Below are 72,089 nucleotides of genomic sequence, written 5' to 3' on the forward strand. Positions count from 1 at the left end.
TTAAAGTTAATTTCTATTTCTTATCGGAGTAAATTTGATTAGAGTGTTGTGATTGTCTGGCTGTACAGAATCGCTCAATGATTCATACATATGTGTGTTCATCTTCGGATCCTGTTACCATGTATGTTATTACAGAATATTGAGTAGACCTCCCTTCCTATTTGGTAGGTGTTTTGTCATTATATATTTTATGTGTATTGGTGATTATATAATTCATATAGTTTATATGTTATATGATTATATATATTTCACATACGTTAGTATATGTATGTTAGCCCCATAATCCTAATTTATCCATCCTCCCACCTTTCGTTTTGGTGAACCATTAGTTTGTTTTATAAGTCTGTGAGTGTCTTTTTCTGTGGAAATATGTTCATTGGTAGCAATCTTAAGATAACATGTATAAATGATATCATAGGATATTTGACATTCCCTTTTGACTTACTTAACCAAATATGATTATTTCTAGGGTCATCTGTAGTCCTGAAAACGGCATTGTTCATTTTTTTCCCGAGGCTACCATTCCATTCGGTACGTATACCACGTCTTCTTTGTCCATTTATCTGTTGATGGACATTTTGTTTGCTTGCATGTCTTGGCTATTGTAAATATTGCTGCAGTGCATGTTTGCCTGTCTGTGCCTTTCCTATTCTGGTCTCCTGAGGGTATAGGCCCATTAGGGGATATGCCGCATCATATGGTAGCTCAGTTTTTACCTTTTAAATGCAGCTCCATTCTGTTCTCATGACTAGCTCTTACCAGTTTACATCCAACCAACAGCATATTGGGTATGCCTTTCTCCACTAACCCGTCAGCATTCATTGTTTGTAGACTTTTTACGGATGGCATTTTGAATATTGGGTGGCGAAAACTGTTTGTAGTTTGCATTTGCATCCAACCAATAATTCCTGGTATTGAGCTTTTATCCATGTTCTTCTGTTTTTTAAATCACCGAGTGAGTAACACTTACCTCTTCAAACTGTTTTCTTGAAAAGTTTTCCGTGTTGTGAACTTTCTTGGCCATTCCCTACCCCAGGACATTTTTTGAGGGCAGGAGTCATTTACAGCCCTGCAGTCCTTGTGAATATTAGTGACCATTAGCAGTAGATTTAAAGCTGCTGTTTGATGAAACGGCCGTAGGGTGGCAGCATTTCTACGTGGCCAAGTCTGCTTGCTAGGGAGACAGAACCTTGCAGCAAGTTGTGCTTTTAGGTTGCAGATTAGAGTGGAATGAGCCAGGACAAACCCCCATAAGTTTTAGCCTCCTTAATTCTTGTTTGTGTCTGTAAGTTGTAGTTTTTATCAGAGCAAGTTTGATTGAAAAATGTCTTTGGTTCTAGGTGTACAGAATCTTGTTCATTTACACATATACATATATCTATTGATCTTTGGGTCCTTTTCCATGTAGGTTATTACAGAGTGTTGAGTAGACCACTCTTGGTATTCCATAGGTCTTTGGGGATGATATATTTTATATGTATTAGTATATGTTTGTTAACCCCAATATCCTAATTTATCCATTCCTCACACCTTTTCTTTGGCTTAACCATAAGTTTGTCTTCTCAATCTGAGATTGTGTTTCTCTGGGGAAATATTTTCATTTTTAAGAATTTTCAGATAACATAATTGATATCCTAGGATATTTGTCTTTCGCATTCTGACTTACTACACGTTGTGTGATTATCTCTAGGCTCATATGTGGTGCTGCCTGTGCCATTCTTTTATTTTTTTTCCTGAGTAATATTCCATTCTGTCCATATACCACTTCTTCTTTGTCCATTCATGTGTTCATGGACCTTTGTTTTGCTTCCATGTCTTGGCTATTTCAATATTGCTGCAGTGCACATTTGCCTGCCTCTGTCTTTCCGATTCTGGTGGTCTTAGATTATAGGCCCAAAAGGTGCCCTGCCGCATCATATGGTAGCTCAGTTTTTCCCTGTTAAAGCAGCTCCATTCAGTGTTCGTTAGTGCTGTTACCACTTTACATCCCAGCAGCAGCTAGAAGGTACACAGTTGTCTAAAATCCCTTCAGCATTTATAGTTTGTAGACTTTTTGCTGATGGTCATTTGACTGGTGTGAGCTGAAAGCTTTTTGGAGGTTGGAGTTGCATGTGGCTACTAATTCCTTATACTGAGCTTTAGGCATGTCATGTTTTTTTCTTTACCTTTTTTTTTAAAAGAGTGAGTACAACTTCCCTCTTCACATTGACTTCTTGAAAAATTTGTCATGTGTTGAATTTTCTTGCCTATTCCCTACCCCAGGGCATTTCTTGAGGGCAGGTGTTATTTACCGCCCTGCAGTCCTTGTGACTCTTAAGCAACCATTAGCACTGGACTTAAAGCTGCTGTTGTGGGAAACAGCCACAAGGCGGCAGCATTATTACGTTCTCAACTCTTGTTACTAGGGCAACAGAGTCTTCCTGGAGGTAGTGTTCCGAGGTTGTAAATTAGAGTGGAACGTGCTGGGACAAGCCCCCGGAAGTTTATGTCTCCTTACTTAGGTTTGTTTTTTAATTTCTATTTCTTATCGGAGTAAATTTGATTAGAGTGCTGTGATTGTCTGGCTGTACAGAATCTGCTCAATGATTCATACATATGTCTGTTCATCTTCGGATCCTGTTACCATGTATGTTATTACAGAATATTGAGTAGACCTCCCTTCCTATTTGGTAGGTGTTTTGTCATTATATATTTTATATGTACTGATGATTATATAATTCATATAGTTTATATGTTATATGATTATATACATTTCACATACATTAGTATATGTATGTTAGCCCCATAATCCTAATTTATCCATCCTCCCACCTTTCGTTTTGGTGAACCATTAGTTTGTTTTATAAGTCTGTGAGTGTCTTTTTCTGTGGAAATATGTTCATTGGTAGCAATCTTAAGATAACATGTATAAATGATATCATAGGATATTTGTCATTCCCTTTTGACTTACTTAACCAAATATGATTATTTCTAGGGTCATCTGTAGTCCTGAAAACGGCATTGTTCATTTTTTTCCCGAGGCTACCATTCCATTCGGTACGTATACCACGTCTTCTTTGTCCATTTATCTGTTGATGGACATTTTGTTTGCTTGCATGTCTTGGCTATTGTAAATATTGCTGCAGTGCATGTTTGCCTGTCTGTGCCTTTCCTATTCTGGTCTCCTGAGGGTATAGGCCCATTAGGGGATATGCCGCATCATATGGTAGCTCAGTTTTTACCTTTTAAATGCAGCTCCATTCTGTTCTCATGACTAGCTCTTACCAGTTTACATCCAACCAACAGCATATTGGGTATGCCTTTCTCCACTAACCCGTCAGCATTCATTGTTTGTAGACTTTTTACGGATGGCATTTTGAATATTGGGTGGCGAAAACTGTTTGTAGTTTGCATTTGCATCCAACCAATAATTCCTGGTATTGAGCTTTTATCCATGTTCTTCTGTTTTTTAAATCACCGAGTGAGTAACACTTACCTCTTCAAACTGTTTTCTTGAAAAGTTTTCCGTGTTGTGAACTTTCTTGGCCATTCCCTACCCCAGGACATTTTTTGAGGGCAGGAGTCATTTACAGCCCTGCAGTCCTTGTGAATATTAGTGACCATTAGCAGTAGATTTAAAGCTGCTGTTTGATGAAACGGCCGTAGGGTGGCAGCATTTCTACGTGGCCAAGTCTGCTTGCTAGGGAGACAGAACCTTGCAGCAAGTTGTGCTTTTAGGTTGCAGATTAGAGTGGAATGAGCCAGGACAAACCCCCATAAGTTTTAGCCTCCTTAATTCTTGTTTGTGTCTGTAAGTTGTAGTTTTTATCAGAGCAAGTTTGATTGAAAAATGTCTTTGGTTCTAGGTGTACAGAATCTTGTTCATTTACACATATACATATATCTATTGATCTTTGGGTCCTTTTCCATGTAGGTTATTACAGAGTGTTGAGTAGACCACTCTTGGTATTCCATAGGTCTTTGGGGATGATATATTTTATATGTATTAGTATATGTTTGTTAACCCCAATATCCTAATTTATCCATTCCTCACACCTTTTCTTTGGCTTAACCATAAGTTTGTCTTCTCAATCTGAGATTGTGTTTCTCTGGGGAAATATTTTCATTTTTAAGAATTTTCAGATAACATAATTGATATCCTAGGATATTTGTCTTTCGCATTCTGACTTACTACACGTTGTGTGATTATCTCTAGGCTCATATGTGGTGCTGCCTGTGCCATTCTTTTATTTTTTTTCCTGAGTAATATTCCATTCTGTCCATATACCACTTCTTCTTTGTCCATTCATGTGTTCATGGACCTTTGTTTTGCTTCCATGTCTTGGCTATTTCAATATTGCTGCAGTGCACATTTGCCTGCCTCTGTCTTTCCGATTCTGGTGGTCTTAGATTATAGGCCCAAAAGGTGCCCTGCCGCATCATATGGTAGCTCAGTTTTTCCCTGTTAAAGCAGCTCCATTCAGTGTTCGTTAGTGCTGTTACCACTTTACATCCCAGCAGCAGCTAGAAGGTACACAGTTGTCTAAAATCCCTTCAGCATTTATAGTTTGTAGACTTTTTGCTGATGGTCATTTGACTGGTGTGAGCTGAAAGCTTTTTGGAGGTTGGAGTTGCATGTGGCTACTAATTCCTTATACTGAGCTTTAGGCATGTCATGTTTTTTTCTTTACCTTTTTTTTTAAAAGAGTGAGTACAACTTCCCTCTTCACATTGACTTCTTGAAAAATTTGTCATGTGTTGAATTTTCTTGCCTATTCCCTACCCCAGGGCATTTCTTGAGGGCAGGTGTTATTTACCGCCCTGCAGTCCTTGTGACTCTTAAGCAACCATTAGCACTGGACTTAAAGCTGCTGTTGTGGGAAACAGCCACAAGGCGGCAGCATTATTACGTTCTCAACTCTTGTTACTAGGGCAACAGAGTCTTCCTGGAGGTAGTGTTCCGAGGTTGTAAATTAGAGTGGAACGTGCTGGGACAAGCCCCCGGAAGTTTATGTCTCCTTACTTAGGTTTGTTTTTTAAAGTTAATTTCTATTTCTTATCGGAGTAAATTTGATTAGAGTGCTGTGATTGTCTGGCTGTACAGAATCTGCTCAATGATTCATACATATGTCTGTTCATCTTCGGATCCTGTTACCATGTATGTTATTACAGAATGTTGAGTAGACCTCCCTTGCTATTTGGTAGGTGTTTTGTCATTATATATTTTATATGTACTGGTGATTATATAATTCATATAATTTATATGTTATATGTTTATATACATTTCACATACATTAGTATATGTATGTTAGCCGCATAATCCTAATTTATCCATCCTCCCACCTTTCGTTTTGGTGAACCATTAGCTTGTTTTATAAGTCTGTGAGTGTCTTTTTCTGTGGAAATATGTTCATTGGTAGCAATCTTAGGATAACATGTATAAATGATATCATAGGATATTTGTCATTCCCTTTTGACTTACTTAACCAAATATGATTATTTCTAGGGTCATCTGTAGTCCTGAAAACGGCATTGTTCATTTTTTTCCCGAGGCTACCATTCCATTCGGTACGTATACCACGTCTTCTTTGTCCATTTTTCTGTTGATGGACATTTTGTTTGCTTGCATGTCTTGGCTATTGTAAATATTGCTGCAGTGCATGTTTGCCTGTGTGTGCCTTTCCGATTCTGGTCTTCTTAGGGTATAGGCCCATTAGGGGATCGGCCGCATCCTATGGTAGCTCAGTTTTTACCTTTTAAATGCAGCTCCATTCTGTTCTCATGACTAGCTCTTACCAGTTTACATCCAACCAACATCATATTGGGTATGCCTTTTTCCACTAACCTGTCAGCATTCATTGTTTGTAGAATTTTACGGATGGCATTTTGAATATTGGGTGGCGAAATCTGTAGTTTGGATTTGCATCCAAGCAATAATTCCTGATATTGAGCTTTTATCCATGTTCTTCTGTTTTTCAAATCACAGAGTGAGTAACACTTACCTCTTCAAACTGTTTTCTTGAAAAGTTTTCCGTGTTGTGAACTTTCTTGGCCATTCCCTACCCCAGGACATTTTTTGAGGGCAGGAGTCATTTACAGCCCTGCAGTCCTTGTGAATATTAGTGACCATTAGCAGTAGATTTAAAGCTGCTGTTTGATGAAACGGCCGTAGGGTGGCAGCATTTCTACGTGGCCAAGTCTGCTTGCTAGGGAGACAGAACCTTGCAGCAAGTTGTGCTTTTAGGTTGCAGATTAGAGTGGAATGAGCCAGGACAAACCCCCATAAGTTTTAGCCTCCTTAATTCTTGTTTGTGTCTGTAAGTTGTAGTTTTTATCAGAGCAAGTTTGATTGAAAAATGTCTTTGGTTCTAGGTGTACAGAATCTTGTTCATTTACACATATACATATATCTATTGATCTTTGGGTCCTTTTCCATGTAGGTTATTACAGAGTGTTGAGTAGACCACTCTTGGTATTCCATAGGTCTTTGGGGATGATATATTTTATATGTATTAGTATATGTTTGTTAACCCCAATATCCTAATTTATCCATTCCTCACACCTTTTCTTTGGCTTAACCATAAGTTTGTCTTCTCAATCTGAGATTGTGTTTCTCTGGGGAAATATTTTCATTTTTAAGAATTTTCAGATAACATAATTGATATCCTAGGATATTTGTCTTTCGCATTCTGACTTACTACACGTTGTGTGATTATCTCTAGGCTCATATGTGGTGCTGCCTGTGCCATTCTTTTATTTTTTTTCCTGAGTAATATTCCATTCTGTCCATATACCACTTCTTCTTTGTCCATTCATGTGTTCATGGACCTTTGTTTTGCTTCCATGTCTTGGCTATTTCAATATTGCTGCAGTGCACATTTGCCTGCCTCTGTCTTTCCGATTCTGGTGGTCTTAGATTATAGGCCCAAAAGGTGCCCTGCCGCATCATATGGTAGCTCAGTTTTTCCCTGTTAAAGCAGCTCCATTCAGTGTTCGTTAGTGCTGTTACCACTTTACATCCCAGCAGCAGCTAGAAGGTACACAGTTGTCTAAAATCCCTTCAGCATTTATAGTTTGTAGACTTTTTGCTGATGGTCATTTGACTGGTGTGAGCTGAAAGCTTTTTGGAGGTTGGAGTTGCATGTGGCTACTAATTCCTTATACTGAGCTTTAGGCATGTCATGTTTTTTTCTTTACCTTTTTTTTTAAAAGAGTGAGTACAACTTCCCTCTTCACATTGACTTCTTGAAAAATTTGTCATGTGTTGAATTTTCTTGCCTATTCCCTACCCCAGGGCATTTCTTGAGGGCAGGTGTTATTTACCGCCCTGCAGTCCTTGTGACTCTTAAGCAACCATTAGCACTGGACTTAAAGCCCCTGTTGTGGGAAACAGCCACAAGGCGGCAGCATTATTACGTTCTCAACTCTTGTTACTAGGGCAACAGAGTCTTCCTGGAGGTAGTGTTCCGAGGTTGTAAATTAGAGTGGAACGTGCTGGGACAAGCCCCCGGAAGTTTATGTCTCCTTACTTAGGTTTGTTTTTTAAAGTTAATTTCTATTTCTTATCGGAGTAAATTTGATTAGAGTGCTGTGATTGTCTGGCTGTACAGAATCTGCTCAATGATTCATACATATGTCTGTTCATCTTCGGATCCTGTTACCATGTATGTTATTACAGAATGTTGAGTAGACCTCCCTTGCTATTTGGTAGGTGTTTTGTCATTATATATTTTATATGTACTGGTGATTATATAATTCATATAATTTATATGTTATATGTTTATATACATTTCACATACATTAGTATATGTATGTTAGCCGCATAATCCTAATTTATCCATCCTCCCACCTTTCGTTTTGGTGAACCATTAGCTTGTTTTATAAGTCTGTGAGTGTCTTTTTCGGTGGAAATATGTTCATTGGTAGCAATCTTAGGATAACATGTATAAATGATATCATAGGATATTTGTCATTCCTTTTTGACTTACTTAACAGAATATGATTATTTCTAGGCTCATCTCTAGTCCTGAAAATGGCATTGTTCATTTTTTTCCCGAAGCTACTATTCCATTCGGTACATATACCTCTTCTTCTTTGTCCATTTTTCTGTTGATGGACATTTTGTTTGCTTGCATGTCTTGGCTATTGTAAATATTGCAGCAGTGCATGTTTGCCTGTGTGTGCCTTTCCGATTCTGGTCTTCTTAGGGTATAGGCCCATTAGGGGATCGGCCGCATCCTATGGTAGCTCAGTTTTTACCTTTTAAATGCAGCTCCATTCTGTTCTCATGACTAGCTCTTACCAGTTTACATCCAACCAACATCATATTGGGTATGCCTTTTTCCACTAACCTGTCAGCATTCATTGTTTGTAGAATTTTACGGATGGCATTTTGAATATTGGGTGGTGAAATCTGTAGTTTGGATTTGCATCCAAGCAATAATTCCTGATATTGAGCTTTTATCCATGTTCTTCTGTTTTTCAAATCACAGAGTGAGTAACACTTACCTCTTCAAACTGTTTTCTTGAAAAGTTTTCCGTGTTGTGAACTTTCTTGGCCATTCCCTACCCCAGGACATTTTTTGAGGGCAGGAGTCATTTACAGCCCTGCAGTCCTTGTGAATATTAGTGACCATTAGCAGTAGATTTAAAGCTGCTGTTTGATGAAACGGCCTTAGGGTGGCAGCATTTCTACGTTGCCAAGTCTGCTTGCTAGGGAAACAGAACCTTGCAGCAAGTTGTGCTTTTAGGTTGCAGATTAGAGTGGAATGTGCCAGGAGAGACCCCCATAAGTTTTAGCCTCCTTAATTCTTGTTTGTGTCTTTAAGTTGTAGTTTTTATCAGAGCAAGTTTGATTGAAAAATGTCTTTTGTTCTAGGTGTAAAGAATCTTGTTCATTTACACATATACATATATCTATTGATCTTTGGGTCCTTTTCCATGTAGGTTATTACAGAGTGTTGAGTGACCACTCTTGGTATTCCGTAGGTCTTTGGGGATGATATATTTTATATGTATTAGTATATGTTTGTTAACCCCAATATCCTAATTTATCCATTCCTCACACCTTTTCTTTGGCTTAACCATAAGTTTGTCTTCTCAATCTGAGATTGTCTTTCTCTGGGGAAATATGTTCATTTTTACGAATTTTCAGATAACATAAGTGATATCCTAGGATATTTGTCCTTCGCATTCTGACTTACTTCACGTTGTGTGATTATCTCTAGGCTCATGTGTGGTGCTGCCTGTGCCATTCTTTTATTTTTTTTCGTGAGTAATATTCCATTCTGTCCATATACCACTTCTTCTTTGTGCATTCATGTGTTTATGGACCTTTGTTTTGCTTCCATGTCTTGGCTATTTCAATATTGCTGCAGTGCACATTTGCCTGCCTCTGTCTTTCCGATTCTGGTGGTCTTAGATTATAGGCCCAGAAGGTGCCCTGCCGCATCATATGGTAGCTCAGTTATTCCCTGTTAAAGCAGCTCCATTCAGTGTTCGTTAGTGGTGTTACCACTTTACATCCCAGCAGCAGCTAGAAGGTACAGAGTTGTCTAAAATCCCTTCCGCATTTATAGTTTGTAGACTTTTTGCTGATGGTCATTTGACTGGTGTGAGCTGAAAGCTTTTTGGAGGTTGGAGTTGCATGTGGTTACTAATTCCTTATACTGAGCTTTAGGCCTGTCTTGTTTTTTTCTTTACCTTTTTTTGTAAAAGTGTGAGTACAACTTCACTCTTCACATTGACTTCCTGAAAAATTTGTCATGTGTTGAATTTTCTTACCTATTCCCTACCCCAGTGCATTTTTTGAGGGCAGGTGTTATTTACCGCCCTGCAGTCCTTGTGGCTCTTAAGCAACCATTAGCACTGGATTTAAAGCTGCTGTTGTGGGAAACAGCCACAAGGCGGCAGCATTATTACGTTCTCAACTCTTGTTACTAGGGCAACAGAATCTTCCTGGAGGTAGTGTTCCGAGGTTGTAAATTAGAGTGGAATGTGCTGAGACGAGTCCCCAGAAATTTATGTCTCCTTACTTAGGTTTGTTATTTAAAGTTAATTTCTATTTCTTATCGGAGTAAATTTGATTAGAGTGTTGTGATTGTCTGGCTGTACAGAATCGCTCAATGATTCATACATATGTGTGTTCATCTTCGGATCCTGTTACCATGTATGTTATTACAGAATATTGAGTAGACCTCCCTTCCTATTTGGTAGGTGTTTTGTCATTATATATTTTATGTGTATTGGTGATTATATAATTCATATAGTTTATATGTTATATGATTATATATATTTCACATACGTTAGTATATGTATGTTAGCCCCATAATCCTAATTTATCCATCCTCCCACCTTTCGTTTTGGTGAACCATTAGTTTGTTTTATAAGTCTGTGAGTGTCTTTTTCTGTGGAAATATGTTCATTGGTAGCAATCTTAAGATAACATGTATAAATGATATCATAGGATATTTGACATTCCCTTTTGACTTACTTAACCAAATATGATTATTTCTAGGGTCATCTGTAGTCCTGAAAACGGCATTGTTCATTTTTTTCCCGAGGCTACCATTCCATTCGGTACGTATACCACGTCTTCTTTGTCCATTTATCTGTTGATGGACATTTTGTTTGCTTGCATGTCTTGGCTATTGTAAATATTGCTGCAGTGCATGTTTGCCTGTCTGTGCCTTTCCTATTCTGGTCTCCTGAGGGTATAGGCCCATTAGGGGATATGCCGCATCATATGGTAGCTCAGTTTTTACCTTTTAAATGCAGCTCCATTCTGTTCTCATGACTAGCTCTTACCAGTTTACATCCAACCAACAGCATATTGGGTATGCCTTTCTCCACTAACCCGTCAGCATTCATTGTTTGTAGACTTTTTACGGATGGCATTTTGAATATTGGGTGGCGAAAACTGTTTGTAGTTTGCATTTGCATCCAACCAATAATTCCTGGTATTGAGCTTTTATCCATGTTCTTCTGTTTTTTAAATCACCGAGTGAGTAACACTTACCTCTTCAAACTGTTTTCTTGAAAAGTTTTCCGTGTTGTGAACTTTCTTGGCCATTCCCTACCCCAGGACATTTTTTGAGGGCAGGAGTCATTTACAGCCCTGCAGTCCTTGTGAATATTAGTGACCATTAGCAGTAGATTTAAAGCTGCTGTTTGATGAAACGGCCGTAGGGTGGCAGCATTTCTACGTGGCCAAGTCTGCTTGCTAGGGAGACAGAACCTTGCAGCAAGTTGTGCTTTTAGGTTGCAGATTAGAGTGGAATGAGCCAGGACAAACCCCCATAAGTTTTAGCCTCCTTAATTCTTGTTTGTGTCTGTAAGTTGTAGTTTTTATCAGAGCAAGTTTGATTGAAAAATGTCTTTGGTTCTAGGTGTACAGAATCTTGTTCATTTACACATATACATATATCTATTGATCTTTGGGTCCTTTTCCATGTAGGTTATTACAGAGTGTTGAGTAGACCACTCTTGGTATTCCATAGGTCTTTGGGGATGATATATTTTATATGTATTAGTATATGTTTGTTAACCCCAATATCCTAATTTATCCATTCCTCACACCTTTTCTTTGGCTTAACCATAAGTTTGTCTTCTCAATCTGAGATTGTGTTTCTCTGGGGAAATATTTTCATTTTTAAGAATTTTCAGATAACATAATTGATATCCTAGGATATTTGTCTTTCGCATTCTGACTTACTACACGTTGTGTGATTATCTCTAGGCTCATATGTGGTGCTGCCTGTGCCATTCTTTTATTTTTTTTTCCTGAGTAATATTCCATTCTGTCCATATACCACTTCTTCTTTGTCCATTCATGTATTCATGGACCTTTGTTTTGCTTCCATGTCTTGGCTATTTCAATATTGCTGCAGTGCACATTTGCTTCCCTCTGTCTTTCCGATTCTGGTGGTCTTAGATTATAGGCCCAAAAGGTGCCCTGCCGCATCATATGGTAGCTCAGTTTTTCCCTGTTAAAGCAGCTCCATTCAGTGTTCGTTAGTGCTGTTACCACTTTACATCCCAGCAGCAGCTAGAAGGTACACAGTTGTCTAAAATCCCTTCAGCATTTATAGTTTGTAGACTTTTTGCTGATGGTCATTTGACTGGTGTGAGCTGAAACCTTTTTGGAGGTTGGAGATGCATGTGGCTACTAATTCCTTATACTGAGCTTTAGGCATGTCATGTTTTTTTCTTTACCTTTTTTTTTAAAAGAGTGAGTACAACTTCCCTCTTCACATTGACTTCTTGAAAAATTTGTCATGTGTTGAATTTTCTTGCCTATTCCCTACCCCAGGGCATTTCTTGAGGGCAGGTGTTATTTACCGCCCTGCAGTCCTTGTGGCTCTTAAGCAACCATTAGCACTGGACTTAAAGCTGCTGTTGTGGGAAACAGCCACAAGGCGGCAGCATTATTACGTTCTCAACTCTTGTTACTAGGGCAACAGAGTCTTCCTGGAGGTAGTGTTCCGAGGTTGTAAATTAGAGTGGAACGTGCTGGGACAAGCCCCCGGAAGTTTATGTCTCCTTACTTAGGTTTGTTTTTTAAAGTTAATTTCTATTTCTTATCGGAGTAAATTTGATTAGAGTGCTGTGATTGTCTGGCTGTACAGAATCTGCTCAATGATTCATACATATGTCTGTTCATCTTCGGATCCTGTTACCATGTATGTTATTACAGAATGTTGAGTAGACCTCCCTTGCTATTTGGTAGGTGTTTTGTCATTATATATTTTATATGTACTGGTGATTATATAATTCATATAATTTATATGTTATATGTTTATATACATTTCACATACATTAGTATATGTATGTTAGCCGCATAATCCTAATTTATCCATCCTCCCACCTTTCGTTTTGGTGAACCATTAGCTTGTTTTATAAGTCTGTGAGTGTCTTTTTCTGTGGAAATATGTTCATTGGTAGCAATCTTAGGATAACATGTATAAATGATATCATAGGATATTTGTCATTCCCTTTTGACTTACTTAACCGAATATGATTATTTCTAGGCTCATCTGTAGTCCTGAAAACGGCATTGTTCATTTTTTTCCTGAGGCTACCATTCCATTCGGTACGTATACCACGTCTTCTTTGTCCATTTATCTGTTGATGGACATTTTGTTTGCTTGCATGTCTTGGCTATTGTAAATATTGCTGCAGTGCATGTTTGCCTGTGTGTGCCTTTCCTATTCTGGTCTTCTTAGGGTATAGGCCCATTAGGGGATCGGCCGCATCCTATGGTAGCTCAGTTTTTACCTTTTAAATGCAGCTCCATTCTGTTCTCATGACTAGCTCTTACCAGTTTACATCCAACCAGCATCATATTGGGTATGCCTTTTTCCACTAACCTGTCAGCATTCATTGTTTGTAGAATTTTACGGATGGCATTTTGAATATTGGGTGGCGAAATCTGTAGTTTGGATTTGCATCCAAGCAATAATTCCTGATATTGAGCTTTTATCCATGTTCTTCTGTTTTTCAAATCACAGAGTGAGTAACACTTACCTCTTCAAACTGTTTTCTTGAAAAGTTTTCCGTGTTGTGAACTTTCTTGGCCATTCCCTACCCCAGGACATTTTTTGAGGGCAGGAGTCATTTACAGCCCTGCAGTCCTTGTGAATATTAGTGACCATTAGCAGTAGATTTAAAGCTGCTGTTTGATGAAACGGCCTTAGGGTGGCAGCATTTCTACGTTGCCAAGTCTGCTTGCTAGGGAAACAGAACCTTGCAGCAAGTTGTGCTTTTAGGTTGCAGATTAGAGTGGAATGTGCCAGGAGAGACCCCCATAAGTTTTAGCCTCCTTAATTCTTGTTTGTGTCTTTAAGTTGTAGTTTTTATCAGAGCAAGTTTGATTGAAAAATGTCTTTTGTTCTAGGTGTAAAGAATCTTGTTCATTTACACATATACATATATCTATTGATCTTTGGGTCCTTTTCCATGTAGGTTATTACAGAGTGTTGAGTGACCACTCTTGGTATTCCGTAGGTCTTTGGGGATGATATATTTTATATGTATTAGTATATGTTTGTTAACCCCAATATCCTAATTTATCCATTCCTCACACCTTTTCTTTGTCTTAACCATAAGTTTGTCTTCTCAATCTGAGATTGTCTTTCTCTGGGGAAATATGTTCATTTTTACGAATTTTCAGATAACATAAGTGATATCCTAGGATATTTGTCCTTCGCATTCTGACTTACTTCACGTTGTGTGATTATCTCTAGGCTCATGTGTGGTGCTGCCTGTGCCATTCTTTTATTTTTTTTCGTGAGTAATATTCCATTCTGTCCATATACCACTTCTTCTTTGTCCATTCATGTGTTTATGGACCTTTGTTTTGCTTCCATGTCTTGGCTATTTCAATATTGCTGCAGTGCACATTTGCCTGCCTCTGTCTTTCCGATTCTGGTGGTCTTAGATTATAGGCCCAGAAGGTGCCCTGCCGCATCATATGGTAGCTCAGTTATTCCCTGTTAAAGCAGCTCCATTCAGTGTTCGTTAGTGGTGTTACCACTTTACATCCCAGCAGCAGCTAGAAGGTACAGAGTTGTCTAAAATCCCTTCCGCATTTATAGTTTGTAGACTTTTTGCTGATGGTCATTTGACTGGTGTGAGCTGAAAGCTTTTTGGAGGTTGGAGTTGCATGTGGTTACTAATTCCTTATACTGAGCTTTAGGCCTGTCTTGTTTTTTTCTTTACCTTTTTTTGTAAAAGTGTGAGTACAACTTCACTCTTCACATTGATTTCCTGAAAAATTTGTCATGTGTTGAATTTTCTTACCTATTCCCTACCCCAGTGCATTTTTTGAGGGCAGGTGTTATTTACCGCCCTGCAGTCCTTGTGGCTCTTAAGCAACCATTAGCACTGGATTTAAAGCTGCTGTTGTGGGAAACAGCCACAAGGCGGCAGCATTATTACGTTCTCAACTCTTGTTACTAGGGCAACAGAATCTTCCTGGAGGTAGTGTTCCGAGGTTGTAAATTAGAGTGGAATGTGCTGAGACGAGTCCCCAAAAATTTATGTCTCCTTACTTAGGTTTGTTATTTAAAGTTAATTTCTATTTCTTATCGGAGTAAATTTGATTGGAGTGCTGTGATTGTCTGGCTGTACAGAATCGCTCAATGATTCATACATATGTGTGTTCATCTTCGGATCCTGTTACCATGTATGTTATTACAGAATATTGAGTAGACCTCCCTTCGTATTTGGTAGGTGTTTTGTCATTATATATTTTACGTGTATTGGTGATTATATAATTCATATAGTTTATATGTTATATGATTATATATATTTCACATACGTTAGTATATGTATGTTAGCCCCATAATCCTAATTTATCCATCCTCCCACCTTTCGTTTTGGTTAACCATTAGTTTGTTTTATAAGTCTGTGAGTGTCTTTTTCTGTGGAAATATGTTCATTGGTAGCAATCTTAAGATAACATGTATAAATGATATCATAGGATATTTGTCATTCCCTTTTGACTTACTTAACCAAATATGATTATTTCTAGGGTCATCTGTAGTCCTGAAAACGGCATTGTTCATTTTTTTCCCGAGGCTACCATTCCATTCGGTACGTATACCACGTCTTCTTTGTCCATTTATCTGTTGATGGACATTTTGTTTGCTTGCATGTCTTGGCTATTGTAAATATTGCTGCAGTGCATGTTTGCCTGTCTGTGCCTTTCCTATTCTGGTCTCCTGAGGGTATAGGCCCATTAGGGGATATGCCGCATCATATGGTAGCTCAGTTTTTACCTTTTAAATGCAGCTCCATTCTGTTCTCATGACTAGCTCTTACCAGTTTACATCCAACCAACAGCATATTGGGTATGCCTTTCTCCACTAACCCGTCTGCATTCATTGTTTGTAGACTTTTTACGGATGGCATTTTGAATATTGGGTGGCGAAAACTGTTTGTAGTTTGCATTTGCATCCAACCAATAATTCCTGGTATTGAGCTTTTATCCATGTTCTTCTGTTTTTTAAATCACCGAGTGAGTAACACTTACCTCTTCAAACTGTTTTCTTGAAAAGTTTTCCGTGTTGTGAACTTTCTTGGCCATTCCCTACCCCAGGACATTTTTTGAGGGCAGGAGTCATTTACAGCCCTGCAGTCCTTGTGAATATTAGTGACCATTAGCAGTAGATTTAAAGCTGCTGTTTGATGAAACGGCCGTAGGGTGGCAGCATTTCTACGTGGCCAAGTCTGCTTGCTAGGGAGACAGAACCTTGCAGCAAGTTGTGCTTTTAGGTTGCAGATTAGAGTGGAATGAGCCAGGACAAACCCCCATAAGTTTTAGCCTCCTTAATTCTTGTTTGTGTCTGTAAGTTGTAGTTTTTATCAGAGCAAGTTTGATTGAAAAATGTCTTTGGTTCTAGGTGTACAGAATCTTGTTCATTTACACATATACATATATCTATTGATCTTTGGGTCCTTTTCCATGTAGGTTATTACAGAGTGTTGAGTAGACCACTCTTGGTATTCCATAGGTCTTTGGGGATGATATATTTTATATGTATTAGTATATGTTTGTTAACCCCAATATCCTAATTTATCCATTCCTCACACCTTTTCTTTGGCTTAACCATAAGTTTGTCTTCTCAATCTGAGATTGTGTTTCTCTGGGGAAATATTTTCATTTTTAAGAATTTTCAGATAACATAATTGATATCCTAGGATATTTGTCTTTCGCATTCTGACTTACTACACGTTGTGTGATTATCTCTAGGCTCATATGTGGTGCTGCCTGTGCCATTCTTTTATTTTTTTTTCCTGAGTAATATTCCATTCTGTCCATATACCACTTCTTCTTTGTCCATTCATGTGTTCATGGACCTTTGTTTTGCTTCCATGTCTTGGCTATTTCAATATTGCTGCAGTGCACATTTGCTTCCCTCTGTCTTTCCGATTCTGGTGGTCTTATATTATAGGCCCAAAAGGTGCCCTGCCGCATCATATGGTAGCTCAGTTTTTCCCTGTTAAAGCAGCTCCATTCAGTGTTCATTAGTGCTGTTACCACTTTACATCCCAGCAGCAGCTAGAAGGTACACAGTTGTCTAAAATCCCTTCAGCATTTATAGTTTGTAGACTTTTTGCTGATGGTCATTTGACTGGTGTGAGCTGAAACCTTTTTGGAGGTTGGAGATGCATGTGGCTACTAATTCCTTATACTGAGCTTTAGGCATGTCATGTTTTTTTCTTTACCTTTTTTTTTAAAAGAGTGAGTACAACTTCCCTCTTCACATTGACTTCTTGAAAAATTTGTCATGTGTTGAATTTTCTTGCCTATTCCCTACCCCAGGGCATTTCTTGAGGGCAGGTGTTATTTACCGCCCTGCAGTCCTTGTGGCTCTTAAGCAACCATTAGCACTGGACTTAAAGCTGCTGTTGTGGGAAACAGCCACAAGGCGGCAGCATTATTACGTTCTCAACTCTTGTTACTAGGGCAACAGAGTCTTCCTGGAGGTAGTGTTCCGAGGTTGTAAATTAGAGTGGAACGTGCTGGGACAAGCCCCCGGAAGTTTATGTCTCCTTACTTAGGTTTGTTTTTTAAAGTTAATTTCTATTTCTTATCGGAGTAAATTTGATTAGAGTGCTGTGATTGTCTGGCTGTACAGAATCTGCTCAATGATTCATACATATGTCTGTTCATCTTCGGATCCTGTTACCATGTATGTTATTACAGAATGTTGAGTAGACCTCCCTTCCTATTTGGTAGGTGTTTTGTCATTATATATTTTATATGTACTGGTGATTATATAATTCATATAATTTATATGTTATATGTTTATATACATTTCACATACATTAGTATATGTATGTTAGCCGCATAATCCTAATTTATCCATCCTCCCACCTTTCGTTTTGGTGAACCATTAGCTTGTTTTATAAGTCTGTGAGTGTCTTTTTCTGTGGAAATATGTTCATTGGTAGCAATCTTAGGATAACATGTATAAATGATATCATAGGATATTTGTCATTCCCTTTTGACTTACTTAACCAAATATGATTATTTCTAGGGTCATCTGTAGTCCTGAAAACGGCATTGTTCATTTTTTTCCCGAGGCTACCATTCCATTCGGTACGTATACCACGTCTTCTTTGTCCATTTTTCTGTTGATGGACATTTTGTTTGCTTGCATGTCTTGGCTATTGTAAATATTGCTGCAGTGCATGTTTGCCTGTGTGTGCCTTTCCGATTCTGGTCTTCTTAGGGTATAGGCCCATTAGGGGATCGGCCGCATCCTATGGTAGCTCAGTTTTTACCTTTTAAATGCAGCTCCATTCTGTTCTCATGACTAGCTCTTACCAGTTTACATCCAACCAACATCATATTGGGTATGCCTTTTTCCACTAACCTGTCAGCATTCATTGTTTGTAGAATTTTACGGATGGCATTTTGAATATTGGGTGGCGAAATCTGTAGTTTGGATTTGCATCCAAGCAATAATTCCTGATATTGAGCTTTTATCCATGTTCTTCTGTTTTTCAAATCACAGAGTGAGTAACACTTACCTCTTCAAACTGTTTTCTTGAAAAGTTTTCCGTGTTGTGAACTTTCTTGGCCATTCCCTACCCCAGGACATTTTTTGAGGGCAGGAGTCATTTACAGCCCTGCAGTCCTTGTGAATATTAGTGACCATTAGCAGTAGATTTAAAGCTGCTGTTTGATGAAACGGCCTTAGGGTGGCAGCATTTCTACGTTGCCAAGTCTGCTTGCTAGGGAAACAGAACCTTGCAGCAAGTTGTGCTTTTAGGTTGCAGATTAGAGTGGAATGTGCCAGGAGAGACCCCCATAAGTTTTAGCCTCCTTAATTCTTGTTTGTGTCTTTAAGTTGTAGTTTTTATCAGAGCAAGTTTGATTGAAAAATGTCTTTTGTTCTAGGTGTAAAGAATCTTGTTCATTTACACATATACATATATCTATTGATCTTTGGGTCCTTTTCCATGTAGGTTATTACAGAGTGTTGAGTGACCACTCTTGGTATTCCGTAGGTCTTTGGGGATGATATATTTTATATGTATTAGTATATGTTTGTTAACCCCAATATCCTAATTTATCCATTCCTCACACCTTTTCTTTGGCTTAACCATAAGTTTGTCTTCTCAATCTGAGATTGTCTTTCTCTGGGGAAATATTTTCATTTTTAAGAATTTTCAGATAACATAAGTGATATCCTAGGATATTTGTCCTTCGCATTCTGACTTACTTCACGTTGTGTGATTATCTCTAGGCTCATGTGTGGTGCTGCCTGTGCCATTCTTTTATTTTTTTTCGTGAGTAATATTCCATTCTGTCCATATACCACTTCTTCTTTGTCCATTCATGTGTTTATGGACCTTTGTTTTGCTTCCATGTCTTGGCTATTTCAATATTGCTGCAGTGCACATTTGCCTGCCTCTGTCTTTCCGATTCTGGTGGTCTTAGATTATAGGCCCAGAAGGTGCCCTGCCGCATCATATGGTAGCTCAGTTATTCCCTGTTAAAGCAGCTCCATTCAGTGTTCGTTAGTGGTGTTACCACTTTACATCCCAGCAGCAGCTAGAAGGTACAGAGTTGTCTAAAATCCCTTCCGCATTTATAGTTTGTAGACTTTTTGCTGATGGTCATTTGACTGGTGTGAGCTGAAAGCTTTTTGGAGGTTGGAGTTGCATGTGGTTACTAATTCCTTATACTGAGCTTTAGGCCTGTCTTGTTTTTTTCTTTACCTTTTTTTGTAAAAGTGTGAGTACAACTTCACTCTTCACATTGATTTCCTGAAAAATTTGTCATGTGTTGAATTTTCTTACCTATTCCCTACCCCAGTGCATTTTTTGAGGGCAGGTGTTATTTACCGCCCTGCAGTCCTTGTGGCTCTTAAGCAACCATTAGCACTGGATTTAAAGCTGCTGTTGTGGGAAACAGCCACAAGGCGGCAGCATTATTACGTTCTCAACTCTTGTTACTAGGGCAACAGAATCTTCCTGGAGGTAGTGTTCCGAGGTTGTAAATTAGAGTGGAATGTGCTGAGACGAGTCCCCAAAAATTTATGTCTCCTTACTTAGGTTTGTTTTTTAAAGTTAATTTCTATTTCTTATCGGAGTAAATTTGATTGGAGTGCTGTGATTGTCTGGCTGTACAGAATCGCTCAATGATTCATACATATGTGTGTTCATCTTCGGATCCTGTTACCATGTATGTTATTACAGAATATTGAGTAGACCTCCCTTCCTATTTGGTAGGTGTTTTGTCATTATATATTTTACGTGTATTGGTGATTATATAATTCATATAGTTTATATGTTATATGATTATATATATTTCACATACGTTAGTATATGTATGTTAGCCCCATAATCCTAATTTATCCATCCTCCCACCTTTCGTTTTGGTTAACCATTAGTTTGTTTTATAAGTCTGTGAGTGTCTTTTTCTGTGGAAATATGTTCATTGGTAGCAATCTTAAGATAACATGTATAAATGATATCATAGGATATTTGTCATTCCCTTTTGACTTACTTAACCAAATATGATTATTTCTAGGGTCATCTGTAGTCCTGAAAACGGCATTGTTCATTTTTTTCCCGAGGCTACCATTCCATTCGGTACGTATACCACGTCTTCTTTGTCCATTTATCTGTTGATGGACATTTTGTTTGCTTGCATGTCTTGGCTATTGTAAATATTGCTGCAGTGCATGTTTGCCTGTCTGTGCCTTTCCTATTCTGGTCTCCTGAGGGTATAGGCCCATTAGGGGATATGCCGCATCATATGGTAGCTCAGTTTTTACCTTTTAAATGCAGCTCCATTCTGTTCTCATGACTAGCTCTTACCAGTTTACATCCAACCAACAGCATATTGGGTATGCCTTTCTCCACTAACCCGTCAGCATTCATTGTTTGTAGACTTTTTACGGATGGCATTTTGAATATTGGGTGGCGAAAACTGTTTGTAGTTTGCATTTGCATCCAACCAATAATTCCTGGTATTGAGCTTTTATCCATGTTCTTCTGTTTTTTAAATCACCGAGTGAGTAACACTTACCTCTTCAAACTGTTTTCTTGAAAAGTTTTCCGTGTTGTGAACTTTCTTGGCCATTCCCTACCCCAGGACATTTTTTGAGGGCAGGAGTCATTTACAGCCCTGCAGTCCTTGTGAATATTAGTGACCATTAGCAGTAGATTTAAAGCTGCTGTTTGATGAAACGGCCGTAGGGTGGCAGCATTTCTACGTGGCCAAGTCTGCTTGCTAGGGAGACAGAACCTTGCAGCAAGTTGTGCTTTTAGGTTGCAGATTAGAGTGGAATGAGCCAGGACAAACCCCCATAAGTTTTAGCCTCCTTAATTCTTGTTTGTGTCTGTAAGTTGTAGTTTTCATCAGAGCAAGTTTGATTGAAAAATGTCTTTGGTTCTAGGTGTACAGAATCTTGTTCATTTACACATATACATATATCTATTGATCTTTGGGTCCTTTTCCATGTAGGTTATTACAGAGTGTTGAGTAGACCACTCTTGGTATTCCATAGGTCTTCGGGGATGATATATTTTATATGTATTAGTATATGTTTGTTAACCCCAATAACCTAATTTATCCATTCCTCACACCTTTTCTTTGGCTTAACCATAAGTTTGTCTTCTCAATCTGAGATTGTGTTTCTCTGGGGAAATATTTTCATTTTTAAGAATTTTCAGATAACATAATTGATATCCTAGGATATTTGTCTTTCGCATTCTGACTTACTACACGTTGTGTGATTATCTCTAGGCTCATATGTGGTGCTGCCTGTGCCATTCTTTTATTTTTTTTTCCTGAGTAATATTCCATTCTGTCCATATACCACTTCTTCTTTGTCCATTCATGTGTTCATGGACCTTTGTTTTGCTTCCATGTCTTGGCTATTTCAATATTGCTGCAGTGCACATTTGCTTCCCTCTGTCTTTCCGATTCTGGTGGTCTTAGATTATAGGCCCAAAAGGTGCCCTGCCGCATCATATGGTAGCTCAGTTTTTCCCTGTTAAAGCAGCTCCATTCAGTGTTCGTTAGTGCTGTTACCACTTTACATCCCAGCAGCAGCTAGAAGGTACACAGTTGTCTAAAATCCCTTCCGCATTTATAGTTTGTAGACTTTTTCCTGATGGTCATTTGACTGGTGTGAGCTGAAAGCTTTTTGGAGGTTGGAGTTGCATGTGGTTACTAATTCCTTATACTGAGCTTTAGGCCTGTCTTGTTTTTTTCTTTACCTTTTTTTGTAAAAGTGTGAGTACAACTTCCCTCTTCACATTGACTTCTTGAAAAATTTGTCATGTGTTGAATTTTCTTGCCTATTCCCTACCCCAGGGCATTTCTTGAGGGCAGGTGTTATTTACCGCCCTGCAGTCCTTGTGACTCTTAAGCAACCATTAGCACTGGACTTAAAGCTGCTGTTGTGGGAAACAGCCACAAGGCGGCAGCATTATTACGTTCTCAACTCTTGTTACTAGGGCAACAGAATCTTCCTGGAGGTAGTGTTCCGAGGTTGTAAATTAGAGTGGAATGTGCTGAGACGAGTCCCCAGAAATTTATGTCTCCTTACTTAGGTTTGTTATTTAAAGTTAATTTCTATTTCTTATCGGAGTAAATTTGATTAGAGTGTTGTGATTGTCTGGCTGTACAGAATCGCTCAATGATTCATACATATGTGTGTTCATCTTCGGATCCTGTTACCATGTATGTTATTACAGAATATTGAGTAGACCTCCCTTCCTATTTGGTAGGTGTTTTGTCATTATATATTTTATGTGTATTGGTGATTATATAATTCATATAGTTTTTATGTTATATGATTATATATATTTCACATACATTAGTATATGTATGTTAGCCCCATAATCCTAATTGATCCATCCTCCCACCTTTCGTTTTGGTTAACCATTAGTTTGTTTTATAAGTCTGTGAGTGTCTTTTTCTGTGGAAATATGTTCATTGGTAGCAATCTTAAGATAACATGTATAAATGATATCATAGGATATTTGTCATTCCCTTTTGACTTACTTAACCAAATATGATTATTTCTAGGGTCATCTGTAGTCCTGAAAACGGCATTGTTCATTTTTTTCCTGAGGCTACCATTCCATTCGGTACGTATACCACGTCTTCTTTGTCCATTTATCTGTTGATGGACATTTTGTTTGCTTGCATGTCTTGGCTATTGTAAATATTGCTGCAGTGCATGTTTGCCTGTGTGTGCCTTTCCTATTCTGGTCTTCTTAGGGTATAGGCCCATTAGGGGATCGGCCGCATCCTATGGTAGCTCAGTTTTTACCTTTTAAATGCAGCTCCATTCTGTTCTCATGACTAGCTCTTACCAGTTTACATCCAACCAGCATCATATTGGGTATGCCTTTTTCCACTAACCTGTCAGCATTCATTGTTTGTAGAATTTTACGGATGGCATTTTGAATATTGGGTGGCGAAATCTGTAGTTTGGATTTGCATCCAAGCAATAATTCCTGATATTGAGCTTTTATCCATGTTCTTCTGTTTTTCAAATCACAGAGTGAGTAACACTTACCTCTTCAAACTGTTTTCTTGAAAAGTTTTCCGTGTTGTGAACTTTCTTGGCCATTCCCTACCCCAGGACATTTTTTGAGGGCAGGAGTCATTTACAGCCCTGCAGTCCTTGTGAATATTAGTGACCATTAGCAGTAGATTTAAAGCTGCTGTTTGATGAAACGGCCTTAGGGTGGCAGCATTTCTACGTTGCCAAGTCTGCTTGCTAGGGAAACAGAACCTTGCAGCAAGTTGTGCTTTTAGGTTGCAGATTAGAGTGGAATGTGCCAGGAGAGACCCCCATAAGTTTTAGCCTCCTTAATTCTTGTTTGTGTCTTTAAGTTGTAGTTTTTATCAGAGCAAGTTTGATTGAAAAATGTCTTTTGTTCTAGGTGTAAAGAATCTTGTTCATTTACACATATACATATATCTATTGATCTTTGGGTCCTTTTCCATGTAGGTTATTACAGAGTGTTGAGTGACCACTCTTGGTATTCCGTAGGTCTTTGGGGATGATATATTTTATATGTATTAGTATATGTTTGTTAACCCCAATATCCTAATTTATCCATTCCTCACACCTTTTCTTTGGCTTAACCATAAGTTTGTCTTCTCAATCTGAGATTGTCTTTCTCTGGGGAAATATGTTCATTTTTACGAATTTTCAGATAACATAAGTGATATCCTAGGATATTTGTCCTTCGCATTCTGACTTACTTCACGTTGTGTGATTATCTCTAGGCTCATGTGTGGTGCTGCCTATGCCATTCTTTTATTTTTTTTCGTGAGTAATATTCCATTCTGTCCATATACCACTTCTTCTTTGTCCATTCATGTGTTTATGGACCTTTGTTTTGCTTCCATGTCTTGGCTATTTCAATATTGCTGCAGTGCACATTTGCCTGCCTCTGTCTTTCCGATTCTGGTGGTCTTAGATTATAGGCCCAGAAGGTGCCCTGCCGCATCATATGGTAGCTCAGTTATTCCCTGTTAAAGCAGCTCCATTCAGTGTTCGTTAGTGGTGTTACCACTTTACATCCCAGCAGCAGCTAGAAGGTACACAGTTGTCTAAAATCCCTTCAGCATTTATAGTTTGTAGACTTTTTGCTGATGGTCATTTGACTGGTGTGAGCTGAAAGCTTTTTGGAGGTTGGAGTTGCATGTGGTTACTAATTCCTTATACTGAGCTTTAGGCCTGTCTTGTTTTTTTCTTTACCTTTTTTTGTAAAAGTGTGAGTACAACTTCACTCTTCACATTGACTTCCTGAAAAATTTGTCATGTGTTGAATTTTCTTACCTATTCCCTACCCCAGTGCATTTTTTGAGGGCAGGTGTTATTTACCGCCCTGCAGTCCTTGTGGCTCTTAAGCAACCATTAGCACTGGATTTAAAGCTGCTGTTGTGGGAAACAGCCACAAGGCGGCAGCATTATTACGTTCTCAACTCTTGTTACTAGGGCAACAGAATCTTCCTGGAGGTAGTGTTCCGAGGTTGTAAATTAGAGTGGAATGTGCTGAGACGAGTCCCCAAAAATTTATGTCTCCTTACTTAGGTTTGTTTTTTAAAGTTAATTTCTATTTCTTATCGGAGTAAATTTGATTGGAGTGCTGTGATTGTCTGGCTGTACAGAATCGCTCAATGATTCATACATATGTGTGTTCATCTTCGGATCCTGTTACCATGTATGTTATTACAGAATATTGAGTAGACCTCCCTTCCTATTTGGTAGGTGTTTTGTCATTATATATTTTACGTGTATTGGTGATTATATAATTCATATAGTTTATATGTTATATGATTATATATATTTCACATACGTTAGTATATGTATGTTAGCCCCATAATCCTAATTTATCCATCCTCCCACCTTTCGTTTTGGTTAACCATTAGTTTGTTTTATAAGTCTGTGAGTGTCTTTTTCTGTGGAAATATGTTCATTGGTAGCAATCTTAAGATAACATGTATAAATGATATCATAGGATATTTGTCATTCCCTTTTGACTTACGTAACCAAATATGATTATTTCTAGGGTCATCTGTAGTCCTGAAAACGGCATTGTTCATTTTTTTCCCGAGGCTACCATTCCATTCGGTACGTATACCACGTCTTCTTTGTCCATTTATCTGTTGATGGACATTTTGTTTGCTTGCATGTCTTGGCTATTGTAAATATTGCTGCAGTGCATGTTTGCCTGTCTGTGCCTTTCCTATTCTGGTCTCCTGAGGGTATAGGCCCATTAGGGGATATGCCGCATCATATGGTAGCTCAGTTTTTACCTTTTAAATGCAGCTCCATTCTGTTCTCATGACTAGCTCTTACCAGTTTACATCCAACCAACAGCATATTGGGTATGCCTTTCTCCACTAACCCGTCAGCATTCATTGTTTGTAGACTTTTTACGGATGGCATTTTGAATATTGGGTGGCGAAAACTGTTTGTAGTTTGCATTTGCATCCAACCAATAATTCCTGGTATTGAGCTTTTATCCATGTTCTTCTGTTTTTTAAATCACCGAGTGAGTAACACTTACCTCTTCAAACTGTTTTCTTGAAAAGTTTTCCGTGTTGTGAACTTTCTTGGCCATTCCCTACCCCAGGACATTTTTTGAGGGCAGGAGTCATTTACAGCCCTGCAGTCCTTGTGAATATTAGTGACCATTAGCAGTAGATTTAAAGCTGCTGTTTGATGAAACGGCCGTAGGGTGGCAGCATTTCTACGTGGCCAAGTCTGCTTGCTAGGGAGACAGAACCTTGCAGCAAGTTGTGCTTTTAGGTTGCAGATTAGAGTGGAATGAGCCAGGACAAACCCCCATAAGTTTTAGCCTCCTTAATTCTTGTTTGTGTCTGTAAGTTGTAGTTTTTATCAGAGCAAGTTTGATTGAAAAATGTCTTTGGTTCTAGGTGTACAGAATCTTGTTCATTTACACATATACATATATCTATTGATCTTTGGGTCCTTTTCCATGTAGGTTATTACAGAGTGTTGAGTAGACCACTCTTGGTATTCCATAGGTCTTTGGGGATGATATATTTTATATGTATTAGTATATGTTTGTTAACCCCAATATCCTAATTTATCCATTCCTCACACCTTTTCTTTGGCTTAACCATAAGTTTGTCTTCTCAATCTGAGATTGTGTTTCTCTGGGGAAATATTTTCATTTTTAAGAATTTTCAGATAACATAATTGATATCCTAGGATATTTGTCTTTCGCATTCTGACTTACTACACGTTGTGTGATTATCTCTAGGCTCATATGTGGTGCTGCCTGTGCCATTCTTTTATTTTTTTTTCCTGAGTAATATTCCATTCTGTCCATATACCACTTCTTCTTTGTCCATTCATGTGTTCATGGACCTTTGTTTTGCTTCCATGTCTTGGCTATTTCAATATTGCTGCAGTGCACATTTGCTTCCCTCTGTCTTTCCGATTCTGGTGGTCTTAGATTATAGGCCCAAAAGGTGCCCTGCCGCATCATATGGTAGCTCAGTTTTTCCCTGTTAAAGCAGCTCCATTCAGTGTTCGTTAGTGCTGTTACCACTTTACATCCCAGCAGCAGCTAGAAGGTACACAGTTGTCTAAAATCCCTTCCGCATTTATAGTTTGTAGACTTTTTCCTGATGGTCATTTGACTGGTGTGAGCTGAAAGCTTTTTGGAGGTTGGAGATGCATGTGGCTACTAATTCCTTATACTGAGCTTTAGGCATGTCATGTTTTTTTCTTTACCTTTTTTTTAAAAGAGTGAGTACAACTTCCCTCTTCACATTGACTTCTTGAAAAATTTGTCATGTGTTGAATTTTCTTGCCTATTCCCTACCCCAGGGCATTTCTTGAGGGCAGGTGTTATTTACCGCCCTGCAGTCCTTGTGGCTCTTAAGCAACCATTAGCACTGGACTTAAAGCTGCTGTTGTGGGAAACAGCCACAAGGCGGCAGCATTATTACGTTCTCAACTCTTGTTACTAGGGCAACAGAGTCTTCCTGGAGGTAGTGTTCCGAGGTTGTAAATTAGAGTGGAACGTGCTGGGACAAGCCCCCGGAAGTTTATGTCTCCTTACTTTGGTTTGTTTTTTAAAGTTAATTTCTATTTCTTATCGGAGTAAATTTGATTAGAGTGCTGTGATTGTCTGGCTGTACAGAATCTGCTCAATGATTCATACATATGTCTGTTCATCTTCGGATCCTGTTACCATGTATGTTATTACAGAATGTTGAGTAGACCTCCCTTGCTATTTGGTAGGTGTTTTGTCATTATATATTTTATATGTACTGGTGATTATATAATTCATATAATTTATATGTTATATGTTTATATACATTTCACATACATTAGTATATGTATGTTAGCCGCATAATCCTAATTTATCCATCCTCCCACCTTTCGTTTTGGTGAACCATTAGCTTGTTTTATAAGTCTGTGAGTGTCTTTTTCTGTGGAAATATGTTCATTGGTAGCAATCTTAGGATAACATGTATAAATGATATCATAGGATATTTGTCATTCCCTTTTGACTTACGTAACCAAATATGATTATTTCTAGGGTCATCTGTAGTCCTGAAAACGGCATTGTTCATTTTTTTCCCGAGGCTACCATTCCATTCGGTACGTATACCACGTCTTCTTTGTCCATTTTTCTGTTGATGGACATTTTGTTTGCTTGCATGTCTTGGCTATTGTAAATATTGCTGCAGTGCATGTTTGCCTGTGTGTGCCTTTCCGATTCTGGTCTTCTTAGGGTATAGGCCCATTAGGGGATCGGCCGCATCCTATGGTAGCTCAGTTTTTACCTTTTAAATGCAGCTCCATTCTGTTCTCATGACTAGCTCTTACCAGTTTACATCCAACCAACATCATATTGGGTATGCCTTTTTCCACTAACCTGTCAGCATTCATTGTTTGTAGAATTTTACGGATGGCATTTTGAATATTGGGTGGCGAAATCTGTAGTTTGGATTTGCATCCAAGCAATAATTCCTGATATTGAGCTTTTATCCATGTTCTTCTGTTTTTCAAATCACAGAGTGAGTAACACTTACCTCTTCAAACTGTTTTCTTGAAAAGTTTTCCGTGTTGTGAACTTTCTTGGCCATTCCCTACCCCAGGACATTTTTTGAGGGCAGGAGTCATTTACAGCCCTGCAGTCCTTGTGAATATTAGTGACCATTAGCAGTAGATTTAAAGCTGCTGTTTGATGAAACGGCCTTAGGGTGGCAGCATTTCTACGTTGCCAAGTCTGCTTGCTAGGGAAACAGAACCTTGCAGCAAGTTGTGCTTTTAGGTTGCAGATTAGAGTGGAATGTGCCAGGAGAGACCCCCATAAGTTTTAGCCTCCTTAATTCTTGTTTGTGTCTTTAAGTTGTAGTTTTTATCAGAGCAAGTTTGATTGAAAAATGTCTTTTGTTCTAGGTGTAAAGAATCTTGTTCATTTACACATATACATGTATCTATTGATCTTTGGGTCCTTTTCCATGTAGGTTATTACAGAGTGTTGAGTGACCACTCTTGGTATTCCGTAGGTCTTTGGGGATGATATATTTTATATGTATTAGTATATGTTTGTTAACCCCAATATCCTAATTTATCCATTCCTCACACCTTTTCTTTGGCTTAACCATAAGTTTGTCTTCTCAATCTGAGATTGTCTTTCTCTGGGGAAATATGTTCATTTTTACAAATTTTCAGATAACATAAGTGATATCCTAGGATATTTGTCCTTCGCATTCTGACTTACTTCACGTTGTGTGATTATCTCTAGGCTCATGTGTGGTGCTGCCTGTGCCATTCTTTTATTTTTTTTCGTGAGTAATATTCCATTCTGTCCATATACCACTTCTTCTTTGTCCATTCATGTGTTTATGGACCTTTGTTTTGCTTCCATGTCTTGGCTATTTCAATATTGCTGCAGTGCACATTTGCCTGCCTCTGTCTTTCCGATTCTGGTGGTCTTAGATTATAGGCCCAGAAGGTGCCCTGCCGCATCATATGGTAGCTCAGTTATTCCCTGTTAAAGCAGCTCCATTCAGTGTTCGTTAGTGGTGTTACCACTTTACATCCCAGCAGCAGCTAGAAGGTACAGAGTTGTCTAAAATCCCTTCCGCATTTATAGTTTGTAGACTTTTTGCTGATGGTCATTTGACTGGTGTGAGCTGAAAGCTTTTTGGAGGTTGGAGTTGCATGTGGTTACTAATTCCTTATACTGAGCTTTAGGCCTGTCTTGTTTTTTTCTTTACCTTTTTTTGTAAAAGTGTGAGTACAACTTCACTCTTCACATTGACTTCCTGAAAAATTTGTCATGTGTTGAATTTTCTTACCTATTCCCTACCCCAGTGCATTTTTTGAGGGCAGGTGTTATTTACCGCCCTGCAGTCCTTGTGGCTCTTAAGCAACCATTAGCACTGGATTTAAAGCTGCTGTTGTGGGAAACAGCCACAAGGCGGCAGCATTATTACGTTCTCAACTCTTGTTACTAGGGCAACAGAATCTTCCTGGAGGTAGTGTTCCGAGGTTGTAAATTAGAGTGGAATGTGCTGAGACGAGTCCCCAGAAATTTATGTCTCCTTACTTAGGTTTGTTATTTAAAGTTAATTTCTATTTCTTATCGGAGTAAATTTGATTAGAGTGTTGTGATTGTCTGGCTGTACAGAATCGCTCAATGATTCATACATATGTGTGTTCATCTTCGGATCCTGTTACCATGTATGTTATTACAGAATATTGAGTAGACCTCCCTTCCTATTTGGTAGGTGTTTTGTCATTATATATTTTATGTGTATTGGTGATTATATAATTCATATAGTTTATATGTTATATGATTATATATATTTCACATACGTTAGTATATGTATGTTAGCCCCATAATCCTAATTTATCCATCCTCCCACCTTTCGTTTTGGTGAACCATTAGTTTGTTTTATAAGTCTGTGAGTGTCTTTTTCTGTGGAAATATGTTCATTGGTAGCAATCTTAAGATAACATGTATAAATGATATCATAGGATATTTGTCATTCCCTTTTGACTTACTTAACCAAATATGATTATTTCTAGGGTCATCTGTAGTCCTGAAAACGGCATTGTTCATTTTTTTCCCGAGGCTACCATTCCATTCGGTACGTATACCACGTCTTCTTTGTCCATTTATCTGTTGATGGACATTTTGTTTGCTTGCATGTCTTGGCTATTATAAATATTGCTGCAGTGCATGTTTGCCTGTCTGTGCCTTTCCTATTCTGGTCTCCTGAGGGTATAGGCCCATTAGGGGATATGCCGCATCATATGGTAGCTCAGTTTTTACCTTTTAAATGCAGCTCCATTCTGTTCTCATGACTAGCTCTTACCAGTTTACATCCAACCAACAGCATATTGGGTATGCCTTTCTCCACTAACCCGTCAGCATTCATTGTTTGTAGACTTTTTACGGATGGCATTTTGAATATTGGGTGGCGAAAACTGTTTGTAGTTTGCATTTGCATCCAACCAATAATTCCTGGTATTGAGCTTTTATCCATGTTCTTCTGTTTTTTAAATCACCGAGTGAGTAACACTTACCTCTTCAAACTGTTTTCTTGAAAAGTTTTCCGTGTTGTGAACTTTCTTGGCCATTCCCTACCCCAGGACATTTTTTGAGGGCAGGAGTCATTTACAGCCCTGCAGTCCTTGTGAATATTAGTGACCATTAGCAGTAGATTTAAAGCTGCTGTTTGATGAAACGGCCGTAGGGTGGCAGCATTTCTACGTGGCCAAGTCTGCTTGCTAGGGAGACAGAACCTTGCAGCAAGTTGTGCTTTTAGGTTGCAGATTAGAGTGGAATGAGCCAGGACAAACCCCCATAAGTTTTAGCCTCCTTAATTCTTGTTTGTGTCTGTAAGTTGTAGTTTTTATCAGAGCAAGTTTGATTGAAAAATGTCTTTGGTTCTAGGTGTACAGAATCTTGTTCATTTACACATATACATATATCTATTGATCTTTGGGTCCTTTTCCATGTAGGTTATTACAGAGTTTTGAGTAGACCACTCTTGGTATTCCATAGGTCTTTGGGGATGATATATTTTATATGTATTAGTATATGTTTGTTAACCCCAATATCCTAATTTATCCATTCCTCACACCTTTTCTTTGGCTTAACCATAAGTTTGTCTTCTCAATCTGAGATTGTGTTTCTCTGGGGAAATATTTTCATTTTTAAGAATTTTCAGATAACATAATTGATATCCTAGGATATTTGTCTTTCGCATTCTGACTTACTACACGTTGTGTGATTATCTCTAGGCTCATATGTGGTGCTGCCTGTGCCATTCTTTTATTTTTTTTCCTGAGTAATATTCCATTCTGTCCATATACCACTTCTTCTTTGTCCATTCATGTGTTCATGGACCTTTGTTTTGCTTCCATGTCTTGGCTATTTCAATATTGCTGCAGTGCACATTTGCCTGCCTCTGTCTTTCCGATTCTGGTGGTCTTAGATTATAGGCCCAAAAGGTGCCCTGCCGCATCATATGGTAGCTCAGTTTTTCCCTGTTAAAGCAGCTCCATTCAGTGTTCGTTAGTGCTGTTACCACTTTACATCCCAGCAGCAGCTAGAAGGTACACAGTTGTCTAAAATCCCTTCAGCATTTATAGTTTGTAGTCTTTTTGCTGATGGTCATTTGACTGGTGTGAGCTGAAAGCTTTTTGGAGGTTGGAGTTGCATGTGGCTACTAATTCCTTATACTGAGCTTTAGGCATGTCATGTTTTTTTCTTTACCTTTTTTTTTAAAAGAGTGAGTACAACTTCCCTCTTCACATTGACTTCTTGAAAAATTTGTCATGTGTTGAATTTTCTTGCCTATTCCCTACCCCAGGGCATTTCTTGAGGGCAGGTGTTATTTACCGCCCTGCAGTCCTTGTGACTCTTAAGCAACCATTAGCACTGGACTTAAAGCTGCTGTTGTGGGAAACAGCCACAAGGCGGCAGCATTATTACGTTCTCAACTCTTGTTACTAGGGCAACAGAGTCTTCCTGGAGGTAGTGTTCCGAGGTTGTAAATTAGAGTGGAACGTGCTGGGACAAGCCCCCGGAAGTTTATGTCTCCTTACTTAGGTTTGTTTTTTAAAGTTAATTTCTATTTCTTATCGGAGTAAATTTGATTAGAGTGCTGTGATTGTCTGGCTGTACAGAATCTGCTCAATGATTCATACATATGTCTGTTCATCTTCGGATCCTGTTACCATGTATGTTATTACAGAATGTTGAGTAGACCTCCCTTCCTATTTGGTAGGTGTTTTGTCATTATATATTTTATATGTACTGGTGATTATATAATTCATATAGTTTATATGTTATATGATTATATATATTTCACATACATTAGTATATGTATGTTAGCCCCATAATCCTAATTTATCCATCCTCCCACCTTTCGTTTTGGTTAACCATTAGTTTGTTTTATAAGTCTGTGAGTGTCTTTTTCTGTGGAAATATGTTCATTGGTAGCAATCTTAAGATAACATGTATAAATGATATCATAGGATATTTGTCATTCCCTTTTGACTTACTTAACCAAATATGATTATTTCTAGGGTCATCTGTAGTCCTGAAAACGGCATTGTTCATTTTTTTCCTGAGGCTACCATTCCATTCGGTACGTATACCACGTCTTCTTTGTCCATTTATCTGTTGATGGACATTTTGTTTGCTTGCATGTCTTGGCTATTGTAAATATTGCAGCAGTGCATGTTTGCCTGTGTGTGCCTTTCCTATTCTGGTCTTCTTAGGGTATAGGCCCATTAGGGGATCGGCCGCATCCTATGGTAGCTCAGTTTTTACCTTTTAAATGCAGCTCCATTCTGTTCTCATGACTAGCTCTTACCAGTTTACATCCAACCAGCATCATATTGGGTATGCCTTTTTCCACTAACCTGTCAGCATTCATTGTTTGTAGAATTTTACGGATGGCATTTTGAATATTGGGTGGCGAAATCTGTAGTTTGGATTTGCATCCAAGCAATAATTCCTGATATTGAGCTTTTATCCATGTTCTTCTGTTTTTCAAATCACAGAGTGAGTAACACTTACCTCTTCAAACTGTTTTCTTGAAAAGTTTTCCGTGTTGTGAACTTTCTTGGCCATTCCCTACCCCAGGACATTTTTTGAGGGCAGGAGTCATTTACAGCCCTGCAGTCCTTGTGAATATTAGTGACCATTAGCAGTAGATTTAAAGCTGCTGTTTGATGAAACGGCCTTAGGGTGGCAGCATTTCTACGTGGCCAAGTCTGCTTGCTAGGGAAACAGAACCTTGCAGCAAGTTGTGCTTTTAGGTTGCAGATTAGAGTGGAATGTGCCAGGAGAGACCCCCATAAGTTTTAGCCTCCTTAATTCTTGTTTGTGTCTTTAAGTTGTAGTTTTTATCAGAGCAAGTTTGATTGAAAAATGTCTTTTGTTCTAGGTGTAAAGAATCTTGTTCATTTACACATATACATGTATCTATTGATCTTTGGGTCCTTTTCCATGTAGGTTATTACAGAGTGTTGAGTGACCACTCTTGGTATTCCGTAGGTCTTTGGGGATGATATATTTTATATGTATTAGTATATGTTTGTTAACCCCAATATCCTAATTTATCCATTCCTCACACCTTTTCTTTGGCTTAACCATAAGTTTGTCTTCTCAATCTGAGATTGTCTTTCTCTGGGGAAATATGTTCATTTTTACGAATTTTCAGATAACATAAGTGATATCCTAGGATATTTGTCCTTCGCATTCTGACTTACTTCACGTTGTGTGATTATCTCTAGGCTCATGTGTGGTGCTGCCTGTGCCATTCTTTTATTTTTTTTCGTGAGTAATATTCCATTCTGTCCATATACCACTTCTTCTTTGTCCATTCATGTGTTTATGGACCTTTGTTTTGCTTCCATGTCTTGGCTATTTCAATATTGCTGCAGTGCACATTTGCCTGCCTCTGTCTTTCCGATTCTGGTGGTCTTAGATTATAGGCCCAGAAGGTGCCCTGCCGCATCATATGGTAGCTCAGTTATTCCCTGTTAAAGCAGCTCCATTCAGTGTTCGTTAGTGGTGTTACCACTTTACATCCCAGCAGCAGCTAGAAGGTACAGAGTTGTCTAAAATCCCTTCCGCATTTATAGTTTGTAGACTTTTTGCTGATGGTCATTTGACTGGTGTGAGCTGAAAGCTTTTTGGAGGTTGGAGTTGCATGTGGTTACTAATTCCTTATACTGAGCTTTAGGCCTGTCTTGTTTTTTTCTTTACCTTTTTTTGTAAAAGTGTGAGTACAACTTCACTCTTCACATTGACTTCCTGAAAAATTTGTCATGTGTTGAATTTTCTTACCTATTCCCTACCCCAGTGCATTTTTTGAGGGCAGGTGTTATTTACCGCCCTGCAGTCCTTGTGGCTCTTAAGCAACCATTAGCACTGGATTTAAAGCTGCTGTTGTGGGAAACAGCCACAAGGCGGCAGCATTATTACGTTCTCAACTCTTGTTACTAGGGCAACAGAATCTTCCTGGAGGTAGTGTTCCGAGGTTGTAAATTAGAGTGGAATGTGCTGAGACGAGTCCCCAGAAATTTATGTCTCCTTACTTAGGTTTGTTATTTAAAGTTAATTTCTATTTCTTATCGGAGTAAATTTGATTAGAGTGTTGTGATTGTCTGGCTGTACAGAATCGCTCAATGATTCATACATATGTGTGTTCATCTTCGGATCCTGTTACCATGTATGTTATTACAGAATATTGAGTAGACCTCCCTTCCTATTTGGTAGGTGTTTTGTCATTATATATTTTATGTGTATTGGTGATTATATAATTCATATAGTTTATATGTTATATGATTATATATATTTCACATACGTTAGTATATGTATGTTAGCCCCATAATCCTAATTTATCCATCCTCCCACCTTTCGTTTTGGTGAACCATTAGTTTGTTTTATAAGTCTGTGAGTGTCTTTTTCTGTGGAAATATGTTCATTGGTAGCAATCTTAAGATAACATGTATAAATGATATCATAGGATATTTGACATTCCCTTTTGACTTACTTAACCAAATATGATTATTTCTAGGGTCATCTGTAGTCCTGAAAACGGCATTGTTCATTTTTTTCCCGAGGCTACCATTCCATTCGGTACGTATACCACGTCTTCTTTGTCCATTTATCTGTTGATGGACATTTTGTTTGCTTGCATGTCTTGGCTATTGTAAATATTGCTGCAGTGCATGTTTGCCTGTCTGTGCCTTTCCTATTCTGGTCTCCTGAGGGTATAGGCCCATTAGGGGATATGCCGCATCATATGGTAGCTCAGTTTTTACCTTTTAAATGCAGCTCCATTCTGTTCTCATGACTAGCTCTTACCAGTTTACATCCAACCAACAGCATATTGGGTATGCCTTTCTCCACTAACCCGTCAGCATTCATTGTTTGTAGACTTTTTACGGATGGCATTTTGAATATTGGGTGGCGAAAACTGTTTGTAGTTTGCATTTGCATCCAACCAATAATTCCTGGTATTGAGCTTTTATCCATGTTCTTCTGTTTTTTAAATCACCGAGTGAGTAACACTTACCTCTTCAAACTGTTTTCTTGAAAAGTTTTCCGTGTTGTGAACTTTCTTGGCCATTCCCTACCCCAGGACATTTTTTGAGGGCAGGAGTCATTTACAGCCCTGCAGTCCTTGTGAATATTAGTGACCATTAGCAGTAGATTTAAAGCTGCTGTTTGATGAAACGGCCGTAGGGTGGCAGCATTTCTACGTGGCCAAGTCTGCTTGCTAGGGAGACAGAACCTTGCAGCAAGTTGTGCTTTTAGGTTGCAGATTAGAGTGGAATGAGCCAGGACAAACCCCCATAAGTTTTAGCCTCCTTAATTCTTGTTTGTGTCTGTAAGTTGTAGTTTTTATCAGAGCAAGTTTGATTGAAAAATGTCTTTGGTTCTAGGTGTACAGAATCTTGTTCATTTACACATATACATATATCTATTGATCTTTGGGTCCTTTTCCATGTAGGTTATTACAGAGTGTTGAGTAGACCACTCTTGGTATTCCATAGGTCTTTGGGGATGATATATTTTATATGTATTAGTATATGTTTGTTAACCCCAATATCCTAATTTATCCATTCCTCACACCTTTTCTTTGGCTTAACCATAAGTTTGTCTTCTCAATCTGAGATTGTGTTTCTCTGGGGAAATATTTTCATTTTTAAGAATTTTCAGATAACATAATTGATATCCTAGGATATTTGTCTTTCGCATTCTGACTTACTACACGTTGTGTGATTATCTCTAGGCTCATATGTGGTGCTGCCTGTGCCATTCTTTTATTTTTTTTCCTGAGTAATATTCCATTCTGTCCATATACCACTTCTTCTTTGTCCATTCATGTGTTCATGGACCTTTGTTTTGCTTCCATGTCTTGGCTATTTCAATATTGCTGCAGTGCACATTTGCCTGCCTCTGTCTTTCCGATTCTGGTGGTCTTAGATTATAGGCCCAAAAGGTGCCCTGCCGCATCATATGGTAGCTCAGTTTTTCCCTGTTAAAGCAGCTCCATTCAGTGTTCGTTAGTGCTGTTACCACTTTACATCCCAGCAGCAGCTAGAAGGTACACAGTTGTCTAAAATCCCTTCAGCATTTATAGTTTGTAGACTTTTTGCTGATGGTCATTTGACTGGTGTGAGCTGAAAGCTTTTTGGAGGTTGGAGTTGCATGTGGCTACTAATTCCTTATACTGAGCTTTAGGCATGTCATGTTTTTTTCTTTACCTTTTTTTTTAAAAGAGTGAGTACAACTTCCCTCTTCACATTGACTTCTTGAAAAATTTGTCATGTGTTGAATTTTCTTGCCTATTCCCTACCCCAGGGCATTTCTTGAGGGCAGGTGTTATTTACCGCCCTGCAGTCCTTGTGACTCTTAAGCAACCATTAGCACTGGACTTAAAGCTGCTGTTGTGGGAAACAGCCACAAGGCGGCAGCATTATTACGTTCTCAACTCTTGTTACTAGGGCAACAGAGTCTTCCTGGAGGTAGTGTTCCGAGGTTGTAAATTAGAGTGGAACGTGCTGGGACAAGCCCCCGGAAGTTTATGTCTCCTTACTTAGGTTTGTTTTTTAAAGTTAATTTCTATTTCTTATCGGAGTAAATTTGATTAGAGTGCTGTGATTGTCTGGCTGTACAGAATCTGCTCAATGATTCATACATATGTCTGTTCATCTTCGGATCCTGTTACCATGTATGTTATTACAGAATGTTGAGTAGACCTCCCTTGCTATTTGGTAGGTGTTTTGTCATTATATATTTTATATGTACTGGTGATTATATAATTCATATAATTTATATGTTATATGTTTATATACATTTCACATACATTAGTATATGTATGTTAGCCGCATAATCCTAATTTATCCATCCTCCCACCTTTCGTTTTGGTGAACCATTAGCTTGTTTTATAAGTCTGTGAGTGTCTTTTTCTGTGGAAATATGTTCATTGGTAGCAATCTTAGGATAACATGTATAAATGATATCATAGGATATTTGTCATTCCCTTTTGACTTACTTAACCAAATATGATTATTTCTAGGGTCATCTGTAGTCCTGAAAACGGCATTGTTCATTTTTTTCCCGAGGCTACCATTCCATTCGGTACGTATACCACGTCTTCTTTGTCCATTTTTCTGTTGATGGACATTTTGTTTGCTTGCATGTCTTGGCTATTGTAAATATTGCTGCAGTGCATGTTTGCCTGTGTGTGCCTTTCCGATTCTGGTCTTCTTAGGGTATAGGCCCATTAGGGGATCGGCCGCATCCTATGGTAGCTCAGTTTTTACCTTTTAAATGCAGCTCCATTCTGTTCTCATGACTAGCTCTTACCAGTTTACATCCAACCAACATCATATTGGGTATGCCTTTTTCCACTAACCTGTCAGCATTCATTGTTTGTAGAATTTTACGGATGGCATTTTGAATATTGGGTGGCGAAATCTGTAGTTTGGATTTGCATCCAAGCAATAATTCCTGATATTGAGCTTTTATCCATGTTCTTCTGTTTTTCAAATCACAGAGTGAGTAACACTTACCTCTTCAAACTGTTTTCTTGAAAAGTTTTCCGTGTTGTGAACTTTCTTGGCCATTCCCTACCCCAGGACATTTTTTGAGGGCAGGAGTCATTTACAGCCCTGCAGTCCTTGTGAATATTAGTGATCATTAGCAGTAGATTTAAAGCTGCTGTTTGATGAAACGGCCGTAGGGTGGCAGCATTTCTACGTGGCCAAGTCTGCTTGCTAGGGAGACAGAACCTTGCAGCAAGTTGTGCTTTTAGGTTGCAGATTAGAGTGGAATGAGCCAGGACAAACCCCCATAAGTTTTAGCCTCCTTAATTCTTGTTTGTGTCTGTAAGTTGTAGTTTTTATCAGAGCAAGTTTGATTGAAAAATGTCTTTGGTTCTAGGTGTACAGAATCTTGTTCATTTACACATATACATATATCTATTGATCTTTGGGTCCTTTTCCATGTAGGTTATTACAGAGTGTTGAGTAGACCACTCTTGGTATTCCATAGGTCTTTGGGGATGATATATTTTATATGTATTAGTATATGTTTGTTAACCCCAATATCCTAATTTATCCATTCCTCACACCTTTTCTTTGGCTTAACCATAAGTTTGTCTTCTCAATCTGAGATTGTGTTTCTCTGGGGAAATATTTTCATTTTTAAGAATTTTCAGATAACATAATTGATATCCTAGGATATTTGTCTTTCGCATTCTGACTTACTACACGTTGTGTGATTATCTCTAGGCTCATATGTGGTGCTGCCTGTGCCATTCTTTTATTTTTTTTCCTGAGTAATATTCCATTCTGTCCATATACCACTTCTTCTTTGTCCATTCATGTGTTCATGGACCTTTGTTTTGCTTCCATGTCTTGGCTATTTCAATATTGCTGCAGTGCACATTTGCCTGCCTCTGTCTTTCCGATTCTGGTGGTCTTAGATTATAGGCCCAAAAGGTGCCCTGCCGCATCATATGGTAGCTCAGTTTTTCCCTGTTAAAGCAGCTCCATTCAGTGTTCGTTAGTGCTGTTACCACTTTACATCCCAGCAGCAGCTAGAAGGTACACAGTTGTCTAAAATCCCTTCAGCATTTATAGTTTGTAGACTTTTTGCTGATGGTCATTTGACTGGTGTGAGCTGAAAGCTTTTTGGAGTTTGGAGTTGCATGTGGCTACTAATTCCTTATACTGAGCTTTAGGCATGTCATGTTTTTTTCTTTACCTTTTTTTTTAAAAGAGTGAGTACAACTTCCCTCTTCACATTGACTTCTTGAAAAATTTGTCATGTGTTGAATTTTCTTGCCTATTCCCTACCCCAGGGCATTTCTTGAGGGCAGGTGTTATTTACCGCCCTGCAGTCCTTGTGACTCTTAAGCAACCATTAGCACTGGACTTAAAGCCGCTGTTGTGGGAAACAGCCACAAGGCGGCAGCATTATTACGTTCTCAACTCTTGTTACTAGGGCAACAGAGTCTTCCTGGAGGTAGTGTTCCGAGGTTGTAAATTAGAGTGGAACGTGCTGGGACAAGCCCCCGGAAGTTTATGTCTCCTTACTTAGGTTTGTTTTTTAAAGTTAATTTCTATTTCTTATCGGAGTAAATTTGATTAGAGTGCTGTGATTGTCTGGCTGTACAGAATCTGCTCAATGATTCATACATATGTCTGTTCATCTTCGGATCCTGTTACCATGTATGTTATTACAGAATGTTGAGTAGACCTCCCTTGCTATTTGGTAGGTGTTTTGTCATTATATATTTTATATGTACTGGTGATTATATAATTCATATAATTTATATGTTATATGTTTATATACATTTCACATACATTAGTATATGTATGTTAGCCGCATAATCCTAATTTATCCATCCTCCCACCTTTCGTTTTGGTGAACCATTAGCTTGTTTTATAAGTCTGTGAGTGTCTTTTTCGGTGGAAATATGTTCATTGGTAGCAATCTTAGGATAACATGTATAAATGATATCATAGGATATTTGTCATTCCCTTTTGACTTACTTAACCGAATATGATTATTTCTAGGCTCATCTGTAGTCCTGAAAACGGCATTGTTCATTTTTTTCCTGAGGCTACCATTCCATTCGGTACGTATACCACGTCTTCTTTGTCCATTTATCTGTTGATGGACATTTTGTTTGCTTGCATGTCTTGGCTATTGTAAATATTGCTGCAGTGCATGTTTGCCTGTGTGTGCCTTTCCTATTCTGGTCTTCTTAGGGTATAGGCCCATTAGGGGATCGGCCGCATCCTATGGTAGCTCAGTTTTTACCTTTTAAATGCAGCTCCATTCTGTTCTCATGACTAGCTCTTACCAGTTTACATCCAACCAGCATCATATTGGGTATGCCTTTTTCCACTAACCTGTCAGCATTCATTGTTTGTAGAATTTTACGGATGGCATTTTGAATATTGGGTGGCGAAATCTGTAGTTTGGATTTGCATCCAAGCAATAATTCCTGATATTGAGCTTTTATCCATGTTCTTCTGTTTTTCAAATCACAGAGTGAGTAACACTTACCTCTTCAAACTGTTTTCTTGAAAAGTTTTCCGTGTTGTGAACTTTCTTGGCCATTCCCTACCCCAGGACATTTTTTGAGGGCAGGAGTCATTTACAGCCCTGCAGTCCTTGTGAATATTAGTGACCATTAGCAGTAGATTTAAAGCTGCTGTTTGATGAAACGGCCTTAGGGTGGCAGCATTTCTACGTTGCCAAGTCTGCTTGCTAGGGAAACAGAACCTTGCAGCAAGTTGTGCTTTTAGGTTGCAGATTAGAGTGGAATGTGCCAGGAGAGACCCCCATAAGTTTTAGCCTCCTTAATTCTTGTTTGTGTCTTTAAGTTGTAGTTTTTATCAGAGCAAGTTTGATTGAAAAATGTCTTTTGTTCTAGGTGTAAAGAATCTTGTTCATTTACACATATACATATATCTATTGATCTTTGGGTCCTTTTCCATGTAGGTTATTACAGAGTGTTGAGTGACCACTCTTGGTATTCCGTAGGTCTTTGGGGATGATATATTTTATATGTATTAGTATATGTTTGTTAACCCCAATATCCTAATTTATCCATTCCTCACACCTTTTCTTTGGCTTAACCATAAGTTTGTCTTCTCAATCTGAGATTGTCTTTCTCTGGGGAAATATGTTCATTTTTAAGAATTTTCAGATAACATAAGTGATATCCTAGGATATTTGTCCTTCGCATTCTGACTTACTTCACGTTGTGTGATTATCTCTAGGCTCATGTGTGGTGCTGCCTGTGCCATTCTTTTATTTTTTTTCGTGAGTAATATTCCATTCTGTCCATATACCACTTCTTCTTTGTCCATTCATGTGTTTATGGACCTTTGTTTTGCTTCCATGTCTTGGCTATTTCAATATTGCTGCAGTGCACATTTGCCTGCCTCTGTCTTTCCGATTCTGGTGGTCTTAGATTATAGGCCCAGAAGGTGCCCTGCCGCATCATATGGTAGCTCAGTTATTCCCTGTTAAAGCAGCTCCATTCAGTGTTCGTTAGTGGTGTTACCACTTTACATCCCAGCAGCAGCTAGAAGGTACAGAGTTGTCTAAAATCCCTTCCGCATTTATAGTTTGTAGACTTTTTGCTGATGGTCATTTGACTGGTGTGAGCTGAAAGCTTTTTGGAGGTTGGAGTTGCATGTGGTTACTAATTCCTTATACTGAGCTTTAGGCCTGTCTTGTTTTTTTCTTTACCTTTTTTTGTAAAAGTGTGAGTACAACTTCACTCTTCACATTGACTTCCTGAAAAATTTGTCATGTGTTGAATTTTCTTACCTATTCCCTACCCCAGTGCATTTTTTGAGGGCAGGTGTTATTTACCGCCCTGCAGTCCTTGTGGCTCTTAAGCAACCATTAGCACTGGATTTAAAGCTGCTGTTGTGGGAAACAGCCACAAGGCGGCAGCATTATTACGTTCTCAACTCTTGTTACTAGGGCAACAGAATCTTCCTGGAGGTAGTGTTCCGAGGTTGTAAATTAGAGTGGAATGTGCTGAGACGAGTCCCCAAAAATTTATGTCTCCTTACTTAGGTTTGTTATTTAAAGTTAATTTCTATTTCTTATCGGAGTAAATTTGATTGGAGTGCTGTGATTGTCTGGCTGTACAGAATCGCTCAATGATTCATACATATGTGTGTTCATCTTCGGATCCTGTTACCATGTATGTTATTACAGAATATTGAGTAGACCTCCCTTCCTATTTGGTAGGTGTTTTGTCATTATATATTTTACGTGTATTGGTGATTATATAATTCATATAGTTTATATGTTATATGATTATATATATTTCACATACGTTAGTATATGTATGTTAGCCCCATAATCCTAATTTATCCATCCTCCCACCTTTCGTTTTGGTGAACCATTAGTTTGTTTTATAAGTCTGTGAGTGTCTTTTTCTGTGGAAATATGTTCATTGGTAGCAATCTTAAGATAACATGTATAAATGATATCATAGGATATTTGTCATTCCCTTTTGACTTACTTAACCGAATATGATTATTTCTAGGCTCATCTGTAGTCCTGAAAACGGCATTGTTCATTTTTTTCCTGAGGCTACCATTCCATTCGGTACGTATACCACGTCTTCTTTGTCCATTTATCTGTTGATGGACATTTTGTTTGCTTGCATGTCTTGGCTATTGTAAATATTGCTGCAGTGCATGTTTGCCTGTCTGTGCCTTTCCTATTCTGGTCTCCTGAGGGTATAGGCCCATTAGGGGATCGGCCGCATCCTATGGTAGCTCAGTTTTTACCTTTTAAATGCAGCTCCATTCTGTTCTCATGACTAGCTCTTACCAGTTTACATCCAACCAACAGCATATTGGGTATGCCTTTCTCCACTAACCCGTCAGCATTCATTGTTTGTAGACTTTTTACGGATGGCATTTTGAATATTGGGTGGCGAAAACTGTTTGTAGTTTGCATTTGCATCCAACCAATAATTCCTGGTATTGAGCTTTTATCCATGTTCTTCTGTTTTTTAAATCACCGAGTGAGTAACACTTACCTCTTCAAACTGTTTTCTTGAAAAGTTTTCCGTGTTGTGAACTTTCTTGGCCATTCCCTACCCCAGGACATTTTTTGAGGGCAGGAGTCATTTACAGCCCTGCAGTACTTGTGAATATTAGTGACCATTAGCAGTAGATTTAAAGCTGCTGTTTGATGAAACGGCCGTAGGGTGGCAGCATTTCTACGTGGCCAAGTCTGCTTGCTAGGGAGACAGAACCTTGCAGCAAGTTGTGCTTTTAGGTTGCAGATTAGAGTGGAATGAGCCAGGACAAACCCCCATAAGTTTTAGCCTCCTTAATTCTTGTTTGTGTCTGTAAGTTGTAGTTTTTATCAGAGCAAGTTTGATTGAAAAATGTCTTTGGTTCTAGGTGTACAGAATCTTGTTCATTTACACATATACATATATCTATTGATCTTTGGGTCCTTTTCCATGTAGGTTATTACAGAGTGTTGAGTAGACCACTCTTGGTATTCCATAGGTCTTTGGGGATGATATATTTTATATGTATTAGTATATGTTTGTTAACCCCAATATCCTAATTTATCCATTCCTCACACCTTTTCTTTGGCTTAACCATAAGTTTGTCTTCTCAATCTGAGATTGTGTTTCTCTGGGGAAATATTTTCATTTTTAAGAATTTTCAGATAACATAATTGATATCCTAGGATATTTGTCTTTCGCATTCTGACTTACTACACGTTGTGTGATTATCTCTAGGCTCATATGTGGTGCTGCCTGTGCCATTCTTTTATTTTTTTTTCCTGAGTAATATTCCATTCTGTCCATATACCACTTCTTCTTTGTCCATTCATGTGTTCATGGACCTTTGTTTTGCTTCCATGTCTTGGCTATTTCAATATTGCTGCAGTGCACATTTGCTTCCCTCTGTCTTTCCGATTCTGGTGGTCTTAGATTATAGGCCCAAAAGGTGCCCTGCCGCATCATATGGTAGCTCAGTTTTTCCCTGTTAAAGCAGCTCCATTCAGTGTTCGTTAGTGCTGTTACCACTTTACATCCCAGCAGCAGCTAGAAGGTACACAGTTGTCTAAAATCCCTTCAGCATTTATAGTTTGTAGACTTTTTGCTGATGGTCATTTGACTGGTGTGAGCTGAAACCTTTTTGGAGGTTGGAGATGCATGTGGCTACTAATTCCTTATACTGAGCTTTAGGCATGTCATGTTTTTTTCTTTACCTTTTTTTTTAAAAGAGTGAGTACAACTTCCCTCTTCACATTGACTTCTTGAAAAATTTGTCATGTGTTGAATTTTCTTGCCTATTCCCTACCCCAGGGCATTTCTTGAGGGCAGGTGTTATTTACCGCCCTGCAGTCCTTGTGGCTCTTAAGCAACCATTAGCACTGGACTTAAAGCTGCTGTTGTGGGAAACAGCCACAAGGCGGCAGCATTATTACGTTCTCAACTCTTGTTACTAGGGCAACAGAGTCTTCCTGGAGGTAGTGTTCCGAGGTTGTAAATTAGAGTGGAACGTGCTGGGACAAGCCCCCGGAAGTTTATGTCTCCTTACTTAGGTTTGTTTTTTAAAGTTAATTTCTATTTCTTATCGGAGTAAATTTGATTAGAGTGCTGTGATTGTCTGGCTGTACAGAATCTGCTCAATGATTCATACATATGTCTGTTCATCTTCGGATCCTGTTACCATGTATGTTATTACAGAATGTTGAGTAGACCTCCCTTGCTATTTGGTAGGTGTTTTGTCATTATATATTTTATATGTACTGGTGATTATATAATTCATATAATTTATATGTTATATGTTTATATACATTTCACATACATTAGTATATGTATGTTAGCCGCATAATCCTAATTTATCCATCCTCCCACCTTTCGTTTTGGTGAACCATTAGCTTGTTTTATAAGTCTGTGAGTGTCTTTTTCTGTGGAAATATGTTCATTGGTAGCAATCTTAGGATAACATGTATAAATGATATCATAGGATATTTGTCATTCCCTTTTGACTTACTTAACCAAATATGATTATTTCTAGGGTCATCTGTAGTCCTGAAAACGGCATTGTTCATTTTTTTCCCGAGGCTACCATTCCATTCGGTACGTATACCACGTCTTCTTTGTCCATTTTTCTGTTGATGGACATTTTGTTTGCTTGCATGTCTTGGCTATTGTAAATATTGCTGCAGTGCATGTTTGCCTGTGTGTGCCTTTCCGATTCTGGTCTTCTTAGGGTATAGGCCCATTAGGGGATCGGCCGCATCCTATGGTAGCTCAGTTTTTACCTTTTAAATGCAGCTCCATTCTGTTCTCATGACTAGCTCTTACCAGTTTACATCCAACCAACATCATATTGGGTATGCCTTTTTCCACTAACCTGTCAGCATTCATTGTTTGTAGAATTTTACGGATGGCATTTTGAATATTGGGTGGCGAAATCTGTAGTTTGGATTTGCATCCAAGCAATAATTCCTGATATTGAGCTTTTATCCATGTTCTTCTGTTTTTCAAATCACAGAGTGAGTAACACTTACCTCTTCAAACTGTTTTCTTGAAAAGTTTTCCGTGTTGTGAACTTTCTTGGCCATTCCCTACCCCAGGACATTTTTTGAGGGCAGGAGTCATTTACAGCCCTGCAGTCCTTGTGAATATTAGTGACCATTAGCAGTAGATTTAAAGCTGCTGTTTGATGAAACGGCCTTAGGGTGGCAGCATTTCTACGTTGCCAAGTCTGCTTGCTAGGGAAACAGAACCTTGCAGCAAGTTGTGCTTTTAGGTTGCAGATTAGAGTGGAATGTGCCAGGAGAGACCCCCATAAGTTTTAGCCTCCTTAATTCTTGTTTGTGTCTTTAAGTTGTAGTTTTTATCAGAGCAAGTTTGATTGAAAAATGTCTTTTGTTCTAGGTGTAAAGAATCTTGTTCATTTACACATATACATATATCTATTGATCTTTGGGTCCTTTTCCATGTAGGTTATTACAGAGTGTTGAGTGACCACTCTTGGTATTCCGTAGGTCTTTGGGGATGATATATTTTATATGTATTAGTATATGTTTGTTAACCCCAATATCCTAATTTATCCATTCCTCACACCTTTTCTTTGGCTTAACCATAAGTTTGTCTTCTCAATCTGAGATTGTCTTTCTCTGGGGAAATATGTTCATTTTTACGAATTTTCAGATAACATAAGTGATATCCTAGGATATTTGTCCTTCGCATTCTGACTTACTTCACATTGTGTGATTATCTCTAGGCTCATGTGTGGTGCTGCCTGTGCCATTCTTTTATTTTTTTTCGTGAGTAATATTCCATTCTGTCCATATACCACTTCTTCTTTGTCCATTCATGTGTTTATGGACCTTTGTTTTGCTTCCATGTCTTGGCTATTTCAATATTGCTGCAGTGCACATTTGCCTGCCTCTGTCTTTCCGATTCTGGTGGTCTTAGATTATAGGCCCAGAAGGTGCCCTGCTGCATCATATGGTAGCTCAGTTATTCCCTGTTAAAGCAGCTCCATTCAGTGTTCGTTAGTGGTGTTACCACTTTACATCCCAGCAGCAGCTAGAAGGTACAGAGTTGTCTAAAATCCCTTCCGCATTTATAGTTTGTAGACTTTTTGCTGATGGTCATTTGACTGGTGTGAGCTGAAAGCTTTTTGGAGGTTGGAGTTGCATGTGGTTACTAATTCCTTATACTGAGCTTTAGGCCTGTCTTGTTTTTTTCTTTACCTTTTTTTGTAAAAGTGTGAGTACAACTTCACTCTTCACATTGACTTCCTGAAAAATTTGTCATGTGTTGAATTTTCTTACCTATTCCCTACCCCAGTGCATTTTTTGAGGGCAGGTGTTATTTACCGCCCTGCAGTCCTTGTGGCTCTTAAGCAACCATTAGCACTGGATTTAAAGCTGCTGTTGTGGGAAACAGCCACAAGGCGGCAGCATTATTACGTTCTCAACTCTTGTTACTAGGGCAACAGAATCTTCCTGGAGGTAGTGTTCCGAGGTTGTAAATTAGAGTGGAATGTGCTGAGACGAGTCCCCAGAAATTTATGTCTCCTTACTTAGGTTTGTTATTTAAAGTTAATTTCTATTTCTTATCGGAGTAAATTTGATTAGAGTGTTGTGATTGTCTGGCTGTACAGAATCGCTCAATGATTCATACATATGTGTGTTCATCTTCGGATCCTGTTACCATGTATGTTATTACAGAATATTGAGTAGACCTCCCTTCCTATTTGGTAGGTGTTTTGTCATTATATATTTTATGTGTATTGGTGATTATATAATTCATATAGTTTATATGTTATATGATTATATATATTTCACATACGTTAGTATATGTATGTTAGCCCCATAATCCTAATTTATCCATCCTCCCACCTTTCGTTTTGGTGAACCATTAGTTTGTTTTATAAGTCTGTGAGTGTCTTTTTCTGTGGAAATATGTTCATTGGTAGCAATCTTAAGATAACATGTATAAATGATATCATAGGATATTTGTCATTCCCTTTTGACTTACTTAACCAAATATGATTATTTCTAGGGTCATCTGTAGTCCTGAAAACGGCATTGTTCATTTTTTTCCCGAGGCTACCATTCCATTCGGTACGTATACCACGTCTTCTTTGTCCATTTATCTGTTGATGGACATTTTGTTTGCTTGCATGTCTTGGCTATTGTAAATATTGCTGCAGTGCATGTTTGCCTGTCTGTGCCTTTCCTATTCTGGTCTCCTGAGGGTATAGGCCCATTAGGGGATCGGCCGCATCCTATGGTAGCTCAGTTTTTACCTTTTAAATGCAGCTCCATTCTGTTCTCATGACTAGCTCTTACCAGTTTACATCCAACCAACAGCATATTGGGTATGCCTTTCTCCACTAACCCGTCAGCATTCATTGTTTGTAGACTTTTTACGGATGGCATTTTGAATATTGGGTGGCGAAAACTGTTTGTAGTTTGCATTTGCATCCAACCAATAATTCCTGGTATTGAGCTTTTATCCATGTTCTTCTGTTTTTTAAATCACCGAGTGAGTAACACTTACCTCTTCAAACTGTTTTCTTGAAAAGTTTTCCGTGTTGTGAACTTTCTTGGCCATTCCCTACCCCAGGACATTTTTTGAGGGCAGGAGTCATTTACAGCCCTGCAGTACTTGTGAATATTAGTGACCATTAGCAGTAGATTTAAAGCTGCTGTTTGATGAAACGGCCGTAGGGTGGCAGCATTTCTACGTGGCCAAGTCTGCTTGCTAGGGAGACAGAACCTTGCAGCAAGTTGTGCTTTTAGGTTGCAGATTAGAGTGGAATGAGCCAGGACAAACCCCCATAAGTTTTAGCCTCCTTAATTCTTGTTTGTGTCTGTTAGTTGTAGTTTTTATCAGAGCAAGTTTGATTGAAAAATGTCTTTGGTTCTAGGTGTACAGAATCTTGTTCATTTACACATATACATATATCTATTGATCTTTGGGTCCTTTTCCATGTAGGTTATTACAGAGTGTTGAGTAGACCACTCTTGGTATTCCATAGGTCTTTGGGGATGATATATTTTATATGTATTAGTATATGTTTGTTAACCCCAATATCCTAATTTATCCATTCCTCACACCTTTTCTTTGGCTTAACCATAAGTTTGTCTTCTCAATCTGAGATTGTGTTTCTCTGGGGAAATATTTTCATTTTTAAGAATTTTCAGATAACATAATTGATATCCTAGGATATTTGTCTTTCGCATTCTGACTTACTACACGTTGTGTGATTATCTCTAGGCTCATATGTGGTGCTGCCTGTGCCATTCTTTTATTTTTTTTTCCTGAGTAATATTCCATTCTGTCCATATACCACTTCTTCTTTGTCCATTCATGTGTTCATGGACCTTTGTTTTGCTTCCATGTCTTGGCTATTTCAATATTGCTGCAGTGCACATTTGCTTCCCTCTGTCTTTCCGATTCTGGTGGTCTTAGATTATAGGCCCAAAAGGTGCCCTGCCGCATCATATGGTAGCTCAGTTTTTCCCTGTTAAAGCAGCTCCATTCAGTGTTCGTTAGTGCTGTTACCACTTTACATCCCAGCAGCAGCTAGAAGGTACACAGTTGTCTAAAATCCCTTCAGCATTTATAGTTTGTAGACTTTTTGCTGATGGTCATTTGACTGGTGTGAGCTGAAACCTTTTTGGAGGTTGGAGTTGCATGTGGCTACTAATTCCTTATACTGAGCTTTAGGCATGTCATGTTTTTTTCTTTACCTTTTTTTTTAAAAGAGTGAGTACAACTTCCCTCTTCACATTGACTTCTTGAAAAATTTGTCATGTGTTGAATTTTCTTGCCTATTCCCTACCCCAGGGCATTTCTTGAGGGCAGGTGTTATTTACCGCCCTGCAGTCCTTGTGGCTCTTAAGCAACCATTAGCACTGGACTTAAAGCTGCTGTTGTGGGAAACAGCCACAAGGCGGCAGCATTATTACGTTCTCAACTCTTGTTACTAGGGCAACAGAGTCTTCCTGGAGGTAGTGTTCCGAGGTTGTAAATTAGAGTGGAACGTGCTGGGACAAGCCCCCGGAAGTTTATGTCTCCTTACTTAGGTTTGTTTTTTAAAGTTAATTTCTATTTCTTATCGGAGTAAATTTGATTAGAGTGCTGTGATTGTCTGGCTGTACAGAATCTGCTCAATGATTCATACATATGTCTGTTCATCTTCGGATCCTGTTACCATGTATGTTATTACAGAATGTTGAGTAGACCTCCCTTGCTATTTGGTAGGTGTTTTGTCATTATATATTTTATATGTACTGGTGATTATATAATTCATATAATTTATATGTTATATGTTTATATACATTTCACATACATTAGTATATGTATGTTAGCCGCATAATCCTAATTTATCCATCCTCCCACCTTTCGTTTTGGTGAACCATTAGCTTGTTTTATAAGTCTGTGAGTGTCTTTTTCTGTGGAAATATGTTCATTGGTAGCAATCTTAGGATAACATGTATAAATGATATCATAGGATATTTGTCATTCCCTTTTGACTTACTTAACCAAATATGATTATTTCTAGGGTCATCTGTAGTCCTGAAAACGGCATTGTTCATTTTTTTCCCGAGGCTACCATTCCATTCGGTACGTATACCACGTCTTCTTTGTCCATTTTTCTGTTGATGGACATTTTGTTTGCTTGCATGTCTTGGCTATTGTAAATATTGCTGCAGTGCATGTTTGCCTGTGTGTGCCTTTCCGATTCTGGTCTTCTTAGGGTATAGGCCCATTAGGGGATCGGCCGCATCCTATGGTAGCTCAGTTTTTACCTTTTAAATGCAGCTCCATTCTGTTCTCATGACTAGCTCTTACCAGTTTACATCCAACCAACATCATATTGGGTATGCCTTTTTCCACTAACCTGTCAGCATTCATTGTTTGTAGAATTTTACGGATGGCATTTTGAATATTGGGTGGCGAAATCTGTAGTTTGGATTTGCATCCAAGCAATAATTCCTGATATTGAGCTTTTATCCATGTTCTTCTGTTTTTCAAATCACAGAGTGAGTAACACTTACCTCTTCAAACTGTTTTCTTGAAAAGTTTTCCGTGTTGTGAACTTTCTTGGCCATTCCCTACCCCAGGACATTTTTTGAGGGCAGGAGTCATTTACAGCCCTGCAGTCCTTGTGAATATTAGTGACCATTAGCAGTAGATTTAAAGCTGCTGTTTGATGAAACGGCCTTAGGGTGGCAGCATTTCTACGTTGCCAAGTCTGCTTGCTAGGGAAACAGAACCTTGCAGCAAGTTGTGCTTTTAGGTTGCAGATTAGAGTGGAATGTGCCAGGAGAGACCCCCATAAGTTTTAGCCTCCTTAATTCTTGTTTGTGTCTTTAAGTTGTAGTTTTTATCAGAGCAAGTTTGATTGAAAAATATCTTTTGTTCTAGGTGTAAAGAATCTTGTTCATTTACACATATACATATATCTATTGATCTTTGGGTCCTTTTCCATGTAGGTTATTACAGAGTGTTGAGTGACCACTCTTGGTATTCCGTAGGTCTTTGGGGATGATATATTTTATATGTATTAGTATATGTTTGTTAACCCCAATATCCTAATTTATCCATTCCTCACACCTTTTCTTTGGCTTAACCATAAGTTTGTCTTCTCAATCTGAGATTGTCTTTCTCTGGGGAAATATTTTCATTTTTAAGAATTTTCAGATAACATAAGTGATATCCTAGGATATTTGTCCTTCGCATTCTGACTTACTTCACGTTGTGTGATTATCTCTAGGCTCATGTGTGGTGCTGCCTGTGCCATTCTTTTATTTTTTTTCGTGAGTAATATTCCATTCTGTCCATATACCACTTCTTCTTTGTCCATTCATGTGTTTATGGACCTTTGTTTTGCTTCCATGTCTTGGCTATTTCAATATTGCTGCAGTGCACATTTGCCTGCCTCTGTCTTTCCGATTCTGGTGGTCTTAGATTATAGGCCCAGAAGGTGCCCTGCCGCATCATATGGTAGCTCAGTTATTCCCTGTTAAAGCAGCTCCATTCAGTGTTCGTTAGTGGTGTTACCACTTTACATCCCAGCAGCAGCTAGAAGGTACAGAGTTGTCTAAAATCCCTTCCGCATTTATAGTTTGTAGACTTTTTGCTGATGGTCATTTGACTGGTGTGAGCTGAAACCTTTTTGGAGGTTGGAGTTGCATGTGGTTACTAATTCCTTATACTGAGCTTTAGGCCTGTCTTGTTTTTTTCTTTACCTTTTTTTGTAAAAGTGTGAGTACAACTTCACTCTTCACATTGATTTCCTGAAAAATTTGTCATGTGTTGAATTTTCTTACCTATTCCCTACCCCAGTGCATTTTTTGAGGGCAGGTGTTATTTACCGCCCTGCAGTCCTTGTGGCTCTTAAGCAACCATTAGCACTGGATTTAAAGCTGCTGTTGTGGGAAACAGCCACAAGGCGGCAGCATTATTACGTTCTCAACTCTTGTTACTAGGGCAACAGAATCTTCCTGGAGGTAGTGTTCCGAGGTTGTAAATTAGAGTGGAATGTGCTGAGACGAGTCCCCAAAAATTTATGTCTCCTTACTTAGGTTTGTTATTTAAAGTTAATTTCTATTTCTTATCGGAGTAAATTTGATTGGAGTGCTGTGATTGTCTGGCTGTACAGAATCGCTCAATGATTCATACATATGTGTGTTCATCTTCGGATCCTGTTACCATGTATGTTATTACAGAATATTGAGTAGACCTCCCTTCCTATTTGGTAGGTGTTTTGTCATTATATATTTTACGTGTATTGGTGATTATATAATTCATATAGTTTATATGTTATATGATTATATATATTTCACATACGTTAGTATATGTATGTTAGCCCCATAATCCTAATTTATCCATCCTCCCACCTTTCGTTTTGGTGAACCATTAGTTTGTTTTATAAGTCTGTGAGTGTCTTTTTCTGTGGAAATATGTTCATTGGTAGCAATCTTAAGATAACATGTATAAATGATATCATAGGATATTTGTCATTCCCTTTTGACTTACTTAACCAAATATGATTATTTCTAGGGTCATCTGTAGTCCTGAAAACGGCATTGTTCATTTTTTTCCCGAGGCTACCATTCCATTCGGTACGTATACCACGTCTTCTTTGTCCATTTATCTGTTGATGGACATTTTGTTTGCTTGCATGTCTTGGCTATTGTAAATATTGCTGCAGTGCATGTTTGCCTGTCTGTGCCTTTCCTATTCTGGTCTCCTGAGGGTATAGGCCCATTAGGGGATATGCCGCATCATATGGTAGCTCAGTTTTTACCTTTTAAATGCAGCTCCATTCTGTTCTCATGACTAGCTCTTACCAGTTTACATCCAACCAACAGCATATTGGGTATGCCTTTCTCCACTAACCCGTCAGCATTCATTGTTTGTAGACTTTTTACGGATGGCATTTTGAATATTGGGTGGCGAAAACTGTTTGTAGTTTGCATTTGCATCCAACCAATAATTCCTGGTATTGAGCTTTTATCCATGTTCTTCTGTTTTTTAAATCACCGAGTGAGTAACACTTACCTCTTCAAACTGTTTTCTTGAAAATTTTCCGTGTTGTGAACTTTCTTGGCCATTCCCTACCCCAGGACATTTTTTGAGGGCAGGAGTCATTTACAGTCCTGCAGTCCTTGTGAATATTAGTGACCATTAGCAGTAGATTTAAAGCTGCTGTTTGATGAAACGGCCGTAGGGTGGCAGCATTTCTACGTGGCCAAGTCTGCTTGCTAGGGAGACAGAACCTTGCAGCAAGTTGTGCTTTTAGGTTGCTGATTAGAGTGGAATGAGCCAGGACAAACCCCCATAAGTTTTAGCCTCCTTAATTCTTGTTTGTGTCTGTAAGTTGTAGTTTTCATCAGAGCAAGTTTGATTGAAAAATGTCTTTGGTTCTAGGTGTACAGAATCTTGTTCATTTACACATATACATATATCTATTGATCTTTGGGTCCTTTTCCATGTAGGTTATTACAGAGTGTTGAGTAGACCACTCTTGGTATTCCATAGGTCTTCGGGGATGATATATTTTATATGTATTAGTATATGTTTGTTAACCCCAATATCCTAATTTATCCATTCCTCACACCTTTTCTTTGGCTTAACCATAAGTTTGTCTTCTCAATCTGAGATTGTGTTTCTCTGGGGAAATATTTTCATTTTTAAGAATTTTCAGATAACATAATTGATATCCTAGGATATTTGTCTTTCGCATTCTGACTTACTACACGTTGTGTGATTATCTCTAGGCTCATATGTGGTGCTGCCTGTGCCATTCTTTTATTTTTTTTTCCTGAGTAATATTCCATTCTGTCCATATACCACTTCTTCTTTGTCCATTCATGTGTTCATGGACCTTTGTTTTGCTTCCATGTCTTGGCTATTTCAATATTGCTGCAGTGCACATTTGCTTCCCTCTGTCTTTCCGATTCTGGTGGTCTTAGATTATAGGCCCAAAAGGTGCCCTGCCGCATCATATGGTAGCTCAGTTTTTCCCTGTTAAAGCAGCTCCATTCAGTGTTCGTTAGTGCTGTTACCACTTTACATCCCAGCAGCAGCTAGAAGGTACACAGTTGTCTAAAATCCCTTCAGCATTTATAGTTTGTAGACTTTTTGCTGATGGTCATTTGACTGGTGTGAGCTGAAACCTTTTTGGAGGTTGGAGTTGCATGTGGCTACTAATTCCTTATACTGAGCTTTAGGCATGTCTTGTTTTTTTCTTTACCTTTTTTTTTAAAAGAGTGAGTACAACTTCCCTCTTCACATTGACTTCTTGAAAAATTTGTCATGTGTTGAATTTTCTTGCCTATTCCCTACCCCAGGGCATTTCTTGAGGGCAGGTGTTATTTACCGCCCTGCAGTCCTTGTGGCTCTTAAGCAACCATTAGCACTGGACTTAAAGCTGCTGTTGTGGGAAGCAGCCACAAGGCGGCAGCATTATTACGTTCTCAACTCTTGTTACTAGGGCAACAGAGTCTTCCTGGAGGTAGTGTTCCGAGGTTGTAAATTAGAGTGGAACGTGCTGGGACAAGCCCCCGGAAGTTTATGTCTCCTTACTTAGGTTTGTTTTTTAAAGTTAATTTCTATTTCTTATCGGAGTAAATTTGATTAGAGTGCTGTGATTGTCTGGCTGTACAGAATCTGCTCAATGATTCATACATATGTCTGTTCATCTTCGGATCCTGTTACCATGTATGTTATTACAGAATGTTGAGTAGACCTCCCTTGCTTTTTGGTATGTGTTTTGTCATTATATATTTTATATGTACTGGTGATTATATAATTCATATAATTTATATGTTATATGTTTATATACATTTCACATACATTAGTATATGTATGTTAGCCGCATAATCCTAATTTATCCATCCTCCCACCTTTCGTTTTGGTGAACCATTAGCTTGTTTTATAAGTCTGTGAGTGTCTTTTTCGGTGGAAATATGTTCATTGGTAGCAATCTTAGGATAACATGTATAAATGATATCATAGGATATTTGTCATTCCCTTTTGACTTACTTAACCGAATATGATTATTTCTAGGCTCATCTGTAGTCCTGAAAACGGCATTGTTCATTTTTTTCCCGAAGCTACTATTCCATTCGGTACGTATACCTCTTCTTCTTTGTCCATTTTTCTGTTGATGGACATTTTGTTTGCTTGCATGTCTTGGCTATTGTAAATATTGCAGCAGTGCATGTTTGCCTGTGTGTGCCTTTCCGATTCTGGTCTTCTTAGGGTATAGGCCCATTAGGGGATCGGCCGCATCCTATGGTAGCTCAGTTTTTACCTTTTAAATGCAGCTCCATTCTGTTCTCATGACTAGCTCTTACCAGTTTACATCCAACCAGCATCATATTGGGTATGCCTTTTTCCACTAACCCGTCAGCATTCATTGTTTGTAGAATTTTACGGATGGCATTTTGAATATTGGGTGGCGAAATCTGTAGTTTGGATTTGCATCCAAGCAATAATTCCTGATATTGAGCTTTTATCCATGTTCTTCTGTTTTTCAAATCACAGAGTGAGTAACACTTACCTCTTCAAACTGTTTTCTTGAAAAGTTTTCCGTGTTGTGAACTTTCTTGGCCATTCCCTACCCCAGGACATTTTTTGAGGGCAGGAGTCATTTACAGCCCTGCAGTCCTTGTGAATATTAGTGACCATTAGCAGTAGATTTAAAGCTGCTGTTTGATGAAACGGCCTTAGGGTGGCAGCATTTCTACGTTGCCAAGTCTGCTTGCTAGGGAAACAGAACCTTGCAGCAAGTTGTGCTTTTAGGTTGCAGATTAGAGTGGAATGTGCCAGGAGAGACCCCCATAAGTTTTAGCCTCCTTAATTCTTGTTTGTGTCTTTAAGTTGTAGTTTTTATCAGAGCAAGTTTGATTGAAAAATGTCTTTTGTTCTAGGTGTAAAGAATCTTGTTCATTTACACATATACATATATCTATTGATCTTTGGGTCCTTTTCCATGTAGGTTATTACAGAGTGTTGAGTGACCACTCTTGGTATTCCGTAGGTCTTTGGGGATGATATATTTTATATGTATTAGTATATGTTTGTTAACCCCAATATCCTAATTTATCCATTCCTCACACCTTTTCTTTGGCTTAACCATAAGTTTGTCTTCTCAATCTGAGATTGTCTTTCTCTGGGGAAATATGTTCATTTTTACGAATTTTCAGATAACATAAGTGATATCCTAGGATATTTGTCCTTCGCATTCTGACTTACTTCACATTGTGTGATTATCTCTAGGCTCATGTGTGGTGCTGCCTGTGCCATTCTTTTATTTTTTTTCGTGAGTAATATTCCATTCTGTCCATATACCACTTCTTCTTTGTCCATTCATGTGTTTATGGACCTTTGTTTTGCTTCCATGTCTTGGCTATTTCAATATTGCTGCAGTGCACATTTGCCTGCCTCTGTCTTTCCGATTCTGGTGGTCTTAGATTATAGGCCCAGAAGGTGCCCTGCCGCATCATATGGTAGCTCAGTTATTCCCTGTTAAAGCAGCTCCATTCAGTGTTCGTTAGTGGTGTTACCACTTTACATCCCAGCAGCAGCTAGAAGGTACAGAGTTGTCTAAAATCCCTTCCGCATTTATAGTTTGTAGACTTTTTGCTGATGGTCATTTGACTGGTGTGAGCTGAAAGCTTTTTGGAGGTTGGAGTTGCATGTGGTTACTAATTCCTTATACTGAGCTTTAGGCCTGTCTTGTTTTTTTCTTTACCTTTTTTTGTAAAAGTGTGAGTACAACTTCACTCTTCACATTGACTTCCTGAAAAATTTGTCATGTGTTGAATTTTCTTACCTATTCCCTACCCCAGTGCATTTTTTGAGGGCAGGTGTTATTTACCGCCCTGCAGTCCTTGTGGCTCTTAAGCAACCATTAGCACTGGATTTAAAGCTGCTGTTGTGGGAAACAGCCACAAGGCGGCAGCATTATTACGTTCTCAACTCTTGTTACTAGGGCAACAGAATCTTCCTGGAGGTAGTGTTCCGAGGTTGTAAATTAGAGTGGAATGTGCTGAGACGAGTCCCCAGAAATTTATGTCTCCTTACTTAGGTTTGTTATTTAAAGTTAATTTCTATTTCTTATCGGAGTAAATTTGATTAGAGTGTTGTGATTGTCTGGCTGTACAGAATCGCTCAATGATTCATACATATGTGTGTTCATCTTCGGATCCTGTTACCATGTATGTTATTACAGAATATTGAGTAGACCTCCCTTCCTATTTGGTAGGTGTTTTGTCATTATATATTTTATGTGTATTGGTGATTATATAATTCATATAGTTTATATGTTATATGATTATATATATTTCACATACGTTAGTATATGTATGTTAGCCCCATAATCCTAATTTATCCATCCTCCCACCTTTCGTTTTGGTGAACCATTAGTTTGTTTTATAAGTCTGTGAGTGTCTTTTTCTGTGGAAATATGTTCATTGGTAGCAATCTTAAGATAACATGTATAAATGATATCATAGGATATTTGTCATTCCCTTTTGACTTACTTAACCAAATATGATTATTTCTAGGGTCATCTGTAGTCCTGAAAACGGCATTGTTCATTTTTTTCCCGAGGCTACCATTCCATTCGGTACGTATACCACGTCTTCTTTGTCCATTTATCTGTTGATGGACATTTTGTTTGCTTGCATGTCTTGGCTATTGTAAATATTGCTGCAGTGCATGTTTGCCTGTCTGTGCCTTTCCTATTCTGGTCTCCTGAGGGTATAGGCCCATTAGGGGATATGCCGCATCATATGGTAGCTCAGTTTTTACCTTTTAAATGCAGCTCCATTCTGTTCTCATGACTAGCTCTTACCAGTTTACATCCAACCAACAGCATATTGGGTATGCCTTTCTCCACTAACCCGTCAGCATTCATTGTTTGTAGACTTTTTACGGATGGCATTTTGAATATTGGGTGGCGAAAACTGTTTGTAGTTTGCATTTGCATCCAACCAATAATTCCTGGTATTGAGCTTTTATCCATGTTCTTCTGTTTTTTAAATCACCGAGTGAGTAACACTTACCTCTTCAAACTGTTTTCTTGAAAAGTTTTCCGTGTTGTGAACTTTCTTGGCCATTCCCTACCCCAGGACATTTTTTGAGGGCAGGAGTCATTTACAGCCCTGCAGTCCTTGTGAATATTAGTGACCATTAGCAGTAGATTTAAAGCTGCTGTTTGATGAAACGGCCGTAGGGTGGCAGCATTTCTACGTGGCCAAGTCTGCTTGCTAGGGAGACAGAACCTTGCAGCAAGTTGTGCTTTTAGGTTGCAGATTAGAGTGGAATGAGCCAGGACAAACCCCCATAAGTTTTAGCCTCCTTAATTCTTGTTTGTGTCTGTAAGTTGTAGTTTTTATCAGAGCAAGTTTGATTGAAAAATGTCTTTGGTTCTAGGTGTACAGAATCTTGTTCATTTACACATATACATATATCTATTGATCTTTGGGTCCTTTTCCATGTAGGTTATTACAGAGTGTTGAGTAGACCACTCTTGGTATTCCATAGGTCTTTGGGGATGATATATTTTATATGTATTAGTATATGTTTGTTAACCCCAATATCCTAATTTATCCATTCCTCACACCTTTTCTTTGGCTTAACCATAAGTTTGTCTTCTCAATCTGAGATTGTGTTTCTCTGGGGAAATATTTTCATTTTTAAGAATTTTCAGATAACATAATTGATATCCTAGGATATTTGTCTTTCGCATTCTGACTTACTACACGTTGTGTGATTATCTCTAGGCTCATATGTGGTGCTGCCTGTGCCATTCTTTTATTTTTTTTCCTGAGTAATATTCCATTCTGTCCATATACCACTTCTTCTTTGTCCATTCATGTGTTCATGGACCTTTGTTTTGCTTCCATGTCTTGGCTATTTCAATATTGCTGCAGTGCACATTTGCCTGCCTCTGTCTTTCCGATTCTGGTGGTCTTAGATTATAGGCCCAAAAGGTGCCCTGCCGCATCATATGGTAGCTCAGTTTTTCCCTGTTAAAGCAGCTCCATTCAGTGTTCGTTAGTGCTGTTACCACTTTACATCCCAGCAGCAGCTAGAAGGTACACAGTTGTCTAAAATCCCTTCAGCATTTATAGTTTGTAGACTTTTTGCTGATGGTCATTTGACTGGTGTGAGCTGAAAGCTTTTTGGAGGTTGGAGTTGCATGTGGCTACTAATTCCTTATACTGAGCTTTAGGCATGTCATGTTTTTTTCTTTACCTTTTTTTTTAAAAGTGTGAGTACAACTTCCCTCTTCACATTGACTTCTTGAAAAATTTGTCATGTGTTGAATTTTCTTGCCTATTCCCTACCCCAGGGCATTTCTTGAGGGCAGGTGTTATTTACCGCCCTGCAGTCCTTGTGACTCTTAAGCAACCATTAGCACTGGACTTAAAGCTGCTGTTGTGGGAAACAGCCACAAGGCGGCAGCATTATTACGTTCTCAACTCTTGTTACTAGGGCAACAGAGTCTTCCTGGAGGTAGTGTTCCGAGGTTGTAAATTAGAGTGGAACGTGCTGGGACAAGCCCCCGGAAGTTTATGTCTCCTTACTTAGGTTTGTTTTTTAATTTCTGTTTCTTATCGGAGTAAATTTGATTAGAGTGCTGTGATTGTCTGGCTGTACAGAATCTGCTCAATGATTCATACATATGTCTGTTCATCTTCGGATCCTGTTACCATGTATGTTATTACAGAATATTGAGTAGACCTCCCTTCCTATTTGGTAGGTGTTTTGTCATTATATATTTTATATGTACTGATGATTATATAATTCATATAGTTTATATGTTATATGATTATATACATTTCACATACATTAGTATATGTATGTTAGCCCCATAATCCTAATTTATCCATCCTCCCACCTTTCGTTTTGGTGAACCATTAGTTTGTTTTATAAGTCTGTGAGTGTCTTTTTCTGTGGAAATATGTTCATTGGTAGCAATCTTAAGATAACATGTATAAATGATATCATAGGATATTTGTCATTCCCTTTTGACTTACTTAACCAAATATGATTATTTCTAGGGTCATCTGTAGTCCTGAAAACGGCATTGTTCATTTTTTTCCCGAGGCTACCATTCCATTCGGTACGTATACCACGTCTTCTTTGTCCATTTATCTGTTGATGGACATTTTGTTTGCTTGCATGTCTTGGCTATTGTAAATATTGCTGCAGTGCATGTTTGCCTGTCTGTGCCTTTCCTATTCTGGTCTCCTGAGGGTATAGGCCCATTAGGGGATCGGCCGCATCCTATGGTAGCTCAGTTTTTACCTTTTAAATGCAGCTCCATTCTGTTCTCATGACTAGCTCTTACCAGTTTACATCCAACCAACAGCATATTGGGTATGCCTTTCTCCACTAACCCGTCAGCATTCATTGTTTGTAGACTTTTTACGGATGGCATTTTGAATATTGGGTGGCGAAAACTGTTTGTAGTTTGCATTTGCATCCAACCAATAATTCCTGGTATTGAGCTTTTATCCATGTTCTTCTGTTTTTTAAATCACCGAGTGAGTAACACTTACCTCTTCAAACTGTTTTCTTGAAAAGTTTTCCGTGTTGTGAACTTTCTTGGCCATTCCCTACCCCAGGACATTTTTTGAGGGCAGGAGTCATTTACAGCCCTGCAGTCCTTGTGAATATTAGTGACCATTAGCAGTAGATTTAAAGCTGCTGTTTGATGAAACGGCCGTAGGGTGGCAGCATTTCTACGTGGCCAAGTCTGCTTGCTAGGGAGACAGAACCTTGCAGCAAGTTGTGCTTTTAGGTTGCAGATTAGAGTGGAATGAGCCAGGACAAACCCCCATAAGTTTTAGCCTCCTTAATTCTTGTTTGTGTCTGTAAGTTGTAGTTTTTATCAGAGCAAGTTTGATTGAAAAATGTCTTTGGTTCTAGGTGTACAGAATCTTGTTCATTTACACATATACATATATCTATTGATCTTTGGGTCCTTTTCCATGTAGGTTATTACAGAGTGTTGAGTAGACCACTCTTGGTATTCCATAGGTCTTTGGGGATGATATATTTTATATGTATTAGTATATGTTTGTTAACCCCAATATCCTAATTTATCCATTCCTCACACCTTTTCTTTGGCTTAACCATAAGTTTGTCTTCTCAATCTGAGATTGTGTTTCTCTGGGGAAATATGTTCATTTTTAAGAATTTTCAGATAACATAATTGATATCCTAGGATATTTGTCTTTCGCATTCTGACTTACTACACGTTGTGTGATTATCTCTAGGCTCATATGTGGTGCTGCCTGTGCCATTCTTTTATTTTTTTTCCTGAGTAATATTCCATTCTGTCCATATACCACTTCTTCTTTGTCCATTCATGTGTTCATGGACCTTTGTTTTGCTTCCATGTCTTGGCTATTTCAATATTGCTGCAGTGCACATTTGCCTGCCTCTGTCTTTCCGATTCTGGTGGTCTTAGATTATAGGCCCAAAAGGTGCCCTGCCGCATCATATGGTAGCTCAGTTTTTCCCTGTTAAAGCAGCTCCATTCAGTGTTCGTTAGTGCTGTTACCACTTTACATCCCAGCAGCAGCTAGAAGGTACACAGTTGTCTAAAATCCCTTCAGCATTTATAGTTTGTAGACTTTTTGCTGATGGTCATTTGACTGGTGTGAGCTGAAAGCTTTTTGGAGGTTGGAGTTGCATGTGGCTACTAATTCCTTATACTGAGCTTTAGGCATGTCATGTTTTTTTCTTTACCTTTTTTTTTAAAAGAGTGAGTACAACTTCCCTCTTCACATTGACTTCTTGAAAAATTTGTCATGTGTTGAATTTTCTTGCCTATTCCCTACCCCAGGGCATTTCTTGAGGGCAGGTGTTATTTACCGCCCTGCAGTCCTTGTGACTCTTAAGCAACCATTAGCACTGGACTTAAAGCTGCTGTTGTGGGAAACAGCCACAAGGCGGCAGCATTATTACGTTCTCAACTCTTGTTACTAGGGCAACAGAGTCTTCCTGGAGGTAGTGTTCCGAGGTTGTAAATTAGAGTGGAACGTGCTGGGACAAGCCCCCGGAAGTTTATGTCTCCTTACTTAGGTTTGTTTTTTAAAGTTAATTTCTATTTCTTATCGGAGTAAATTTGATTAGAGTGCTGTGATTGTCTGGCTGTACAGAATCTGCTCAATGATTCATACATATGTCTGTTCATCTTCGGATCCTGTTACCATGTATGTTATTACAGAATGTTGAGTAGACCTCCCTTGCTATTTGGTAGGTGTTTTGTCATTATATATTTTATATGTACTGGTGATTATATAATTCATATAATTTATATGTTATATGTTTATATACATTTCACATACATTAGTATATGTATGTTAGCCGCATAATCCTAATTTATCCATCCTCCCACCTTTCGTTTTGGTGAACCATTAGCTTGTTTTATAAGTCTGTGAGTGTCTTTTTCTGTGGAAATATGTTCATTGGTAGCAATCTTAGGATAACATGTATAAATGATATCATAGGATATTTGTCATTCCCTTTTGACTTACTTAACCAAATATGATTATTTCTAGGGTCATCTGTAGTCCTGAAAACGGCATTGTTCATTTTTTTCCCGAGGCTACCATTCCATTCGGTACGTATACCACGTCTTCTTTGTCCATTTTTCTGTTGATGGACATTTTGTTTGCTTGCATGTCTTGGCTATTGTAAATATTGCTGCAGTGCATGTTTGCCTGTGTGTGCCTTTCCGATTCTGGTCTTCTTAGGGTATAGGCCCATTAGGGGATCGGCCGCATCCTATGGTAGCTCAGTTTTTACCTTTTAAATGCAGCTCCATTCTGTTCTCATGACTAGCTCTTACCAGTTTACATCCAACCAGCGTCATATTGGGTATGCCTTTTTCCACTAACCTGTCAGCATTCATTGTTTGTAGAATTTTACGGATGGCATTTTGAATATTGGGTGGCGAAATCTGTAGTTTGGATTTGCATCCAAGCAATAATTCCTGATATTGAGCTTTTATCCATGTTCTTCTGTTTTTCAAATCACAGAGTGAGTAACACTTACCTCTTCAAACTGTTTTCTTGAAAAGTTTTCCGTGTTGTGAACTTTCTTGGCCATTCCCTACCCCAGGACATTTTTTGAGGGCAGGAGTCATTTACAGCCCTGCAGTCCTTGTGAATATTAGTGACCATTAGCAGTAGATTTAAAGCTGCTGTTTGATGAAACGGCCGTAGGGTGGCAGCATTTCTACGTGGCCAAGTCTGCTTGCTAGGGAGACAGAACCTTGCAGCAAGTTGTGCTTTTAGGTTGCAGATTAGAGTGGAATGAGCCAGGACAAACCCCCATAAGTTTTAGCCTCCTTAATTCTTGTTTGTGTCTGTAAGTTGTAGTTTTTATCAGAGCAAGTTTGATTGAAAAATGTCTTTGGTTCTAGGTGTACAGAATCTTGTTCATTTACACATATACATATATCTATTGATCTTTGGGTCCTTTTCCATGTAGGTTATTACAGAGTGTTGAGTAGACCACTCTTGGTATTCCATAGGTCTTTGGGGATGATATATTTTATATGTATTAGTATATGTTTGTTAACCCCAATATCCTAATTTATCCATTCCTCACACCTTTTCTTTGGCTTAACCATAAGTTTGTCTTCTCAATCTGAGATTGTGTTTCTCTGGGGAAATATTTTCATTTTTAAGAATTTTCAGATAACATAATTGATATCCTAGGATATTTGTCTTTCGCATTCTGACTTACTACACGTTGTGTGATTATCTCTAGGCTCATATGTGGTGCTGCCTGTGCCATTCTTTTATTTTTTTTCCTGAGTAATATTCCATTCTGTCCATATACCACTTCTTCTTTGTCCATTCATGTGTTCATGGACCTTTGTTTTGCTTCCATGTCTTGGCTATTTCAATATTGCTGCAGTGCACATTTGCCTGCCTCTGTCTTTCCGATTCTGGTGGTCTTAGATTATAGGCCCAAAAGGTGCCCTGCCGCATCATATGGTAGCTCAGTTTTTCCCTGTTAAAGCAGCTCCATTCAGTGTTCGTTAGTGCTGTTACCACTTTACATCCCAGCAGCAGCTAGAAGGTACACAGTTGTCTAAAATCCCTTCAGCATTTATAGTTTGTAGACTTTTTGCTGATGGTCATTTGACTGGTGTGAGCTGAAAGCTTTTTGGAGGTTGGAGTTGCATGTGGCTACTAATTCCTTATACTGAGCTTTAGGCATGTCATGTTTTTTTCTTTACCTTTTTTTTTAAAAGAGTGAGTACAACTTCCCTCTTCACATTGACTTCTTGAAAAATTTGTCATGTGTTGAATTTTCTTGCCTATTCCCTACCCCAGGGCATTTCTTGAGGGCAGGTGTTATTTACCGCCCTGCAGTCCTTGTGACTCTTAAGCAACCATTAGCACTGGACTTAAAGCTGCTGTTGTGGGAAACAGCCACAAGGCGGCAGCATTATTACGTTCTCAACTCTTGTTACTAGGGCAACAGAGTCTTCCTGGAGGTAGTGTTCCGAGGTTGTAAATTAGAGTGGAACGTGCTGGGACAAGCCCCCGGAAGTTTATGTCTCCTTACTTAGGTTTGTTTTTAAAGTTAATTTCTATTTCTTATCGGAGTAAATTTGATTAGAGTGCTGTGATTGTCTGGCTGTACAGAATCTGCTCAATGATTCATACATATGTCTGTTCATCTTCGGATCCTGTTACCATGTATGTTATTACAGAATGTTGAGTAGACCTCCCTTGCTATTTGGTAGGTGTTTTGTCATTATATATTTTATATGTACTGGTGATTATATAATTCATATAATTTATATGTTATATGTTTATATACATTTCACATACATTAGTATATGTATGTTAGCCGCATAATCCTAATTTATCCATCCTCCCACCTTTCGTTTTGGTGAACCATTAGCTTGTTTTATAAGTCTGTGAGTGTCTTTTTCGGTGGAAATATGTTCATTGGTAGCAATCTTAGGATAACATGTATAAATGATATCATAGGATATTTGTCATTCCCTTTTGACTTACTTAACAGAATATGATTATTTCTAGGCTCATCTCTAGTCCTGAAAATGGCATTGTTCATTTTTTTCCCGAAGCTACTATTCCATTCGGTACATATACCTCTTCTTCTTTGTCCATTTTTCTGTTGATGGACATTTTGTTTGCTTGCATGTCTTGGCTATTGTAAATATTGCAGCAGTGCATGTTTGCCTGTGTGTGCCTTTCCGATTCTGGTCTTCTTAGGGTATAGGCCCATTAGGGGATCGGCCGCATCCTATGGTAGCTCAGTTTTTACCTTTTAAATGCAGCTCCATTCTGTTCTCATGACTAGCTCTTACCAGTTTACATCCAACCAGCATCATATTGGGTATGCCTTTTTCCACTAACCCGTCAGCATTCATTGTTTGTAGAATTTTACGGATGGCATTTTGAATATTGGGTGGCGAAATCTGTAGTTTGGATTTGCATCCAAGCAATAATTCCTGATATTGAGCTTTTATCCATGTTCTTCTGTTTTTCAAATCACAGAGTGAGTAACACTTACCTCTTCAAACTGTTTTCTTGAAAAGTTTTCCGTGTTGTGAACTTTCTTGGCCATTCCCTACCCCAGGACATTTTTTGAGGGCAGGAGTCATTTACAGCCCTGCAGTCCTTGTGAATATTAGTGACCATTAGCAGTAGATTTAAAGCTGCTGTTTGATGAAACGGCCTTAGGGTGGCAGCATTTCTACGTTGCCAAGTCTGCTTGCTAGGGAAACAGAACCTTGCAGCAAGTTGTGCTTTTAGGTTGCAGATTAGAGTGGAATGTGCCAGGAGAGACCCCCATAAGTTTTAGCCTCCTTAATTCTTGTTTGTGTCTTTAAGTTGTAGTTTTTATCAGAGCAAGTTTGATTGAAAAATGTCTTTTGTTCTAGGTGTAAAGAATCTTGTTCATTTACACATATACATATATCTATTGATCTTTGGGTCCTTTTCCATGTAGGTTATTACAGAGTGTTGAGTGACCACTCTTGGTATTCCGTAGGTCTTTGGGGATGATATATTTTATATGTATTAGTATATGTTTGTTAACCCCAATATCCTAATTTATCCATTCCTCACACCTTTTCTTTGGCTTAACCATAAGTTTGTCTTCTCAATCTGAGATTGTCTTTCTCTGGGGAAATATGTTCATTTTTACGAATTTTCAGATAACATAAGTGATATCCTAGGATATTTGTCCTTCGCATTCTGACTTACTTCACGTTGTGTGATTATCTCTAGGCTCATGTGTGGTGCTGCCTGTGCCATTCTTTTATTTTTTTTCGTGAGTAATATTCCATTCTGTCCATATACCACTTCTTCTTTGTCCATTCATGTGTTTATGGACCTTTGTTTTGCTTCCATGTCTTGGCTATTTCAATATTGCTGCAGTGCACATTTGCCTGCCTCTGTCTTTCCGATTCTGGTGGTCTTAGATTATAGGCCCAGAAGGTGCCCTGCCGCATCATATGGTAGCTCAGTTATTCCCTGTTAAAGCAGCTCCATTCAGTGTTCGTTAGTGGTGTTACCACTTTACATCCCAGCAGCAGCTAGAAGGTACAGAGTTGTCTAAAATCCCTTCCGCATTTATAGTTTGTAGACTTTTTGCTGATGGTCATTTGACTGGTGTGAGCTGAAAGCTTTTTGGAGGTTGGAGTTGCATGTGGTTACTAATTCCTTATACTGAGCTTTAGGCCTGTCTTGTTTTTTTCTTTACCTTTTTTTGTAAAAGTGTGAGTACAACTTCACTCTTCACATTGACTTCCTGAAAAATTTGTCATGTGTTGAATTTTCTTACCTATTCCCTACCCCAGTGCATTTTTTGAGGGCAGGTGTTATTTACCGCCCTGCAGTCCTTGTGGCTCTTAAGCAACCATTAGCACTGGATTTAAAGCTGCTGTTGTGGGAAACAGCCACAAGGCGGCAGCATTATTACGTTCTCAACTCTTGTTACTAGGGCAACAGAATCTTCCTGGAGGTAGTGTTCCGAGGTTGTAAATTAGAGTGGAATGTGCTGAGACGAGTCCCCAGAAATTTATGTCTCCTTACTTAGGTTTGTTATTTAAAGTTAATTTCTATTTCTTATCGGAGTAAATTTGATTAGAGTGTTGTGATTGTCTGGCTGTACAGAATCGCTCAATGATTCATACATATGTGTGTTCATCTTCGGATCCTGTTACCATGTATGTTATTACAGAATATTGAGTAGACCTCCCTTCCTATTTGGTAGGTGTTTTGTCATTATATATTTTATGTGTATTGGTGATTATATAATTCATATAGTTTATATGTTATATGATTATATATATTTCACATACGTTAGTATATGTATGTTAGCCCCATAATCCTAATTTATCCATCCTCCCACCTTTCGTTTTGGTGAACCATTAGTTTGTTTTATAAGTCTGTGAGTGTCTTTTTCTGTGGAAATATGTTCATTGGTAGCAATCTTAAGATAACATGTATAAATGATATCATAGGATATTTGACATTCCCTTTTGACTTACTTAACCAAATATGATTATTTCTAGGGTCATCTGTAGTCCTGAAAACGGCATTGTTCATTTTTTTCCCGAGGCTACCATTCCATTCGGTACGTATACCACGTCTTCTTTGTCCATTTATCTGTTGATGGACATTTTGTTTGCTTGCATGTCTTGGCTATTGTAAATATTGCTGCAGTGCATGTTTGCCTGTCTGTGCCTTTCCTATTCTGGTCTCCTGAGGGTATAGGCCCATTAGGGGATATGCCGCATCATATGGTAGCTCAGTTTTTACCTTTTAAATGCAGCTCCATTCTGTTCTCATGACTAGCTCTTACCAGTTTACATCCAACCAACAGCATATTGGGTATGCCTTTCTCCACTAACCCGTCAGCATTCATTGTTTGTAGACTTTTTACGGATGGCATTTTGAATATTGGGTGGCGAAAACTGTTTGTAGTTTGCATTTGCATCCAACCAATAATTCCTGGTATTGAGCTTTTATCCATGTTCTTCTGTTTTTTAAATCACCGAGTGAGTAACACTTACCTCTTCAAACTGTTTTCTTGAAAAGTTTTCCGTGTTGTGAACTTTCTTGGCCATTCCCTACCCCAGGACATTTTTTGAGGGCAGGAGTCATTTACAGCCCTGCAGTCCTTGTGAATATTAGTGACCATTAGCAGTAGATTTAAAGCTGCTGTTTGATGAAACGGCCGTAGGGTGGCAGCATTTCTACGTGGCCAAGTCTGCTTGCTAGGGAGACAGAACCTTGCAGCAAGTTGTGCTTTTAGGTTGCAGATTAGAGTGGAATGAGCCAGGACAAACCCCCATAAGTTTTAGCCTCCTTAATTCTTGTTTGTGTCTGTAAGTTGTAGTTTTTATCAGAGCAAGTTTGATTGAAAAATGTCTTTGGTTCTAGGTGTACAGAATCTTGTTCATTTACACATATACATATATCTATTGATCTTTGGGTCCTTTTCCATGTAGGTTATTACAGAGTGTTGAGTAGACCACTCTTGGTATTCCATAGGTCTTTGGGGATGATATATTTTATATGTATTAGTATATGTTTGTTAACCCCAATATCCTAATTTATCCATTCCTCACACCTTTTCTTTGGCTTAACCATAAGTTTGTCTTCTCAATCTGAGATTGTGTTTCTCTGGGGAAATATTTTCATTTTTAAGAATTTTCAGATAACATAATTGATATCCTAGGATATTTGTCTTTCGCATTCTGACTTACTACACGTTGTGTGATTATCTCTAGGCTCATATGTGGTGCTGCCTGTGCCATTCTTTTATTTTTTTTCCTGAGTAATATTCCATTCTGTCCATATACCACTTCTTCTTTGTCCATTCATGTGTTCATGGACCTTTGTTTTGCTTCCATGTCTTGGCTATTTCAATATTGCTGCAGTGCACATTTGCCTGCCTCTGTCTTTCCGATTCTGGTGGTCTTAGATTATAGGCCCAAAAGGTGCCCTGCCGCATCATATGGTAGCTCAGTTTTTCCCTGTTAAAGCAGCTCCATTCAGTGTTCGTTAGTGCTGTTACCACTTTACATCCCAGCAGCAGCTAGAAGGTACACAGTTGTCTAAAATCCCTTCAGCATTTATAGTTTGTAGACTTTTTGCTGATGGTCATTTGACTGGTGTGAGCTGAAAGCTTTTTGGAGGTTGGAGTTGCATGTGGCTACTAATTCCTTATACTGAGCTTTAGGCATGTCATGTTTTTTTCTTTACCTTTTTTTTTAAAAGAGTGAGTACAACTTCCCTCTTCACATTGACTTCTTGAAAAATTTGTCATGTGTTGAATTTTCTTGCCTATTCCCTACCCCAGGGCATTTCTTGAGGGCAGGTGTTATTTACCGCCCTGCAGTCCTTGTGGCTCTTAAGCAACCATTAGCACTGGACTTAAAGCTGCTGTTGTGGGAAACAGCCACAAGGCGGCAGCATTATTACGTTCTCAACTCTTGTTACTAGGGCAACAGAGTCTTCCTGGAGGTAGTGTTCCGAGGTTGTAAATTAGAGTGGAACGTGCTGGGACAAGCCCCCGGAAGTTTATGTCTCCTTACTTAGGTTTGTTTTTTAAAGTTAATTTCTATTTCTTATCGGAGTAAATTTGATTAGAGTGCTGTGATTGTCTGGCTGTACAGAATCTGCTCAATGATTCATACATATGTCTGTTCATCTTCGGATCCTGTTACCATGTATGTTATTACAGAATATTGAGTAAACCTCCCTTCCTATTTGGTAGGTGTTTTGTCGTTATATATTTTATGTGTATTGGTGATTATATAATTCATATAGTTTTTATGTTATATGATTATATATATTTCACATACATTAGTATATGTATGTTAGCCCCATAATCCTAATTTATCCATCCTCCCACCTTTCGTTTTGGTTAACCATTAGTTTGTTTTATAAGTCTGTGAGTGTCTTTTTCTGTGGAAATATGTTCATTGGTAGCAATCTTAAGATAACATGTATAAATGATATCATAGGATATTTGTCATTCCCTTTTGACTTACTTAACCAAATATGATTATTTCTAGGGTCATCTGTAGTCCTGAAAACGGCATTGTTCATTTTTTTCCTGAGGCTACCATTCCATTCGGTACGTATACCACGTCTTCTTTGTCCATTTATCTGTTGATGGACATTTTGTTTGCTTGCATGTCTTGGCTATTGTAAATATTGCTGCAGTGCATGTTTGCCTGTGTGTGCCTTTCCTATTCTGGTCTTCTTAGGGTATAGGCCCATTAGGGGATCGGCCGCATCCTATGGTAGCTCAGTTTTTACCTTTTAAATGCAGCTCCATTCTGTTCTCATGACTAGCTCTTACCAGTTTACATCCAACCAGCATCATATTGGGTATGCCTTTTTCCACTAACCTGTCAGCATTCATTGTTTGTAGAATTTTACGGATGGCATTTTGAATATTGGGTGGCGAAATCTGTAGTTTGGATTTGCATCCAAGCAATAATTCCTGATATTGAGCTTTTATCCATGTTCTTCTGTTTTTCAAATCACAGAGTGAGTAACACTTACCTCTTCAAACTGTTTTCTTGAAAAGTTTTCCGTGTTGTGAACTTTCTTGGCCATTCCCTACCCCAGGACATTTTTTGAGGGCAGGAGTCATTTACAGCCCTGCAGTCCTTGTGAATATTAGTGACCATTAGCAGTAGATTTAAAGCTGCTGTTTGATGAAACGGCCTTAGGGTGGCAGCATTTCTACGTTGCCAAGTCTGCTTGCTAGGGAAACAGAACCTTGCAGCAAGTTGTGCTTTTAGGTTGCAGATTAGAGTGGAATGTGCCAGGAGAGACCCCCATAAGTTTTAGCCTCCTTAATTCTTGTTTGTGTCTTTAAGTTGTAGTTTTTATCAGAGCAAGTTTGATTGAAAAATGTCTTTTGTTCTAGGTGTAAAGAATCTTGTTCATTTACACATATACATATATCTATTGATCTTTGGGTCCTTTTCCATGTAGGTTATTACAGAGTGTTGAGTGACCACTCTTGGTATTCCGTAGGTCTTTGGGGATGATATATTTTATATGTATTAGTATATGTTTGTTAACCCCAATATCCTAATTTATCCATTCCTCACACCTTTTCTTTGGCTTAACCATAAGTTTGTCTTCTCAATCTGAGATTGTCTTTCTCTGGGGAAATATGTTCATTTTTACGAATTTTCAGATAACATAAGTGATATCCTAGGATATTTGTCCTTCGCATTCTGACTTACTTCACGTTGTGTGATTATCTCTAGGCTCATGTGTGGTGCTGCCTGTGCCATTCTTTTATTTTTTTTCGTGAGTAATATTCCATTCTGTCCATATACCACTTCTTCTTTGTCCATTCATGTGTTTATGGACCTTTGTTTTGCTTCCATGTCTTGGCTATTTCAATATTGCTGCAGTGCACATTTGCCTGCCTCTGTCTTTCCGATTCTGGTGGTCTTAGATTA

The sequence above is a fragment of the Eubalaena glacialis genome, chromosome 1 (genome assembly GCF_028564815.1).
Source record: "Eubalaena glacialis isolate mEubGla1 chromosome 1, mEubGla1.1.hap2.+ XY, whole genome shotgun sequence".
Classification (NCBI taxonomy): domain Eukaryota; kingdom Metazoa; phylum Chordata; class Mammalia; order Artiodactyla; family Balaenidae; genus Eubalaena; species Eubalaena glacialis.